Below are 72,089 nucleotides of genomic sequence, written 5' to 3'. Positions count from 1 at the left end.
AGGCTTCAATATTCACATCAAAATGGGATTTAAATTTGTTTATTTGCCAGAATGTCTGTGCGAACCCACTGAATTGCTTCACTGGCAAAAACTCCACAGGCAACTTCATATATAGATGGGAAACTTGATTATCCTAGCGTTAAAGTGTCTAGATCCAAGTAAATATATTTTGTGACAAAAATGCTTTTTGGTGATTTGTTTTCTGACAGTGGAACCTCTTGTGATATATTATTCTGACGTCATCCTTGTTTTCACACCTTCAAGCAGACAATGCCGAAATAATCATTTCTCTTGCACACGAAGCGCGTGCATATTACAGTCCCTTCATTCAGGTAAATTGAACACCCCATGAACTTAATTACTTCTTATTCATATTTACTTATTATTGCAAAGGACATCGCGAGCGTGTAAAGATCTGTACAACTGATAAGTTACATATAGGTCTCGCTTATCTTTAATTTTTCTTTCTTTCTTTCTACAATCCGAAACATAAGCCGTATATATGGTAATGTCCAGTGACACGATGTGTGCATATATTTTGTACATTTATAGGCTCTAAGATTCTTGCTAAGGACAAGCACGCCGATAAACCTGACAATGAACATTATCACCAGACATTCCTAACGCCTCGTTTTGGAGATTAAGAAAATTGTACAGACTATTATCTAACTATCCCCTGACGAACACATTTACTTCTTTCTCGAATGACGTAGGCCACCACTCTGGGCATGCGTAATGCGGAACTCTGAAATGGCCAGTACTTTTTAAAATGCTTTTTGCTTTTTAATGTAGTTTCTTGTACAACTTGAGAACTGCCCTTTCCATGCTCAACTTCTTCACACGTACCGGTGACACACACAGACACACACACACACATGTATATATTATTGTTTCAAAGACTTCATACTAAGTGTAAAGCTTTTGTTTTGTAGAAACTAATAACTTTTTATATATAAAAACAGTTAAGTTAGTTGTATATGTTTGAAGGCCATTCGCTACCGAAGTTTAAGGCCAATGGTTTATGAAAATGTGTGAAACTAAGGATATCACTGTCAATCGTAAGTCTTGGAATGAACTGTGTCAGTCCTGGGAGATAACATTACATCAGCTTGCTAAGGTTGGTATCGCTAAATAATGTTCGTAAGTGTCGGCGTGTCTACACGCAACACATCGAATGAACTCCAGTCTTTTAAATACATCACAATACAACACTTCAGGTACAAGATACACGAAACTGTATGTAACGTCGATGGTCTGGGAAAATACATAATAAAATAGCTCTTGACTAGCTAGTTTGCCGACATGACATACCACATGTTTTATAATTCAACAGACAGATACACAGACAATACCTATTTAAAGTAGTCTCATACACATCTAAACAATACAGTGCCAGCCGTTATGGGTGTGTGTTGTATGCCTGAGGATCTCATTGAAGTTGGTATTATTATAGCTGAATTGCTGCTGATTGCTACACGAAAAGAAAGGTCTGGATCAACCTTGTGAATTCTTTGAAATCAAGGAATGTTCTTAGTTCATTAGGCAGGCTCTTCCAGACTCTGGGTGCCTCAAACTTGAAACCGACTTTATCAGACCTTGTTCTCTTTACCCTTGGTACTGTTGCAAGATTTTGATATCAAAGATTATATTTTCAGTTTAATAATCTACCAGATTACTCAAGTATTTTTATTTTAAAGTTTCTGATTTACCTCATCTGCCATTTATCTTACTCAACTAATGTTTAGAGCAGGAAGGTTTTGGTTTTCTTAGCAAAGAGTCATAAGATCTATCAAACTGAGCAAAAACTAGATTTAGTTCTCTATGTTGTACTTTGTTCAGTTTGTCAGTCAAAGTTATGTTTGCTATAGAAATGCCAACTATTTGAGGACTAGTTACAATTGGACATAAACAAAACATTCGTATGTCAATAATTTAGTAGGATTTGACAAATAAGTGTTGAGATGTTGCAGGTTTTTAATTTTAGTGCTGCTTTTTGACAGATACTACATATGTAGCTGCTAAACTTTTGTTGAGAATCAATATATACTCCAGGGTGTTTCACACAGTCCTGGCAGAGTAGTTAAAGGTCGTCGGCGATGACATTGGATAAATTTTGGCCGTGTTTGCCAACATTAGATGGCTTGTTTGCACACCACAGGCTACAAATCAATAAGTCAGTATCTTGATATCGATATCTTATTACAGAATAGGTGTAAAAGTATTTGGATGATCGATGGATGTAACAGGTGGCATTGTCTTCAGCGTACTTGTACTGCTCTTTGAGTGTGTGTGTGATTTCGATTTTTAACGTAGCTTTAACAATTTTTCAGTCATATCGCTACGATGTCTGCATTGTGGTAGTTTAAAGCGACATGTGGCATGATGTCCCATCCAGTCACATTATCCTGACACCAGGCCGACCAGTCCTAACACTAACGTCTTAATGCTGAGCGCTAAGCGAGGCAACTGTTAGTACCGTTTTTATAAGTCCTTATTATGACTTGTTCTGCTATTTGAATTGTGAAGTTGAAAATGCAGTTTTGAATATATTTCATACACGAGGTCATATCACGTGGTACACTTTGAAAGCTATATTCCATATACTATATTATAATTCCAGATTAATGTTCTCTCTTAGGGTTTTCAAATAATTTTCAAATTAGTTCTGACCGATGTTGTAGGCTGTAGTTTTGTTTTGTTGCTGAGGCTGTGCAGATGACTGTCGAAAGCATTGAACAGGTCCTTTAGGGTTGCATCAACATTGGAGTTATTGTCCAGGGTGCACCTTAATTCCTCTGTCAGTTTTAGTAGTGTTATCTGACATTCAAATCCTTTTCCTAACATCAGATAGAAAGTTATGATAAATATTACGTAGATGCAACTGGATCTGATTACTCAAATACCTTTGAAAACTTTTGAAAGTGCAAGGTAAAATATTGACTGGTGTATATTTGCTCCTATCCACATGATTATAATTTGTTTTGTAAATTGCGATTACCTGCGCTTCTTCATGACGATCTAGAAATGTCCATTTGTGAGCATAAATGTTTCAACGTAAGCTAATTTCTGATCCCAAAACTGATCATAATCTGAGAATTATTCTGGGTATATTGTCAATGCGTGTAGATTTCTATGTACCAAGGTCTTGCATACTTTTGAAAACATGTTTCAATACAACTACTGGCTTCAGTGTGAGAGTTGAGCATAGTTTAGGTGGCTGATTGCCATGAAGAGTTTGTGTGCTAATTTTAATAATAATTCAGTCTCTGGGTTCATTTGAGCCATAGGCTGAGTCAATATTTGCGTAGTACTAATTGAAAATTGCATACGTGTCTTTGGTAAGTTATCAGGGCATTAACCTCTTTCTGAATGATGCTACGGTCTGAACTTTTATTTAATTTGGCAACAATGGTTTAATGGTTGGTCACACGTCTTTGGACCTTGGGCCCAGCTGCACATTACAAACAAATGAAGTGTGCAAGATTGACGTGCTCTTTATTTTGGGTTTCCCATTTCTATGGGCTCTACACTATCTCATATGCTCTTTTAATTTCACTTTTTGGGGTATAATTTGACCAATGATATCAAATAGTTGCTTTTCCTATCATCAATAACATCGAACGAGTCGATAGCATGAAAATGTATTTTACTAATTACATCACACCTTGTCAATGGCATGAGCATGTATTTTGTTAATACTATCAAAGGCGTTCATCAAGGAGATGATTATCATCAAAGGTTTTCTGGCTTCTGAATATGACTGTTTCGCGTCTATTTGAAGCATAATATTCTTTAATGTTGACAATAATAAGCATAACCAAATTAACATATTAATATCAATAGAAAAGTAGACATCAGTAGAAATAGAACAGTATACATATCAGTAGAAATAGAAAAGTAGCCATATCGATAGAAAAAGAAATGTAGACATGTCAATATAAATAGAAAGGTAAACCATACAAGGACAGTTTTCGGCACAATTACGTGCATACTCATCCATAACAATTTAATCCCAACTAACACATTTCTTTGTATGTATGTATGTATGTATGTATGTATGTGTGTGTGTGTGTGTGTGTGTGTGTGTGTGTGTGTGTGTGTGTGTGTGTATGATGCATGTATGTATGTATGTATGTATGTATGTATGTGTGTGTGTGTGTGTGTGTGTGTGTGTGTGTAGGATTTAATACACCACAGCACAATAATGGCCATATAGTTCTGTTAAAAATTTAAGTTAAAACATAAAGGTGGTAATCGAAACAAATACATTTCATTCTTTACACGATTCACTCAATAAACGATAAAGACAAAGAACAAAATATGAATCTTTAAAATACACTGGCAGAGTATGTTATATCAACCACATTATTTTAAAGTTTCCCTGGTGGAATATCATCGAAGCATTTTAACTGAGCTAAAATTAAAAGAAAAGATTATGTCGGGTGGAAATCAATACATTCAACAACAACGTGTTCTACTATGAGCTGACATATGCAGAGTACATACTATTGACATGGTTCACCCATCACGAGGTATGATGGCTGAAGCATCAATCTCCAACAAGCAGTGCCACTTCATTTCTGCTGCGATTTGTTATGTATGATGGCGACACTCTCCAAGGATGGGTCAGATGTGCCTCAGCTTGACTGTGGATTTTGCATTCCGCAGATTTCGCCAGGAATATACAACATGCCGAATTTATATTTGAAGTCAGGATATAGAAGCTAAAGGAGTGATTGCGTGACAGCTTTGCGATTTTATGTCATTCTTCATTATCCTTGATGGCAATGTGAATAGGGAGCCATTTGTAGAGAATACTTATGCTTATTATATGAATAATTCATGTTTTAGGATAAATAAAGGTTGTCAGTTTTAAGGTTTTACATTGCTTTTGGCGTGGATAGGCATTTTAAATGAAAACGATTTTTTTCTTCTTCTAGAATTGGTCATATGCAAGTTTACAATCTGAGAAAGGCTATAATTTCTGCAGCAAAACGGAGATTTTATCCGTTAACCAGACAGAGAAGGTGCCCGTGTTTTTGTAACGGCAGTCGAAATCTCTATAGGATACAATACTTTAAGGCCACAACTAAACTATTGGTGCAGGACAGTTAATGGCAGATAAAATATTATTTGAGTGTTGAGGGTGGGAATAGGGACGGGGGTTGGGTGTTAACAACCAGAAGTAGGTTGGAAATGTTGTAGCCAGTTTTGTTCATGTGGAATAAAACTGATGACTTATTCCAAACAACACCGAGATATGCTGAACGGAAAGCGCTAAAGGATCCAGGATAAGGTCAAAGTCCATGGTTATCAACAAATTAGGCATCTGTAGATAAGATTTGCTTGCTGATCCATATAAAATCTAGCCATATTCAAGTTTACATCTGTATAACAGGGGTAAGATTGTCGGGTCGCCAGCACAATTTGTGTTCACCACGGTTCGTATTACATTCAGAGATTATTTAACATTTGTCTAATGTATCTGATATGCGGAAGGCAAGTGAGTTTATATCAAAAATAAGTAATCAAAGTTTGGCCTTCTCCAAAACAGAAATAAGAAAATTCAAAATTGTAATGACATAATGTTGGGTAATTATGCATTGTCTGTAACTAGCAAAAGCGCACACAAGCAGTTTCTTATCTTAAAAGTTTGAACCCACTTTCTTTCGGTCATCCTTGAATCCTAATTAAGTACATATGTAGCTCACGTGCAATATTAAGCATACTTTTTATGCATAGTCGACGATAAATAAAGAGCACGCAGCTTAATGGATGAATGTATATCACTGTACTTCTAGCATAATGTTGCAAAAGATGCCTGACGCTACACTGCCATGGGTTACACCCATGTACAACAAATATCAGTCAAAAAATATGGCACTTACCCTAACTCTGAAATTACTATCTTTCCTAAACATTTATATAAAGATAGGCAGGTGGCAACTTTGAACTAAGTTTAACAGGTACTTATTACTCCGTACTTCCATGTTGGTGTAATAAGCTTTCTCAAAGACAACAAGATGGCAACTATACATTCTTTCTTTACGAAGGTTTCTCAAATACATGTTTAGAGTCTGATTAGATTGTCATTGATGCTTTTCTGGCGACTAGATGGGCGACAAGACGGTTAATTGTGCTACTCAAGCGAGCAAATGGTGGATTGTGCTACTCTAGCGACTAGATGGTGGATTGTGCTACTCTAGAGACTAGATGGTGGATCATGATACTCTAGAGACTAGATGGTGGATTGGGCTACTCTAACGAGCAGATGGTGGATTGGGCTACCCTAGCAACAATACGGCTAATTGTGCTAATATAGCGAGCAGATGGTAGTTTGTGCTACTCTAGCAACAAAATGTTTAATTGTATTACTCTAGCGAGCAGATGATAGTTTGTGCTACTCTAGTGACAAGATGGTGGATTGTGTTACTCTAGAGACTAGATGGTGCATTTGGCTACTCTAGCGAGCAGATGGTGGACTGGGCTAATCTAGCGACAAGACGGTTAATTGTGTTACTCTAAGGAGAAATGATAGTTTGTTCTACTCTAGCGACAAGACCGTTAAGTGTATTACTCTAGCGAGCAGATGATAGTTTGTGCTACTCTAGCGACAAGATGGTGGATTGTGCTACTCTAGCGAGAAGATGGTGGATTGTTCTACTCTAGAGACTAGATGGTGGATTGGGCTACTCTAGCGAGCAGATGGTGGATTGGGCTACTCTAGCGAGCAGATGATAGTTTGTGCTACTCTAGCGACCAGATGGTGGATTGTGCTACTCTAGAGACCCGATGATAGATTGTGCTACTCTAGCTACTAGATGGTGGATTGTGCTACTCTAGAGAAAAGAAGCACGTTATTATATGATATAATGATTATAAACTCTGTCGCAGCATTTAGTATAAAACGTTGATAATTTGTTTAAATTTGGAATATGTTTTATAAAAGAAAGAAATATCTAAATCCTAGAGGGTTTTGAAGTGTATTAGAACTAATTAGACCCATCAAAATTGTTCAAATTGCAAATTGTTGACAAACACAAATATACATCAACCCTCGTGTTGCAATAGAATTAAAAATATGTAACTAAACATAGCTTTAGAAAGTTATTAAATCTGTGAATAATTTTGTTAAAAACCGGTTCTTGAATATTTAGATAGTTTTTAAAATATGTTTTCCATTATATTAACTTCCTAAAATTTCATGGACACTTACATCTATAAAGTCAAACCAATAATATTAGTATCAATTATAATCAATCCAATTGACAGCAAACTTATTATTAATATTAGTATGTTTTATTGAAAAATATGTACATATACAAATTACCCTTTCTTTCTTTCTTGTTTTCTTTCTTTTCGCTTTCTTTCTTTTTCTTGCTCTTTATCTTTCAATGTCCCAAACTGATTGTCTAGACCTACGTAAATTTTTAGTCTTGTCGAAGAGTGCTTGAATTACTGTCCTTATGTTAATTTAGTTCACGTATGCCTTCTATCATTATATGAATATAAGTTTTACAAAATATAAAATGAATACCGTTTTTAACCACATTCTTTTAATGTTCTTTCCTCTCCACAAAGTGTGGTGGTTAACGTCACTAGACAGAACAACATCGACTACAAGCAGTAGTAGCTTATCCTATATGTAATTTAAACAAATACAGACAAATTTCTACTGATGCAATTTTAGCATTCTTACAGGCTTGACTCAGGAGTACTCAATAATGAAAGTAGCACCTGATTCATTTGGTGCAGAATCAATAACATGTGTTTCATGCACATGTATGTAAACAAATTGCCGCGGGTCATATGGTGTTCTCCACACATAAGCTGGCACCAAGGTTAGATGTGCATGGAGAATTATAGGTCTCATCATCAGCACCCAGAAATTTTAAGTTATTGACCTTTGAATATGATAGTGTTTCCATATGTTTACTATTGGAGTTGAATTAGTACCGTGTGTCCTAATACCGCCTTAATGGTGTACGTCCATGCTATATTTATGGTGAGGGATGTGATTAGAACAAGTTTTTAGATCTAGATGGATATATTTATTAAAGACTTGTGGTAAAATAAGTAATAAAAAGAGCGAGGCCACTGTTAATTGGGACATATCTTACACGTGTTACTGTGTGGGACAGATGTCGAGTTATCTGAAATACTTTTACCATCGATATGGAAAACGATGACCAACCATTGTTCTTCCCTCATTACATTAAACTACTTTTTCTAATATCGATGAAGATGGTGTCAAAATTTGTTCCTTATTCTACAAGAGTTGAACAGGAAAATCAAACTCAAAATCTTCACAGTCTATGACTGCGTTAGAAACATGCATCTCCCGGAATGTATTTTCATACATATGATAGCTCTAGATCTCTGCTGAGTTTCCGTAACGCACGTTTACTTTGAACGGGAGTTTGGTGCTCAGTCTCGATTATACGGGTCATGAAATCCCGAATTATAAAACTGAGTAGATAAGCGATTCTCTCTTTCTTTCAGCGATTTACCTGGCCATCGTCCTGTGCCTCAGCGTCCTTACGGTCATATTAACCATTGTTGTCCTTGACCTTTATTTCAACATCGAAGAAGATGATGTCCCAGTCTGGCTAAACCGATTGACGCATCACGTGCTGATCAAATTCTCGTGCTGGAAGAGAAACACGTGCTGCAGACTGAAGATGAAGGTCAAACCAATAGAGAAGGAGCACGTAATCTCATCTAACAATGACATAACAGAAGTAACAGCCATAAATGCTGTCGACATTGCATGGGAGATGAAAAGGGAATTGGACACAACAAACACGGAGCAAAGCAAGATTCCAGAATATACATGGAAGGAGATAGCACTAGCAATTGACAAGTTCCTGCTGACTTTGTTTTCGATTTTGGTGCTGCTAACAACAGTTATCACTCTCACACTTCTTGGGACTCAATACTAACGAATACGCTGCGATGCAACTAGTATGTTTCCTGAGATTCTACTAAAATTACATTGCGGGTCCCTAATGGATATTTACTTTTTGTGTCTCTTAAATGCATCTGAATGCAATTTGAGCGACTATAACATTTTCAGCAGTAATTAAAATTAAAGTTAAATATATAATGTATCAAAGTGAAGAATTGTTTTTTTTTTTATAACGCAATTCAAGATCTTTAAGTGTGTGTGTGTGTGTGTGTGTGTGTGTGTGTCTTTTCCCCGAGAGCTGCATCGGTTTCTTCAACAACAACGTTTGTAAGTACACACATTTGTCATTGTAGTTGTGTCACTCTTTTCATAAGAATATAATTATTGCATCAATGGTTTGATCAATGTCAACGAAATTGTTATTAACCTCTGAGTAGTTACAATAATTCCGACCATTAGCTTAAGTCAATGTAAAGAAAAATGATCCTTAGAAAGTGCACAGGTAGTCTGTTTTTTTTTATTGCAGTCAGAAATTATATCATACAATATATTATTTAATTACAGTTACACATTCTACCATGACACGTTTACCACCAAGCAAAACAAGATAAGACAAGACTTTATTTCACGCAGGTTGTAAAGTCCACAACGTATGAGGGATGCAATAAAAAGAACATGAATATAAATATAGCTTGTGATGTTATTACACATGAATATAAATATAGCTTGTGATGTTATTACACAATGCTTAACACGAGATTTTGAAATTCTAAAACGACATTCTTAAAACCTGCAAATATTTGTAAGATTCGTACGTTAGGTGCATTCATTAATTAATTATATTTATAAACTTTAGTCCTGGAAGTTTAACAATGAGGTATAAATTGTTATCTTTCCTCATGAAAATTCGAACATGACACAAGATAGTAATATGCATCCCATATTTCCTGACGGAGTGTGCAAAATCCTTCTTTATGAGGAACATTAGCCACCTACCAGTTTCAATCTGCAGTTCGAAATTTTATTAAGGTTTTTGATGTATGTTTTGGTAATGAGAAATCGATTTTTTTCTTCTAAATCCAAACTAATTATAAATAACCTGTAATTAAGACCTTCAGATGATGTATTGATGTTAGCTGCCAAAGCTGGTATCTATTGATCTTTTTGTATTTGTTCCACTGAATTTGTTGCCATTTAACTGACACAATTCTCTTATTTCTCCATACTTAGCTTAGTATAATTAAACATCATCTATCTAACATAGAATTTATTGAAAGTAGCCATTTATTGTTATTGGACGTATCACCAAAGTATTTGTATAAGAGAGAATACATACGACATTTTTTCTTCATAAACACTAACCAGTCTAGACCAACAGTTTATCATCCGACTTTTAATATTGATAATTTAGGGGACAAGAAGACCATGTTCGCCGTATACCATAATTAGGGAGGTGCAATTTTGGACATTCAGTATACTTCAGAGGAAAGAAAAATGAGCTTTTCCACATCATTAGATCTCACGAACACAAAATTTCATAAGCACATTTTGAAATCGGTACAATTTTTTTTATCGAATATTTTCAGCAGACAGTCAAAAGGCAAATCTAAATTGTGTAAACACTTTTAAGAAAATGCATACTTTTATTAGCTACGTTAGATACTAGATTATTCAGGCCGTTTGACAATTTACCGTTGTTGTAAAATTATAGGCGCAAGTACTTATATTCAGCTTGATTTTCAGATATTAATTTATTATCGTCATTGAATTTAGATAATCTTAAGTTTAATATTGCGGTAAAAGAAACATTACCAAAGCAGCTTGCTAAAATAATACGTCTATAGTTTGACATACCAGTTTTGTCACCTTTAGGTTTATAGTCCGGCACAATAACACTGTAGTAGTAGTAAATGGGGCCACATTAGGGACAATGGGAATTAGCATTAAAAACAGCCCTGGGCCACTTTAGGGACAATGGAAATTTAACATGGAGAAAAACGCTGGGCCACTTTAGGGACAATGGGAATTTAACATAGAGTTTGGGTTTGTCTAGGGACAAGGGAAATTAACATCAGGAATAGAGTTTGGGCTTGTCTAGGGACAAGGGGAATGGAACAGGGGACTATAGTGTGGGTCTGTCTAGGGACAATGGGAATTTAACATGGGGAATAGATCGTGGGACTGTCTAGGGACAATGGGAAATTTAACATGGGGAATAGATCGTGGGACTGTCTAGGGACAATGGGAAATTTAACATTACGGAAACCCCTGGGGGATATAGCCTCAAGGGAATTTAACATATGGAAATTGAACATGGTGGATCTGTATAGCGTCAAGGGGAATTGAACATGGTGGGACTATCTAGGGACAATGATGGTAGAGGGTCAAACACAACAGAGACAGAAACATACATACACTAGTACAAGCGTGGGATTTATATATAAAGCATTACGAAGACCTGAAATCTTGCTGGGGTGTTCAAAAATTTGCATAATTGTAATGATGCTATAAATAGCTATAATCAAGGAAATGCTCAACGACAAAATGGATGTGACTAAAGGTAACGTTAAAATGACGAAATTGTCCCAGAATTTAAAGGAAAATAAACATATCCCCGAAAATTAAGTTACAATGGTTTAGACTAAAATGGATAAAATTAGTAACTACTTACAATATCAACTTCTGTGACGATCGTGGATAAATACCTATGTATCTATAATCAGCTGAAATTCCTATGAAATCCCACTATCTATTTATAGCTCCAACTTGTGGGTTTTTCCTTTGGAAAATCCCACTATCTTTTCATAGCCTCAGCTTGAGTGACGTTCCTGTTTATGAATTCTAGTATATATGTATAGCTACAAAATGTGGAAATCCCCAAGTCGATATTTATAGTCTCAAAATTTCCAGCGTCAGTGACGTCACTGTACTGAACACTAGGGGATAAATGGTAACAGTGTTGCAAGTGGCTGACCTGAATACGCGCTACTGTAGGTAGGTAGGTAAAGTGTATCTGATAGGGATAAAGTGAGTTTTATAGGGACAAACAGAGACCAATACACACACACACACACACACACACACAACATACGCGCGCAGACTCACACACACACACACAGAGGGAAGAGAAAAAAACAAACCCCAAATATACTATCCACACTCGGGAGGAAGAAAAAAAAACAACCAAATATACGATCTACACAACGTACGCGAACAAACACACACACACACACACACACAGAGGGAAGAGGAAAAAACAAACCCCAAATATACTATCAACACAGAGGGGAGATAATACAAATCCCAAATAAACTATCCACACAAACGTACGCGAACGCATACAAACCCCAAAGATACTATCCACACAAGGTCGCTAACGCATACAAACCCCAAATATACTATCCACACTCGGGAGGAAGAAAAAAAAACAACCAAATATACGATCTACACAACGTACGCTAACACACACACACACACAAACACACACACACACACACACACACACACGCACACCACAGAGGGAAGAAGAAAACCATTATACACTATCCACACGGAGTGAAGAAATAACCCTTTATATATATACTATCAACAGAGAGTGAAGAAAATAACCCATTATATTCCATCAACACAGAGTGAAGAAGAAATTTTTTTTTGAAAGCACCTAAGCCCTCACCTGCAATGACCAACTCTGCCAAACACCTACACTCCACCCCCACCCCCACTCCCAACACTACAAAACCCATTTAACCCGTTATTTTATGGCATCAGTGTGTGCTTTAGGAAACATCAAGACACAAAATGATGGATGAATAGACTGACTATTGTTTACGGACTTGCATGCCTAAAGAGCGTGCGTGAAGGAAAACATCCTTCCATTTCAATTCTAACTAAAACATGATCCAGAGGGATAGAGAGAGGTGAAAGAGCACAATTTCATAAAGTGTGAGTAAAAACAATGATAGGGATAAAGTGAGTTTTATAGGGACAAACAGAGACCAATACACACACACACACACACACAACATACGCGCGCAGACTCACACACACACACACACACACACACACACACGCACACACAGAGGGAAGAGAAAAAAACAAACCCCAAATATACTATCCACACTCGGGAGGAAGAAAAAAAAACAACCAAATATACGATCTACACAACGTACGCGAACAAACACACACACACACACACACACAGAGGGAAGAGGAAAAAACAAACCCCAAATATACTATCAACACAGAGGGGAGATAATACAAACCCCAAATAAACTATCCACACAAACGTACGCCAACGCATACAAACCCCAAATATACTATCCACACAAGGTCGCTAATGCATACAAACCCCAAATATACTATCCACACTCGGGAGGAAGAAAAAAAAAACAACCAAATATACGATCTACACAACGTACGCTAACACACACACACACACACGCACACACACACACACACACACACGCACACCACAGAGGGAAGAAGAAAACCATTATACACTATCCACACGGAGTGAAGAAATAACCCTTTATATATATATACTATCAACAGAGAGTGAAGAAAATAACCCATTATATTCCATCAACACAGAGTGAAGAAGAAAATTTTTTTTGAAAGCACCTAAGCCCTCACCTGCAATGACCAACTCTGCCAAACACCTACACTCCACCCCCATCCCCACTCCCAACACTACAAAACCCATTTAACCCGTTATTTTATGGCATCAGTGTGTGCTATAGGAAACATCAAGACACAAAATGATGGATGAATAGACTGACTATTGTTTACGGACTTGCATGCCTAAAGAGCGTGCGTGAAGGAAAACATCCTTCCATTTCAATTCTAACTAAAACATGATCCAGAGGGATAGAGAGAGGTGAAAGAGCACAATTTCATAAAGTGTGAGTAAAAACAAAACACGCCATCCTTATTATACAATGTCAAGACCAAGAGACACTTACGTTTTCTTTCTGGTCTATTCTCTTTTAGAAGGTAGTATGAAATTTCACATCAGGGCCAACGCATCGGCTCACATTGTCAATTTTTCCATTTCCATGTCTTTACTGGCACAAGTTCTTCATCATCTTCAATTTCTTCTTCTTCTTCTTCTGAATCCCTCTTCTCTGGTTCGTCTTGTTTCTGTTTCTTCTCTTTTCTCGTAGGGCACTCTGAATTCCAGTGTCCTTTCTCCTGACAACGATATTAGGTATCTTGACTTTTGTCTCTCTTTCTTAGACGAAGCAGGTATTTTGGACAAAAATACCCATTTACCTTTGCAGATATAGCAAACTTCATTAGCACACACTTTCGTATGACTCTCATCAAATCAACGACCAAAAGAGTAAGTTTTGTTGCCACTTTCGCCTGTGAATTATGCTTTCGTATGACTTTTAGCAAATATTTGACCAGCAGGTCGATCTCAGCTGACTCTTCCATCTTCTTGATCGTTTGAGAGTGGAATGAATACTCTGACGCTAAGACACTCTCCTTATATATACAGGGACCTGCTGCGTATGAAACCTAGTCAAATCTAATTTTGCAATAAGATGAAACGATTTCATTGAGGAAGTAAAAGGCAATGATGTACCGTATCGCCTCACACAGAACCTGAAGTGTTAGCCCAGATCCGTGTCAGTGATGGGTGTTAAGTACTCAACAGAACGCTAGCCCGTACTTATTTCAAATCAAGTCCCGTTTTTGCTAATAGACAGTAAAAAGTACCAATAATGTGTTAACCACTTGTGCAATTAGTTCAAATCTAACGAGTCTGTTAAATTTCCTACTTCCTAACATATCTATCTAATATTAGTACTTAGTGTAGTGTACATAAAAATAGTCATACTGATCTTATTTAAATTATTATGTCTAAGAGACATATACCAGTTTGGTCACTGTTAGGTTTAAAAAGTTAAGTTAAGTTTGTTGCGGTGTTCCAATGGGTCAAGTTTGTTTCGAGAATAGTTTAGTCAAGGAGGGATACCAAGCCAAATATTGATTTGAAATAAGTATGGGCTAGCGTTCTGTTGAGTACTTAACACCCATGGCTGTCTTTTTGAGCACCTTTTTTCCTCCTTTACCACGCTCGGACAGAAAAATGAGTGTGTAGTGAGACTATTCCCACTCATGTTTAAAGCCTTTCAGTCAGGTTGTTAAGGACTAGTTAGTCCTACACCTGAGTGGCTAAATTTAAAAGTAGTCTGTGAGTACATAAAAGCCTGGGGATGAGGCTCTCTTTCCTTCCCCAGGAGTAATTAAAAATCACGCGGTGCGTTATTAAACCAGTGATATATGCTCCATTAGAGCGAAAATCACTTTAATTCAAGTAAGCAAGCAAGCAAGTTCGGGTACCGTCTCTAGCACTCTTGATGACACCAACTGTCTGGGTTATTTTCTTTCTTGCAAGCCCCTATGTTCCACTTCTGTTTGTGATAATAACTTGTGATACTTCACATTTTCTAAAGTCGAAATCTTTATAAGCCGTACAAAATACAAAACTTATATGACTTTGGCTTTTGACACTTGCACAGACTCTTCACTTTATAAGTGTCACGAGAAAATTGTATATCCAATTTTTACCATTTTCAAAAACACGCACACACTTGCAGCTTGACCAGAAATATGTACATCTTGTTTTATGGATAAGTCACAGACAAGTCCAAGCATATATAGGTGATTATGAACGTTAGGAATATCTCCTCATTTTTTTCAGAAATATCAAAGCTTGTATGTGCATTTTCCCTTTTCCACTCTATATTAGTGCTTAGATTTGTTCAAAAAAAAAAAAAGAAAAAAGAAACGAAACAATTTTGAAGAAAAGAAAAACTGAATTTTGAATTCAGGTTTCTCTCTGTTTATAATTTTTTTTTCAAGTTGATAGTGGATGACAGAGTACGTTCGCCTACCTTTCCAAAGTGAGAGCCATTTCTTCACATGTCACTGCCTTTGTTAAATTCGGTTTCATTGGTTAGTTATCGTTAATCTTTAATTTTTTCATGCATTTCTTTTTGATAGAAGATTTAAGGCTTTCTAGTGTTGTAACGGTATTTATGTTGTTTAGTCTGTTGATGAAATTATCTATAGCAAAGTGCTTAAGATTTTTTCAGGTTTTTTATTATTTCAAGCCCTACAAAAGGAGACCAAGTTTGTCTTCAAAGAGGATTGAAGCTCTAAATTACACGGGCGTGAAGGAAAACATCGTTATGTTCATTCTAATCATGCTTGCCGTATCTCTTTGTGTTTTAGAGGTCATATTTCTTCTTAAGTAAATACACGCATCAATAGACAGACAGATTGGGTCATCATCCTTGAGTTTCACTGTACTTTCGGTTCTTTACTTCATACAAACCCCAAATTTATTAGTTTGAAAAAAAAAAAGATAACATGCCCCTCAATACTGTAACACATCTGTTCTGACTTTACCGATGTGAGTGTGAGTGTTTATGTTAAAATGTTTAAGTGAGATATAAAAAAAATGGTCAGCTTGAAAACGCGAACCAATACTGTGACGCTCAGTATTTTGATGTGGTAAGAAGAAATGGTACAACACACACAAAGAGGGCTTGTAAGTTCACATTTCAGTCTGTCTGCACTGTAATGGTAACAACGCAAGAACATAGGGATTATTATGCCACACAGTCCTAGAACAAAACAATGCATCATCCGTTGTAAGCCATTTCATTGGCTATACTTATTTTCTTACCGCGTTCACTTCGAATTGACTTGAGTAGCTATTCACACAGTGACGAGAATGGCCATGCTTTACTGGGTCTATCCTATAGGCGATTTATATAAAAAAATATTTTAAAAATTAAACTAATGCACGAACAATGGTTCCATGGGCGATCCCATGGAAATTGTGTCCGTCTTATTACAAAATACATCAACATTTAAGTTAACCGTGCAGATCGCTAGAACAAACCTCTGATCATATACATTTTGAAAAGTGTTGTGTGACACGGATCGCCATTGTCGCTTGGTGTCTGCTTTCTTCTTCGAAAAGAGATCGTTTCGTCTAGACTATAAAAATTTAATTTGACTAAGTTTTACGCACTACTTGAACTCATACATTTCACGTTGTAAGTGTAAGCCGTCGTTCTCAGTTTCCTGGAAGTTCGTTTTTGCGTTTCTCAGATGTAACACTCTTTTTTATGGACCGAACGAAATTTCTTTTGGCGTGAATCAGGACTCGTGGTTTTGTGACATAAATGGAGAGCATTGATGAAAGCTCAGTTATGTCGTCTTCGAAATCGCTGACACGGATCTGAGCTAACACTTCAGGTTCTGTGTGAGGCGATACGGTACATCATTGCCTTTTACTTCCTCAATGAAATCGTTTCATCTTATTGCAAAATTACATTTGACTAGGTTTCATACGCAGCAGGTCCCTGTATATAAGGAGAGTGTCTTAGCGTCAGAGTATTCATTCCACTCTCAAACGATCAAGAAGATGGAAGAGTCAGCAGAGATCGACCTGCTGGTCAAACATTTGCTAAAAGTCATACGAAAGCATAATTCACAGGCGAAAGTGGCAACAAAACTTACTCTTTTGGTCGTTGATTTGATGAGAGTCATACGAAAGTGCGTGATAATGAAGTTTGCTATATCTGCAAAGGTAAATGGGTATTTGTGTCCAAAATACCTGCTTCGTCTAAGAAAGAGAGACAAAAGTCAAGATACCTAATATCGTTGTCAGGAGAAAGGACACTGGAATTCAGAGTGCCCTACGAGAAAAGAGAAGAAACAGAAACAAGACGAAACAGAGAAGAGGGATTCAGAAGAAGAAGAAGAAGATATTGAAGATGATGAAGAACTTGTGCCAGTAAAGACATGGAAATGGAAAAATTGACAATGTGAGCCGATGCGTTGGCCCTGATGTGAAATTTCATACTACCTTCTAAAAGAGAATAGACCAGAAAGAAAACGTAAGTGTCTCTTGGTCTTGACATTGTATAATAAGGATGGCGTGTTTTGTTTTTACTCACACTTTATGAAATTGTGCTCTTTCACCTCTCTCTATCCCTCTGGATCATGTTTTAGTTAGAATTGAAATGGAAGGATGTTTTCCTTCACGCACGCTCTTTAGGCATGCAAGTCCGTAAACAATAGTCAGTCTATTCATCCATCATTTTGTGTCTTGATGTTTCCTAAAGCACACACTGATGCCATAAAATAACGGGTTAAATGGGTTTTGTAGTGTTGGGAGCGGGGGTGGGGGTGGAGTGTAGGTGTTTGGCAGAGTTGGTCATTGCAGGTGAGGGCTTAGGTGCTTTCAAAAACTTTTTCTTCTTCACTCTGTGTTGATGGAATATAATGGGTTATTTTCTTCACTCTCTGTTGATAGTATATATATATAAAGGGTTATTTCTTCACTCCGTGTGGATAGTGTATAATGGTTTTCTTCTTCCCTCTGTGGTGTGCGTGTGTGTGTGTGTGTGTGTGTGTGTGTGTGGTGTGTGTGTGTGTGTGTGTTAGCGTACGTTGTGTAGATCGTATATTTGGTTGTTTTTTTTTTTCTTCCTCCCGAGTGTGGATAGTATATTCGGGGTTTGTATGCGTTAGCGACCTTGTGTGGATAGTATATTTGGGGTTTGTATGCGTTGGCGTACGTTTGTGTGGATAGTTTATTTGGGGTTTGTATTATCTCCCCTCTGTGTTGATAGTATATTTGGGGTTTGTTTTTTCCTCTTCCCTCTGTGTGTGTGTGTGTGTGTGTGTGTGTGTGTGTGTTCGCGTACGTTGTGTAGATCGTATATTTGGTTGTTTTTTTTTCTTCCTCCCGAGTGTGGATAGTATATTCGGGGTTTGTTTTTTTTCTCTTCCCTCTGTGTGTGCGTGTGTGTGTGTGTGTGTGCGTGTGTGTGAGTCTGCGCGCGTATGTTGTGTGTGTGTGTGTGTGTGTATTGGTCTCTGTTTGTCCCTATAAAACTCACTTTATCCCTATCAGATACACTCTACCTACCTACCTACAGTAGCGCGTATTCAGGTCAGCCACTTGCAACACTGTTGCCATTTATCCCCTAGTGTTCAGTACAGTGACGTCACTGACGCTGGAAATTTTGAGACTATAAATATCGACTTGGGGATTTCCACATTTTGTAGCTATACATATATATTAGAATTCATAAACAGGAACGTCACTCAAGCTGAGGCTATAAAAAGATAGTGGGATTTTCCAAAGGAAAAACCCACAAGTTGGAGCTATAAATAGATAGTGGGATTTCATAGGAATTTCAGCTGATTATAGATACATAGGTATTTATCCACGATCGTCACAGAAGTTGATATTGTAAGTAGTTACTAATTTTATCCATTTTAGTCTAAACCATTGTAACTTAATTTTCGGGGATATGTTTATTTTCCTTTAAATTCTGGGACAGTTTCGTCATTTTAACGTTACTTTTAGTCACATCCATTTTGTCGTTGAGCATTTCCTTGATTATAGCTATTTATAGCATCATTACAATTATGCAAATTTTTGAACACCCCAGCAAGATTTCAGGTCTTCGTAATGCTTTATATATAAATCCCACGCTTGTACTAGTGTATGTATGTTTCTGTCTCTGTTGTGTTTGACCCTCTACCATCATTGTCCCTAGATAGTCCCACCATGTTCAATTCCCCTTGACGCTATACTGATCCACCATGTTCAATTTCCATATGTTAAATTCCCTTGAGGCTATATCCCCCAGGGGTTTCCGTAATGTTAAATTTCCCATTGTCCCTAGACAGTCCCACGATCTATTCCCCATGTTAAATTTCCCATTGTCCCTAGACAGTCCCACGATCTATTCCCCATGTTAAATTCCCATTGTCCCTAGACAGACCCACACTATAGTCCCCTGTTCCATTCCCCTTGTCCCTAGACAAGCCCAAACTCTATTCCTGATGTTAATTTCCCTTGTCCCTAGACAAACCCAAACTCTATGTTAAATTCCCATTGTCCCTAAAGTGGCCCAGCGTTTTTCTCCATGTTAAATTTCCATTGTCCCTAAAGTGGCCCAGGGCTGTTTTTAATGCTAAGTCCCATTGTCCCTAATGTGGCCCCATTTACTATACTACAGTGTTATTGTGCCGGACTATAAACCTAAAGGTGACAAAACTGGTATGTCAAACTATAGACGTATTATTTTAGCAAGCTGCTTTGGTAAAGTTTCTTTTACCGCAATATTAAACTTAAGATTATCTAAATTCAATGACGATAATAAATTAATATCTGAAAATCAAGCTGAATATAAGTACTTGCGCCTATAATTTTACAACAACGGTAAATTGTCCAACGGCCTGAATAATCTAGTATCTAACGTAGCTAATAAAAGTATGCATTTTCTTAAAAGTGTTTACACAATTTAGATTTGCCTTTTGACTGTCTGCTGAAAATATTCGATAAAAAAATTGTACCGATTTCAAAATGTGCTTATGAAATTTTGTGTTCGTGAGATCTAATGGTGTGGAAAAGCTCATCTTTCTTTCCTCTGAAGTATACTGAATGTCCAAAATTGCACCTCCCTAATTATGGTATACGGCGAACATGGTCTTCTTGTCCCCTAAATTATCAATATTAAAAGTCGGATGATAAACTGTTGGTCTAGACTGGTTAGTGTTTATGAAGAAAAAATGTCGTATGTATTCTCTCTTATACAAATACTTTGGTGATACGTCCAATAACAATAAATGGCTACTTTCAATAAATTCTATGTTAGATAGATGATGTTTAATTATACTAAGCTAAGTATGGAGAAATAAGAGAATTGTGTCAGTTAAATGGCAACAAATTCAGTGGAACAAATACAAAAAGATCAATAGATACCAGCTTTGGCAGCTAACATCAATACATCATCTGAAGGTCTTAATTACAGGTTATTTATAATTAGTTTGGATTTAGAAGAAAAAAATCGATTTCTCATTACCAAAACATACATCAAAAACCTTAATAAAATTTCGAACTGCAGATTGAAACTGGTAGGTGGCTAATGTTCCTCATAAAGAAGGATTTTGCACACTCCGTCAGGAAATATGGGATGCATATTACTATCTTGTGTCATGTTCGAATTTTCATGAGGAAAGATAACAATTTATACCTCATTGTTAAACTTCCAGGACTAAAGTTTATAAATATAATTAATTAATGAATGCACCTAACGTACGAATCTTACAAATATTTGCAGGTTTTAAGAATGTCGTTTTAGAATTTCAAAATCTCGTGTTAAGCATTGTGTAATAACATCACAAGCTATATTTATATTCATGTGTAATAACATCACAAGCTATATTTGTATTCATGTTCTTTTTATTGCATCCCTCATATGTTGTGGACTTTACAACCTGCGTGAAATAAAGTCTTGTCTTGTCTTGTTTTGCTTGGTGGTAAACATGTCATGGTAGAATGTGTAATTGTAATTAAATAATATATTGTATGATATAATTTCTGACTGCAATAAAAAAAACAGACTACCTATGCACTTTCTAAGGATCATTTTTCTTTACATTGACTTAAGCTAATGGTCGGAATTATTGTAACTACTCAGAGGTTAATAACAATTTCGTTGACATTGATCAAACCATTGACGCAATAATTATATTCTTATGAAAAGAGTGACACAACTACAATGACAAATGTGTGTACTTACAAACGTTGTTGTTGAAGAAACCGATGCAGCTCCCGGGGAAAACACACACACACACACACACACACACTTAAAGATCTTGAATTGCGTTATAAAAAAAAAAACAATTCTTCACTTTGATACATTATATATTTAACTTTAATTTTAATTACTGCTGAAAATGTTATAGTCGCTCAAATTGCATTCAGATGCATTTAAGAGACACAAAAAGTAAATATCCATTAGGGACCCGCAATGTAATTTTAGTAGAATCTCAGGAAACATACTAGTTGCATCGCAGCGTATTCGTTAGTATTGAGTCCCAAGAAGTGTGAGAGTGATAACTGTTGTTAGCAGCACCAAAATCGAAAACAAAGTCAGCAGGAACTTGTCAATTACTAGTGCTATCTCCTTCCATGTATATTCTGGAATCTTGCTTTGCTCCGTGTTTGTTGTGTCCAATTCCCTTTTCATCCCCCATGCAATGTCGACAGCATTTATGGCTGTTACTTCTGTTATGTCATTATTAGATGAGATTACGTGCTCCTTCTCTATTGGTTTGACCTTCATCTTCAGTCTGCAGCACGTGTTTCTCTTCCAGCACGAGAATTTGATCAGCACGTGATGCGTCAATCGGTTTAGCCAGACTGGGACATCATCTTCTTCGATGTTGAAATAAAGGTCAAGGACAACAATGGTTAATATGACCGTAAGGACGCTGAGGCACAGGACGATGGCCAGGTAAATCGCTGAAAGAAAGAGAGAATCGCTTATCTACTCAGTTTTATAATTCGGGATTTCATGACCCGTATAATCGAGACTGAGCACCAAACTCCCGTTCAAAGTAAACGTGCGTTACGGAAACTCAGCAGAGATCTAGAGCTATCATATGTATGAAAATACATTCCGGGAGATGCATGTTTCTAACGCAGTCATAGACTGTGAAGATTTTGAGTTTGATTTTCCTGTTCAACTCTTGTAGAATAAGGAGCAAATTTTGACACCATCTTCATCGATATTAGAAAAAGTAGTTTAATGTAATGAGGGAAGAACAATGGTTGGTCATTGTTTTCCATATCGATGGTAAAAGTATTTCAGATAACTCGACATCTGTCCCACACAGTAACACGTGTAAGATATGTCCCAATTAACAGTGGCCTCGCTCTTTTTATTACTTATTTTACCACAATTCTTTAATAAATATATCCATCTAGATCTAAAAACTTGTTCTAATCACATCCCTCACCATAAATATAGCATGGACGTACACCATTAAGGCGGTATTAGGACACACGGTACTAATTCAACTCCAATAGTAAACATATGGAAACAATATCATATTCAAAGGTCAATAACTTAAAATTTCTGGGTGCTGATGATGAGACCTATAATTCTCCATGCACATCTAACCTTGGTGCCAGCTTATGTGTGGAGAACACCATATGACCCTCGGCATTTTGTTTACTTACATGTACATGAAACACATGTTATTGATTCTGCACCAAATGAATCGGGTGCTACTTTCATAATTGAGTACTCCTGAGTCAAGCCTGTAAGAATGCTAAAATTGCATCAGTAGAAATTTGTCTGTATTTCTTTAAATTACATATAGGATAAGCTCTCAAAAGATATTTCTACTAAAATTTCTAGACTGGTTCACAGTTCTTCCATTAGTACCGTGTGTCCTATTAATGATTCACATTGTGCTTTTAGAGACGTAAAGACTTTGGAAAATAACGGAGTAAAATAGAGATCAAAACTGGAAGACTTTTGGAACAGTAAAACAGTAATCTATATATGGCTTTATTTTCCTGGATGCTTTTGCAACAGGAGAGTGTCACATATTTTGATTTCACACACACACACACACACACACACACACACACACACATATATATATATATATATATATATATATATATATATATTATATATATATATATATATATACACACACACCAAACATCCTTTGTGCATCAAAGCTCGAAAGCAATAAATTTGAGGCGGAATGTGGTCGTACATCATTGCGATATATAATTTATCCATTTTAATTTAGCTACATCCTAAAGTACGTCAGTCTACGCCATAAGGTTGGAGAAAAACTGGACGCTTCAGTCATATGACACTTAGATTGCCCAATCAAACGTTTGTGTAAACATTTTAGCAGTAAATTGGTTTTACTCGATATCTCCGAAGAAATTCGAAGTTTATCAAATGAACAAAATGTACACAAAACTGCATACACATTTTGGGGCCCGAGTGGCCGAGTGGTCTAAAACGCTCTTCGTTACGGATCACTGCCATCTCACTTCTGTCTGCGTGGGTTCGAGTCTCGGATTCAGCCTAGGTGGGTATGTGAGAAAGCATGCCAGTAGCTTCTCGAGGGTCGGTGGTTCTTTCCAGGGATTTCCCGGGTTCTTCCTCCACCATTAATACTGGCCGCCATGTATAGCCTATCGTGTGCTGAAAAATGGCGTAAAACCCTACAACAACAACAACAACAGCAAACGCAATTTTCTTTGAGTCAGCGAATAGAACGAGACTGATATGACGCAGAGATACGTCGAAGCCGTCAGGCCTGTATGTATCCATCAGCCATATCAAAAGAGTTCTTTCACGCGACTCAGAACAAACACAAATACGGTCTTGTATCTATTACATACCCCTTTTTACGCTTCCTAAATATTTTGGGCTTTACTGTATGAATGCAAATGAAATCCAAATGGGATTTATGACGTTTCAATTCACATCATTAAAAAAATATCAACGTCGGGACGTCAAAACAAAGCAATTAAGTAGTTCGAATCTGGGGGGGGGGGTGGGTGATACGCATATACACAGTAACACGTGTAAAATATGTCCCTCTTAACAGTGGCCTCGCTCTTTTTGAACCCCCTCCCCTTTATTACTTATTTTACCGAAAGTCTTTAAGAAATCAATCCATCGAGATCTAAGAACTTGTTCTTATCACATCCCTCACCATAAATATAGCGTGGACGTACAACCATTAAGGCGGTATTAATGATTCACTCGTGTGCATTTAGAGTCGGAAAGACTTTGAAAAATAACGGAGTAAAACAGAGATCACAACTGGAAGAGTTTCGGAACAGCAATCTATATTTGGCTTTATTTGATGTCAGGTCATCATTACGATATATAATTTATCTATTTTATTTTAGCTGCATCCTAAAGTACGTCAGTCTACGCCATAAGGCTGGAAAAAACTGGACGCTTTAGACAAATGACACTTAGATTGCCCAATCAAACGTTTGTGTAAACATTTTAGCAGTAAACTGGTTTTACTCGATCTCTCCGAAAAAATTCGAAGTTTATCAAATGAACAAAAGATACACAAAACTGCATACGCATTTTGGGGCCACGAGTGGTCTAAAGCGCTCTCCGTTACGGATCACTGCCATCTGACCTCTCGTGGGTCGGTGGTTCCTTCCGGGGATTTCCCGGGTTCTTCCTCCACCATTAATAATGGCCGCCATGTATAGCCTATCGTGTGCTGAAAAATCGCGTTAAACCCTACAACAACAACAGCATACGCAATTTTCTCTGAGTCAGCGAATAGAACGAGTCTGATATGGGGCAGAGATACATGGAAGCCGTCAGGCCTGTGTGTATCCATGTGACATATCAAAATAGTTCTTTCACGCGACTCAGAACAAACACAAATGCTGTCTTGTATTTATTAATACCCCTTTTTACGCTTTCTAAATATTTGGGCTTTACTGTATGAATGAAAATCAAACCCAAATGGGATTTATACCATTTCGGTTCACATCATTAAACAAATATCAACGTCGGGACGTCAAAACAAAGCAATTAAGTAGTTCGAATCTGGGGGTGTGATACGCAAATACGGACTGAACAGCTGTATCGCACGCAAGATCAAGTGTGTAAGATTAAATTTGTTTGCAGTAAATTAAAAAAGCCTGTATAGAACAAGGATTTATGTAACTTGGAACATTGTTTTAAGTATTAATAGGTTCTGAAGCCACTAAGACCTGACATCCATTAGACGTTTCAGATCGAAGCATAATAAGTCGACGTCAAAACATATGGAGTCGACGTCGAAACAAAGGGAATGAACGTAACGTCAGGACCTGAATTTAATTATATTGAGATTGCATGCCTATATTAAGCGTTATACGCTATGATTGCTCTCTTTCACATTCTTTTTTGCCACATTGGTTATATCTAAATTAACCACGTGTGCATGTATGTGTTTCTTCACACGCCCTCTCCGCTCTACTTACAAAGAACTGATGCAGATTTCGATGTTCTTGGGATGTTGTCAGAGATCAGCGACAGATACACGGCATACGCCAGTAACGCAGTCAATGACATGCCGATTCTTTCACCAGATTCCGGGGGAAGTTTAAACACCATCACGATCAGGGTCGCCATTATCACTACCGGTAAAATGGTATTCAGGATATGGAACAGAGGGCGCCTTCTCAGGGTCAGGATAAATTTTAGGTGTGAAAAACTCTGCGACTCCCTGGTAGAGGAGGTCGCTGCCCCAGACACAGATAAAAGCTCCCATTCACCTGTACAAGAAAACATTCTGCTACGATAAATTTGGAGATGCTTATGCATGGTTCTTATTGACTTGAAACTAACTCATTCGACTTCATTATCCATGTAAAATAACAGTCTCGTTTATAGGATGTCATAATTTTTTAAAATACATTTTCATAACTCGCATGACTTTAACAGCTTTCAAAGATATCAAATTCCTGTTCTGTCAACTTTACATTATTTCAAATTCTTTACTGACTAGATGGTTTCCAGAATGTGGCCTCAAACATGGATTTGCTTTATGGAAAAGCTTGGCGTATTATCTTTTTAAAATAAGGCCATTGTATCGCACTGAAGTTAATACTTATTGGAAGCGATCCGTACGAACTGTAGTTTCGGAGACTTGGCCATGGATCAATATTCGCACATGCTTTATTAAATTGAATGGAACTGAGCATGATCAGCGTTCAATGCCTATGCGTGTAAATACTTTACAAAAAAAGAAAAAGGGTTAAAAGTAGCGGAAATGATGTACCTGTGTCAGCAATCTTTAAAAAGTACTTAGTGTTGACAATTCGCGCTAATTATAAAATGTACATGTATTATTTGTTTCTGACCAATTTTATACATTACCGTTCTCGGAGAAGTAGGTTGTCTGAACAGCCTCGCTGCCCAGGACAAGAGATATTTCTCGTGAAGTGTAAGCCCACGTGCTCATCACCAGGCTGCATGTCTGTTTGTCAAGAGGATAATATGTGACGTCACAGTCGCAATGGATCTCGTAAATTCCACCAGGGGTCCATACAACATGGCCATCACTGATGATTCGCATAAAAGTGTGCTCATCACTAATTACTGACATGTCGCTTACACTGTTCAAATAAAAATAATAAAATATCAGAGACCGTTGCGTGGTAATTCAAGAGGCGTCCATACATAGCGCACGTGTCCAAGTTTCCGAAATGTTGTTCGTGACTAAAATCTACCGGGGCATGAAACAGTTTAGAAATCCCGTATTATTCTCACCTCATCTAGCGACAGACAATAATAACGGACACGTTACAATATCCATGAAAAACAACAAAATTTAGATTTACTTTTTGACTCGTCGCTCTGTAATTCTCTATTCACTTTTAAGAATGGCATAACATATACGCCACCAGACTAGTTTCGATTTTTTTGAACTACCGCCCTTTGTATACGTAACTCTTTAGCGTTCAAACAGTTTGTATCAGATACAGTTTATCTTATTCGCGTCATAAAACAGTTCGCCATATTTTCACATATTTCGACTAGATACCGTCTTGTGATATCCATGCGGATATACAACTAATCTAATCAGCACCATAAAAAACACGTATGACAAGGAGATTAGTTCAGTCCCATTGAATGGCAATAGAGCAGATTGGTTCTGATCCACAGTTGGAGTCAGACAGGAGTGCCTTCTCTCACCTATGCTGTTTAATATCTACCTGGATAGGATCGTGTCCAATGCCGTGGAAGACCATGGTGGCAGTGTTAGTGTTGGAGGAAAACAATCACCAACCTGCGCTTCGCTGATAATGTCGAAGGCTTAGCAGTAGAAGAACAAGAACTGGAAACCTTAGTGAACCTTCTCAACCACGAATCACTAAGGTAGGGGATGGAAAGCAGCGTTAAAAAGACCAAGCCAATGATAATCAACCCGAGTGGCAGGAAATAAGAGTGAATGGTCAGAAGCTGGGCACAGTGACAGGCTTCAGGTTTCAAGGTATTATAACCTTTGATGAAGGTTCAAAACATGAAGTTCATTTCAGGATTCTGCAAACAGCAACTGAGCTAGCCACGCGCTGCAAGTTGCTCATTGCATGTAGCTTGTTTCATGAACTTCATAAGAAATGAAAACTCATATAAGGTCTTCTAATTATAGCAGTAACACAATCACAGATTATAATCCTACTCAGTCTGTCGGCTACGTTCAATCTATGTGAATAGCATATATTCATAGTCATGAAACAATGCACCATACCACACCATGTTAGCACAAAATTCATCTTTAGAATCAATATCAAACCTATGTCTGCAATGAACTCACAACGTGTTCAAAATAATGCGGTTTTATACTGATCCAGTCAGATCAACAATTACTAAAATGACAACATGCGGATGCATACGGTCTAAAAGATGCACGGTCTGACGTATGCACGGTCTGGCGGAAGGCTTTAAGAAATAAATTTTATTTTTATATGTCAAATGTCACAAACAAAAGCTGCACACATTTGTTCTAGGGCACCACCAAGACGATGTAAAAAGTTTCGTTTTATCAGCAACGGAAGTCTGCTTATGAATGGATGCTGTTTAACTTGCTGCAGCTGACAATGTTTCTCCAATATATAAATTGCGCTTTCTCGTTGTTTGCATGACTATTTAATTAAGGAATTATTTATGCCGTTTTTCTATGTCGATATTTTATACATGCATTGCTATCAATTTGGTAATGAGGTTCATCTCAATTAATTCTGAGCATGTCATTCGATTTTTGTATTTGGTATTTAACTGGGCGTTTCATTCACTGTATCTGCTCCACTGAATTTTGTAAATTTTATAATATTTAGAAACTTTACTACTTAGTTACTAACATACATATTCAAATGCTATCTTTACAAAAACTCTACAAAAATGAAGGAAAAAGAAACCTGCAGCGATTTTGTCAGGCCTTTTCTTGTGATAGAAAAATTAGGTTTTCTGAAGAAGTGTTAACTTACGAATTTTCTACAATGACGGCAGGTCTCCACATGTAGTTCTCATTACTGAAGATAAAACGTATGTTGTCATATGTTGTATTGCCGTTCCAACTAAGACGGGAATCTTCCCATACCTGAAATAATAGAGGCATTAGACAACTGATCACGCGTGGTCTTAAAAATATATTAGTTCTAATTTTCTCTTCAAACTTACATGTGAGCATAGGTAAATCTATAGTTGTTTTAGAAAGCACAACACAAATCTGATAGATTAATACATACGTAGATAGACATGCGGATGGATGATTGGATAGATAGATATATATATATATATAGATATACAAACAGACAGACATATATATATAGATAGATATAGATAGATAAAAGATAGACAAGCATGCACACATGCATACATACACACACACACACACACACACACACACACACACATGTACATACATACATACATACATACATACATACATACATACATATACGAAGAATATGTGAGTAATGGAAAATATTACCATAAAAAAATATCCCGATAAAGATAGCTTCTGATCTTTAATATCCTGAAAGAAACAGAATTAAGGTCATTTATAGATTTTACGCAAACACGTCGAGACTTTACATATAAATTATAATGACTAATGAACAGAACTAAGATTATAGATTCGGTGAAACTTAAAATATTCTGTTGCTTTGATACATAATAATATATATTTTCATTAAGCCACACATGTTTTCAGCGAACTATCAAATTTGTTCTAATTAAAAATCAAATCATATAAGAACAAAGCAATATAACACTGAATGCTGCGTCGCAGTAATGGTCAAATGCATGCAAAATATATCAATATATAAAAAACAAACATATATATCCCAACTGTATAAAAATGTGACCTGTACAATGTACATACAGCACAACCAATATATATATATATATATATATATATATATATATATATATATATATATATATATATATATATATATATATATATATATATATATATATATATATATATATATATATATATATATATATATATATATATATGTGTGTGTGTGTGTGTGTGTGTGTGTGTGTGTGTGTGTGTGTAAAGTGTCGAATTTATAATAAGCATTGAACCATAAAGTTGAATACATATTGAGCTGTACAATTAATCACATTTAAGCCAGAAAAGTCTTTGTGATGGGTCACTTCGATCTTTCTTCTAACGCCCCCATGTCTGTGGTACATTTGAAAGGCCAGCATCTACGACTCATTGAGATTTGACCGGGGTATTGCAATGCTGTCCTGAGAAAGTAAACATTTGAGCTACAAACCTTAACCGCTTGACAGGTACCCATGTCAAATAGACATTTACAAAGGCAAGTTGAAGGTCAACGTAGTCTAGAGATTCAGGGCTCTCTAAAATGTGACGAAAAAATGATTATCTTGGGAAAAATTTTAGCACCTCTGCGTACGAATGGGCAGAGTAAATTAAGGCGTACACTTTGTAGGTAATGTGAATTTAAAGTGACGACTTTGTCGAAATTCTTTAGTCCGAAAATTCCTGACAGAGGGTAAATATTACGCCGATGAAGCCCAAAAAAGAATAGTGCCTACCTCGTTAAACAAGAAAAGGGGACCAGGTGGCTGTCTTGTAAGAAAATGCATATTTAGTGCTGGGATTTTTGATTGTTTGTTTTTTGCAAATGTGTTTGATATTACTAGGATCCATATTATATACCGTTTATTCAATTTCGTAGAAATATGTTGATGCTAGAATTGTTATGCAATTTCTCTCTTTACTTTTACAGTTACTGATTCATTGATAGAGTTGACGGGTTGTGTGCGATCCAAATTTTCATATGTGTAGGATTTCATAGGTTTATATGAAATAATTTATTTTGTCTGTTAGGAGAAAACTGATTATCTTGAGTTAACGATAATTAGATATTTATATCTGATTTTGTAATGTTTGAATGCTCTTGTAGGTTAAGGATTGCTGTGATCCAGAATTTTGTGAATTGTATGCAACAGTAATCGAGCATGTGGTAGCGTATGTAAAGAGATACGGTAATGTTAGATACACCGCTGACGTGTTAATTTATGGTCGGTCGCTATGAAGCGAGAGTGACGATCTACCGAATTAGGTCAGAATTTATGCAGTATTTGGATAGCTAGTTATGCTTCTGAGTAACGTAAGTGAGGGAATTTTATGTAAATATAAAAAGTGATCCGTATATTATGGGATAATTTTGTCTTTTAAGGAAACAACCTTCTGGAAGAGACAGGATAGTCAAAAGACGGAAGTCCGGAAAGAGATGACTTGTTCATAACATAAGACTAGGAAGTCCAGGAAGAGATGAAGCATTCAGAATAGGAAGACTAGAGAATAGGAAGATGTGATACAACACAAATCTGATAGGAAGGTGATTCAATCAGTCATGGACATTGAACACTTTTCACCACTCGTTATTCTGATGAAATAAATCCAAACTAGACACTGCTATATAAATTCTGTTGACATAACTTAGACTGAATTGGGGTTGCCGCTGTTAAATATAGTCTTGTTCAGTTCTCTGTTGATGTTCTATCTATCCACTCACACAGAGCCATACAATCGAGGGAGGTCATCCCTAACATTTATATATACATACATATATATATATATATATATATATATATATATATATATATATATATATATATATATATATATATATATATATATATATATATATATATATATATATATATATATATACGCAATTCTTGTTCCAATTCTTGTTCCAATGACAACTTTGTTTTACAGGAAACGTGTGCATAAACGTGTGCATAAAAATCACATCTATATGAAGACATCTAAATACAACCTGTCTAATATGGACAAAGAAAATACTGTATGTTCCTTTTAACTGTGTGTAAATAACTTTGTACCATGTAGGAAAACGGAAAACGTATCTTTTGTAAACATCTGCTCACTCTAAGATTTCGAAACAACTGTGTATCTTTTGTATAAAAAAGAACTGATTACTATAAAATGTGGATGTACCAGTGTAACTTTTGTGCACACCTGATCCCTGTAAAAAAGTGATGTATTTGTGTATCTGTGTGAGCACTTGGTCACTGTAAAATGTGGCTGTACTTGAATATCTGTGTGAGCACTTGGTCACGGTAAAATGTGGATGTACTTGTGTATCTGTGTGAGCACCTAATCCTTGTAAAATGTGGATGTACTTGCGTATCTATATGAGCACCTGATCCCTGTAAAATGTGGATGTACTTGTGTATCTGTGTGAGCACTTGGTCACTGTAACATGTGGATGTACTTGTGTATCTGTGTGAGAACTTGGTCAATCTAAAATGTGGATGTACTTGTGTATCTGTGTTAGCACTTGGTCATTGTAAATGTGGATGTACTTGTGTATCTGTGTGAGCGCTTGGTCACGGTAAGATGTAGATGTACTTGTGTATCTGTGTGAGCACCTGATCCTTGTAAAATGTGGATGTACTTGTGTATCTGTGTGAGCACCTGATCCTAGTAAAATGTGGATGTATTTGTGTATCTGTGTGAGCACTTGGTCACTGTAAAATGTAGATGTACTTGTGCATCTGTGTGAGAACTTGGTCACGGTAAAATGTGGATGTACTTGTATATCTGTGTGAGCACCTGATCCTTGTAAAGTGTGGATGTACTTGTGTATCTGTGTGAACACTTGGTCACGGTAAAATGTGGATGTACTTGTGCATCTGTGTGAGCACTTGGTCACTATAAAATGTGGATGTACTTGTGTATCTGTATGAGAACTTCGTCACTGTAAAATGTGGATATACCTGTGTATCTTTGTGAGCACTTGGTCACGGTAAAATGTGGATGTACTTGTGTATCCTTGTGAGCACCTGATCCCTGTAAAATGTGGATGTACTTGTGTATCTGTGTGAGCACTTGGTCACTGTAAAATGTGGATGTACTTGTGTATCTGTGTGAGTACTTGGTTACTGTGAAATGTGGATGTACTTGTGTATCTGTGTGAGCACTTGGTCACGGTAAAATGTGGATATACTTGTGTATCTGTGTGAGCACCTGATCCTTGTAAAATGTTGATGTACTTGTGTATCTGTGTGACCTTCTGATCCTTGTAAAATGTGGATGTACTTGTGTATCTGTGTGAGCACTTCGTCACGGTAAAATGTGGATATACTTGTGTATCTGTGTGAGCACTTGGTCACGGTAAAATGTGGATGTACTTGTGTATCTGTGTGACCTTCTGATCCTTGTAAAATGTGGATGTACTTGTGTATCTGTGTGAGCACTTCGTCACGGTAAAATGTGGATATACTTGTGTATCTGTGTGAGCACTTGGTCACGGTAAAATGTGGATGTACTTGTGTATCTGTGTGACCTTCTGATCCTTGTAAAATGTGGATGTACTTGTGTATCTGTGTCAGCACCTGATCCTTATAAAATGTGGGTGTATTTGTGTAACTGTGTGAGCACCTGATCCCTGTAAAATGTGGATGTACATATGTATCTGTGTGAGCACTTGGTCACGGTAAAATGTGGATATACTTGTGTATCTGTGTGAGCACCTGATCCTTGTAAAATGTGGATGTACTTGTGTATCTGTGTGAGCACTTGGTCACGGTAAAATGTGGATGTACTTGTGTATCTGTGTGACCTTCTGATCCTTGTAAAATGTGAATGTACTTGTGTATCTGTGTGAGCACCTGATCCTTATAAAATGTGGGTGTATTTGTGTAACTGTGTGAGCACCTGATCCCTGTAAAATATGGATGTACATATGTATCTGTGTGAGCACTTGGTCACTGTAAAATGTGGATGTATTTGTGTATCTGTGTGAGTACTTGGTTACTGTAAAATGTGGATGTCCTTGTTTATCTTTGTGAGCTCTTGGTCACTGTAAAATGTGGATGTACTTGAGTATCTGTGTGAACACTTGGTCACTGTAAAATGTGGATGAACTTGTGTATCTGTGTGAGCACTTGGTCACTGTAAAATGTGGATGTACTTGTGTATCTGTGTGAGAACTTGGTCACGGTAAAATGTGGATGTACTTGTGTATCTGTGTGTGCATTTGGTCACGGTAAAATGTGGATGTACTTGTGTATCTGTGTGAGAACTTGGTCACGGTAAAATGTGGATGTACTTGTGTATCTGTGTGTGCATTTGGTCACGGTAAAATGTGGATGTACTTGTGTATCTTTTGTGAGCACCTGATCAATCATCCACATTGTTATTGTGATTATTATATTACCATAAATCTGACAATAGATACAAATCTTAATTTTGAAAAGTATAAAACCATTGGGAATTGGAGGAGTTTATACGCTGATACAGATATACAGCTTCATTTCGACATTCTTAAGGCTCTTCCGTCTATGTTCAGTTAGTAAATTCGGTTATAAAACATTTTTTAACAATGTGACATGAAATAACTTGCACGAAAATGCCTTAAACGTATTGTTCATAACTGAAATTGGCGTAATCTTCATTGTTCATAAATTGTGTTAGGAATATAAAAAAAATACGTCCAACAAACAGAACACACAGACAGACAGACGAATACTGTACTCACCAGACTGTTGATGGTTAGAAGACTGAGAGAAACCATAACATTCACGGTCTGATTCGGTCTTTGTAATAAATCATAGTCAGTAAACAGATTGTTTCGTAGCTGCGTCTCCAGAGTGGTGGTGTAAGGGCTAGGGCCTAATAATAATAATAAGTAAATTAATGATTGTGACCTTGAACATAAGGTATAAAGTAGGTTTGTTATTCAGTAACTTATCTTTGCTTTATAACACCAAATGCCAGGTATGGCTTCAGTCCATCGATATGTATTGCAACTTTAAGCAAATTAATTATTTTGACCAAACTCTCAACGCATATCTGATATGAATAGACAACATTATTTTTTTTTATTATTAGTAGTAGAATATAACAACGATGCGCACTCTTGTATAGTTTTGACTCCATGTGCAAGTAAACAAGTGGCAACGTATATAGTAATATCTGAAACGTTCTAATAGATGATTTATTACATCTGCTGTGGATCCCATTTTAATATTATCACAAAACACACATCTACTTTATATATAAACACCGCTTTAGATCGCGTCTAAATATTTTCGTAAAAAAATAACATATGCTTTACAAATGAACAATGCATTCTATCTAAATATTATCAGAAAAATACATATATTATACTTATAAATACGGCTATAGGTCTCGACTCAATTATTCATAATATAATGCATTTACTTTTACCTAAAGGCACTGCTATGTTTCAAATGTTGTGAATTTCTTCTTTTGAAGTTAATTACAATGATAAACTGGGAATGTTCTTCCAATATATCTCATTAGTTCAAACAAAACTCTCTCTCTCTCTCTCTCTCTCTCTCTCTCTCTCTCTCTATATATATATATATATATATATATATATATATATATATATATATATATATCCAAGATAGCGACAGCTGCTAATTAATGTGCGAATTTATATACAATGAAAGCTTTTCCTTTGAAATTAAGGTGAATATAATAACATATAAGTTGCAAGTGTATTTTTTATTTTCAAAAAAATGTAATCGGTGACAACTATTCGAATTTAGGAGATCTGATATAGTAGATTACCTCCTCATGTTTCTCGTACAGACGCTAAATGGAAGATACTAAAAGTCAAGAGAGTTAGGAGACTCCATATATTTCTACATTTTATTGTGACTGTGTGTCTATGTGCTATTAGGATCTTTAACATAGCTTCAACTACTTTTCAAACATATCGCCACGACGTTTGCGGTGTGGCAGTTTATAGTGATGTGTAGCACTGGAGCATTATGCCCCAGACATATGGCATTATGTCCCACCTAGTTTTACATTATCTTGACACCAGCCGACCAGTCCTAACATTAACCTCTGAATGCTGAGCGCCTAGCGAGGCTGTTGCTAAGTCTTGGGCATGACTCGCCTGGGGTTCAAAACCCCGACCTCTCATATCCGAGGCGGACGCATTAACCACTTAGGCCACGATAAACGGTTGGAGAATCCAAGCATTTTCTACGTTTTCTTTTTATCGAAAAGCATCACAGACTTTTATTCCTGGTCCATTTCAATACATTAGATAAAGTGAACTTTCAAACATATTTCAGTACATGGTTTTCTGAAACGTCAAAGTTACATTTTCCTAAAATATAAAAATTCTTTATAGTGATTCTGTCTTTCATAGTTTACAAGAGTAATGACCCATTTTAACATTTGGAACTGAAAACAACTGCAATGATTTTAGGATTATTATTGTGAATTCGACAGGAATTACTCTATACCGTCTCTTTAATGAATACCATTGTGAATTCGACAGCAATTATTCAATACCGTCTCTTTCATGAATACCATTGTGAATTCGACAGCAATTACTCTATACCGTCTCTTTCATGAATACCATTGTGAATTCGACAGCAATTATTGTATACCGTCTCTTTTAGGAATATCATTGGGAATTCAACAGGAATTACTCTATATCGTCTCTTTTAGGAATATCATTGTGATTTCAACAGGAATTACTCTATATCGTCTCTTTTAGGAATATCATTGTGATGTCAACAGGAATTACTCTATATCGTCTCTTTTAGGAATATCATTGTGAATTTAATAGGAATTACTCTATACCGTCTCTTTTAGGAATATCATTGTGAATTTAATAGGAATTACTCTATACCGTCCTATACCGTCTCTTTTAGGAATATCATTGTGAATTCAACAGGAATTACTCTATACCGTCTCTTATATGAATATCATTGTGAATTCGACAGGAATTACTCTATACCGTCTCTTTTAGGAATATCATTGTGATTTCAACAGGAATTACTCTATACCGTCTCTTGGGATAAGATGCTCTGCCCATCATATACTACGTTGTTTCTTCTTCATGACATTTCAGCAGTATACATTTTTTTAAAATGTGATTCATCAAACAAGTTCGCTATTCAAATGCTGTATACGTTCTAACATTCAATAAGGAATACAATCATGTACCACTTCCACACGCAGAAGTTTAAGATGTTAATGCAATTCAATTAGTTTGTTGTACTTCCAGTTGCACGAACATTTTCTATTTTAAAAAAAATTAAAAATTTCTCGCGAGGTTCCAGTAAGAAACACAATTTTACATTCAGCTTTAAGACAAAAAATGCTCGGATATTTCCGTGAATTAATTTCTTGATTTTAATCTTGATACTGAACACCTTGGGTGTAATTAAACGTATCCTAATTGTCCCTTATCAACCAAATTTTCTCTTTGAAGTTCGTATGAGGCACACATTATTTAAACCTATCGATTATTTACCACCACGAAGATCATATGTTTGAATCATGTCAGTACTAGGTAAATAAATTTTATTTTATGACGACAGCGCACGTAAACAAACTGGATATACACCCTTTGTTCCCTCTGTGTGTTGATGAAAGGTTCTTTCCTTTACATTTTTGAATTGTTAATCGATTAAGGATCTTTCCTGTTTAATCAAGCAAATTTGAAACGAGGAAAAGATCTCGTTTTCAAAAGGATCAAGTATTTGTACTAATGAAATGGTTGTGAAGAACGAAATTGTTTTAATGAATACTTGTCAGTTCAATCGATGTATATATATATATATATATATATATATATATATATATATATATATATATATATATATATATGTTTTTATAATAATTCCATTTTTTATAAATAAAACGGATTTTCTGCAATACGATTGGCTGTAAACGGTCACATGACAATGATCTGAAGGTTTTTATCGTATCGATAAATTCTGGGACTACTTTGGGTTTTTGTACTTTTGCAGTATAAATCAACATTGCAGACAAGTCATTGTGAAGCGATCGCTTCATCTTTTAAACTTTTTTATTCAGCAAATAAATATAAATTATACTCTTTTTATACTTTTTCAAATATTCTTTGATTGAAATGCATAGTTTGCAACTTGGCGTTCGTCTGCTACATAGTCGCACAAAATGGCCGATTACGCTGATATTTCACTGCAATTTTCTGCAGAGTTTTATTTTACTATTAGATGACAATGAGTTAAAATAAATAATAGCAGCGATGGAAGCAGATTAAGATGGATTTGACGATAAAGCGATGGATGTTACAAATGCTGAAAATGAAACAGAACAACAGAGACTGATAAATTCCCTCAAACTGCACCCCATGCCCTCAGTCACCCATGCCATACACAATAACAACACTGACAGCACGTTGAAATGGGCCAGTCAATTTTGAGAACGCTGAGGGATATAACACGAGATTCGATAAATTATTTGAGGACTTACAAAAGCTATTGAAATAAATCAATACTCAGAGGCTACTAAACGAAACACAAAATGGGCCATTGGCGTTTTCAGTGGTAATGTTTTATATTTTTTTTATTTTAATTTTGTTTGCTTATTTAAAAATGGTGTGTGGGTGTTGGTGGTATGGTGAATATGATCACTTACACAAAAATACAAACAAATATTTATTCCACCATTATTCAAAGACTGAATCAAGTTTTTAAATGGTAAAACTACCATCTCCACCAGTGTGACCTAACACCATTGAAAACTGTATCTAATAATCCATAAAAGTGATTGTTTTGCTAATTTAAATCAGTTTGGATGTGTAGTCATCAATTCCTTCCAGCACTCAACCATGCAACCACACAAAACATATGGCCGGTTTTGCGAGGAACTCTACGTTTAACAACTGCACATTTAATTTCACATATATATTTGAGTTTTGTGAAGTATTAACGCTGATAAAAAAGATTTAAAATTTTATTCCTGTATATATATGAAAATGAATGTGCTGACACCATGGGTAGCCATTGTCTATGATGCAAAGTATGAAGTTGCCGAATAAACGTAACTGTGGCAGTAGTTACATTTCATTTGATATTAGATCACTGAACAGGTCTTCACAAGTATAAACGCTGTTGAGAATGATATAAAATGTTATTCCGGTATAAATTTTATTTAACTGTTACCTTTATGTTAGTAAGGGATATCATCATCTTGTTCATATGTCCATGTTGTTCAATGATAAAATCCAATACGATTTAAGTTTTGATTGGAAATTCAATTTAGCACACTAGTTCATCCCGTATCAGTTGTTATTATATAAGGTCATGGTCATCTGACGTAGCAGATGGGACGGACTAAAATTGAACAAGACTGTTGTAAATAAACTCATTGTGTTGAAACCATCGGTAGCCATTGTCTAATACGTAAAGTATAACGTTTCTGAATAACCGTAAATGTGACAGTAGTCAATACGCGTTACTTAAATTGGAAAGCATTGTTGATGGAATAAGTTGATTTGATGAAAGAAAGGACGAAATTTGAATAGTAAGGATTAAATGATGATGGTTGGGTATTTATCGATGTGGAAATTTTACCTAATCACTCACAACATTAACATAAAGTCCTTCCTTCGCACTTTATCGTAATGTTGTGAGTGATTAGGTAAAATTTCCACATCGATAAATACCCAACCATCATCGTTTAAGCCTATATTGACAACTAATCAGTAAAATACATGTACGTTCCCCCATCAACGGAGAAATAAACGTTTATCTCCGTTTCCCCCCTTATATATAATTAAAGTGACATAATTGTTCATTGAAGTCCTTCGCGGTATTCGTCATGTTCTGAGGCAAAATGTCATCCAAAAGTTTGAAGAAAACCATCCATCGTACAGATGTTAGGGATGAAGGGTAACGTTATTATTATTATCTGCTGTATGTAAACTTCAGCCTAATCAATCACAGAGATTGAAATGACTGTTCCCAGTCTGTATCTGAGAATAATTTAGACAAAAACTTCTTGTAATTCTAAGCCTTTCCTGTAATGATCATGTATAACGTATGTGATTTTTTTCTCCCTCAGTATTATTTACTCATTGATCTACCGCAGATTCAATAAATTATACTCCTAAATCAATATTCATTCGAACGAGATAAGACTCACGCTATCTGTTGCCACTTGTTTACTGCGTGCTAATATTATCAATATTTGTTAATCAAATCTAGGCAAGTGGGTGCAACATTCGTTACAAAATAATAATAATAATAATAATAATAATAATAATAATAATAATTATTATTATTATTACTATTATTATTACTATTATTATCATGTTTTCGTGCTCCTATTTGACATTGTTATTTACGTTATTGACGTTGAGATCAGTAGTTGGCCCTAATATCCTTTTGCAGTTTCTGTTAACGAGTTGTAGCTCTATCGTAGAAAGAAATATTTATTAGAAATAAAGACTTGCTAACCCACGTATTGTCATAGTTGGCAGAAACGTTTGATATAATTTGTCATTTCACGGTCTCAGTTATCGATTGTAGATACTAGCGTGAAAAAATGAGAATTTTTATTAAAAAATAAGATAGAAGAGCGACTGTTCGCAAGCTGTTGTGTATAAAATTGTCTTTTATAATACTACGCAATTTTTACTTTATAAAATTAATTTTCTGATTCTTTGCTTACTCTTTTCTTAAATTCAACACTTGTTTTCTCCTGCTGAAAATATGTTTCAAAATATAATTTTAACTATTGAAAACATAAATTTTGAATTATATATATATATATATATATATATATATATATATATATATATATATATATATATATATATATATATATATATATATATATAAGATTTTACGACATATAAACTAATTTTAGCATGTTATTAAATTAGCATAATTGAAAAGAAATCAGTTCTAGTAGTACTATTAGTATCAGTAACAAAAATAAGTATATCAGAACCCTAGCAGCAGTATAAGGTACTGAAGTAAATGTATGCTTCAAACGTATTTTAGAGGCATGAACAAAGCTATAAATTTCATAATCCGATAGGATAAAGTACGTTAACTCGGTATCGGAGTTTATAAGAGTAAGGAAAATATGGCTATATTTAAGAAGATTTTCAAAAGTTCCACTGATCTATCTTCATTCTTGGAAAGTTAGCCAAATGTCAGTGACAGGTGTGGTTGCTACAGAAGTGACACCACACCTGTCTTCCAAAATATCTTAAAATATAATGATGAATTAATTAGTCTTGGTTGAAATCGTTGTCGCATCTTCCCATATAAATATGCATTCAAAAAACTTCACATTTTGTGTCAAGAAATATTTAAAGCCACAAAATTAAGTTGTGATATTCTCCATTTTTCTATATTTGAATACTACATGCATTTGGTAAAATTAACAAACTGATTACACTCAAATGTCATTCAAACGTGAAAATGTTACGAGTCCCCGTTTACCGCCGACCAATAGTATGACATGCTAGTTTGTGTCGTTGCATAACTGAAATAACATTGAACGCATGTGAAAGTAATAAGATCTGACAACCCTACACCTAGTTGGCTATCCTATTTTTATATCTGTATATTCAAACAGTCATATATTTTACGATTTGAAATTTTTCCTCCAATATTAATATATTTGTTCAGGATATCCATTAAAGTTACGCTTGTACACATTCTTATTATTATGAAGAAAAAAATTCATTTCATATAACTTATAATGCTAGTGAGCAGATTATATCTTGGATCTGATTACCTCCTCCTCCTCCACCTCCGCCTCCTCCTCCTCCGCCTCCTTGAAATGACCCGACACACAAGACACTAAAACTCACGAAGGTAAAGAGCCTCCATCGGTATCTGTTTCCATGTTTTGTTAATCCGTTGGAAAATCCAGGCATTGTAAAGCTTTATATTGAGTGAAAGTCCGCTAAAAGAGCCTCAAGCCTGAATTCCTAGTATGTGTCAGGACACTGAGTATCAGAAACCCGAATTCCCAAAATATTTCAGTACATTTTTTTTAAAACGTCAGAGCCTATTTGTCCTACAATGGAAAATTATCTTCCAACGAGTCTCTATTTCACAGATTACATGAATAATTTTCAGCCAGAAAATGAAGAAAAAGAATGCAATGGCTTTTGAAATGTTTTTATGAATTCAGCAAGAATTATTTTATTACCTTATTCACGTCTTTAAAAAAGTTACTATGTCCATAATATTTTATGGTAAGTCTTTCTTTTTTCAAGATATCATTTTGTACGAAATTTAAAATGTTTAGTTTCCGTAAGAACACGATTAAGTATGCACTGTAAAGAGTGAAAATTTCACGTGCTCCTATGAATCAGTCTGTTCATTTTAATCCCCAATCCCGATGCCGAAACGGCCAGAACGAAATGACGATTATCCTAACGATCGCTTATCACAGTCAAATTATATATTTCAAGACACTTTATTTTAACCTTTCGATTATTCGCTAGAATGAGCTTTGACGTAGAAGATCATACGCTTGAATCCTGTCTAGTATGGGGTAAATAAAATTCATTGTAATGATGTCATTGGGAATAACAAATTGTCAGACGAAAACTCCTTCCTTTATTTGTCGCGTTCCTTTCTTTACTTTTCCCCCGCTGTTTATATGATAAAAGTTCAGTGAAAACAATAAGCTCCATTTTGCAAACGAATCAATACCAGTTCTCACATACATTTTCTTATTGTCGACTTTTCTGTTAAGTCGACATGTGTGACCTAATATAAACAATTACCATACATCAATCGATTCAGCGAACGTTCCTAGATCAGCGATGGAATTAACGTATTTGTCCATTTCATCCCTTTTGCGTTCTCTCAGACCTAAAGCTATTATCGGACTGAAACTATAAATAATCTAAAATGGTAGGAGCTTTAGATGATCGGTCATCAGCAAGTATACAAATGTACATTTTGGTTTCTTACAGTAATGATGATTGCACGTTTAATATATATATATATATATATATATATATATATATATATATATATATATATATATATATATATATATATATATATATATATATATATATATATATATTAGATAGAGCATGCAGATGTTGGAAGAGCAAAAAGCAGACATGTGGATGTATATATGTAGATAGGTAGACAAGATATTAGAAATAGCTAATTTATGAGAGAGACAGAGAGAGAGAGAGAGATACAGATAGACAACCAGTTTGTAATGATTTTCACAACTCAAATATTTGTGAACGCTTATTTCACTCATTTACTGTTTTCAGCTTCAAATCACCGACCTACATCAAAATATTTGAGAATCCGACTTTTGAGAATGAGTTGAGAACACTTATTTTCGTCCATTTAATTATTTGCAACGCAGTATGTCTCGAGTCTCGCGTAATTGTTGCATAAACAACATATCATAATCGGCGCCTGTGGATATTAAATTTTCACAAAATAAATCACCCTTTGAACGAAATTATGTTATTTAATCGTACGAGACGAGTGCAATTTATTTCCAAACACATACCTGTCAAAGAAATCTCACGAGTTCTATTTTTAGTAAGTAACACATACTGACCATAAATTCGTCGACCTGAATAAAAGCAGTCTTTGAAAAGCCGAGTGTTTAGAGTCTGACAAACTGCCCGAGGCTAAAATAGGACCAGAAAGTCGACGAATTCATGTTGCTCTCAAATATTAATATTACAATGTGACTGATAAATTAAGATACAAATACGTATTCCTTATCTGACAAAAAATAATATACTCTATAACAATGCTAAGCGCTGTGTTGATATTTGTGTGATGGCGAGATTGCAGATTATAAAACTTGCAAAACATAACTTTAGAAACCGGACAGTGCCTCTCTACGAGCTAATTTACCGACAATGGATCGCCGAGAGTCACTGTATTTTACGCAGACCACCAACGTTCAATTAATTTCTGTTATCTTGTATCCTTCTCTCAATGTTGTAGGTTTGTTCGCGGACTAGTGCCCTGCAGATCTGTATGTATGTATGTAGATACATAGATACATACATACATACATACATACATACATACATACATACATACACCAAGGTGTCAGGGCGTCAGGGTGTCAGGGACAAGCATCTCCTTTGTTAGGAGGACATGTGTCCTTCTCAGGACAGTTCATCTACCTTTGGTTCCAACTTGGCATTCCACTGTCACCTTTGGCTCCATGAAGCTGTTAGCATGCGACAGCTGCCACATCGCGGCAAACCGCTTTGATAGCTGGTTCAACGGGCAGAGAAGGTAACACAGCAATGCGTCGTGGTGCGTGAAGAGTATGTCGATACACTTTGTACGCCATGGATATCCAATGCACCGAAGCTTATCACCAGTTGTCTCCACCTTGTCATGTTACTGGATCCAGATATGCCTGGACGAGAAAGCGAGACTGACTAACTGCACAACTCTCCTTTACAGCTCAAACCCACACCGCACAACTCCAAGTTTTGTGGCGATGGTGAAGTGACGAAACAGTTAGTGACCATAACACTAAAGATGCAGCCACGAACCTGCACAGAGGCAGCTCAGGACATAGAGCTGCTTTCTACCGGAACGAAGCAGCAGATAACTCGTCAGCCCATTGAGTGTCTGAGCATCCCTTTTTGTGATCGCTCTGCCCACCTCCTTAGCATGAGGAAGAGGCTAGAATAGGTACTCGAAATATAGCCTGCTTCATCTTACTTTTGGCCAATTTATCGCAAAAGGCGTGGATCCCATCCTTGCGATCGAATATCAACAAAAAAAGGAAACGATCACGGTGCTCAAATTAGGCGCATAGAATATTCGAACTCTTTTGTACAACGCCAAGGCTGATAGGACAGAGAGACGGACTGCACAATACGATATGAACATAGCAGACCTGAGTGAGACTCGCCTATCAGACCAGGGTCAACTATCAGAGGTGGATGGCGGCTATACGTTCTTCTGGAGTGACCGTAGCAATGAAGAACGACGGGACGCAGATATAGGATTTGAGGTGAAGTTTGATCTAGTGCGTAAGTTTACCTGCCTTCCCAAGAACCTCAAAGATCGTCTGATGACTTTATGACTTCCGCTAAGAAACAAGAAAATATTATGTTCATCAGCGCACACGATTCAGTAATAGCAAACAAAGATAATGGGAAATAGTAGTCATGTGAAGAACTGGATTACCTAATTTCAGCCACCCCGAAATCGGACACGTTCATCATTTCTGGCTACTTCAAAGCTAGAGTAGAGCAGAGACTGACCACCACATCTGCGAAGGAGTTGTCGGAATACATTGCGTTGAGTTGTTAGAATGCATGGCGTTGGCAGGTACAACAGCAATGGGTTTGTTATGTTTAAAATGTGCTCCGCACATGATCTCATCCCAACACATTGTTTAGTCTACCTACCCGGAACAAGACGTCCTGGATGCAGCTTCGCTCAAAGCATTGGCATCTCGTCAATTACGTCATCCCAAGGAGGAAGGACAGAGTGGACGCACGGGTGTTGAAGTCCGTGTGGTACTGATTGTTGGATGAATCACGGGCTAATTGTGTCAAAGTTTAATCTTCAAATACAATCAAGAGACGTCCCCAATGGAAAAAGACTAAAGATACTAAAGGCGCGCGACATATTAGAGATATTAATTTTCGAAGATCATGGCTAAATTCGGCTGCCCGAATAAGTTCATAACAGCCGTTCGCCAGTTCCAAGACGGCATGATGGCTCACGAAAAGGCAACGGCAAACCATCCGATGTCTTTCCATCCGCAAATGGCGTCAAACAGGGCTGCGTTATGGCGCCCACACTCTTCAGCATGATGTTCAGTGCCGTGCTCGCAGATCCGTTCCAAAACAGTGATGATGGTGTCCATTTCATATTCCCGACTAACGGGAAGTGGATAAACGCCAGGCGACAGCAGGCAGTCGCGAAGGTGTGTGAAACATGAAGAAGGAAATTATTAATGATGAATGATAACAACAATAATATCTTGTTTCGTTGGACGTTTAGATATTGTTTTAAATTCAGCAAATCATTTAGCGTAAAGATTAAAAATTTACTGTTATACATTTCTAGAACAAAACAATGATCGTGCCGTTCTCAGAAAAGAAGGTCTTATCGACAGACGGGCTACTTAGGCTGAGTGAAATTGCGTCTCGTAAATACCAGCAGGAGTCCACACGGCGTAACCGCTACTGTTGATCCTCATGAAAGTCTTCTTGTCACTAATCTCTGACGTATCGCTGACACTGTGAAAAAAGGAACATATCCATTCATTTATTTAACTCTGCTGGGTAAAGTCATGTCTTCCGTTGTCTGTACCCCGTCAAAATTAGAAGAAACTGTTACTACATATTTGGTCCGTGTGTACCAAGTGTTGCGAGATATCTGAGATAAGTTTCTAGCAAAGGACATGTGCACTATTTCTTTAAATACAACTTTAAAAAAAACACTCCATTATATTTTAGCAAATAATGTTTTACATACCATTAGCATTAAACATTTGACTTTTAATTTTGATGTATTGTGATTGGTGAAATCTGATCTCACTGATAAAAGGTTTCTTTTATGACTTTTGTTGAATTGCCAAATGATTCCTTTGCTAAAACGTTGTAATAACCTCAGCAATGGACACAACGGTGCGATAAAATTCTACCATAACAAGGTCGTATCGCCAGATCATGCCAACGTCGTGAGCGTACATCACACATTACAAGTCATTCAAGAAATGTATTTTTTATCCCTTCCGTTCATATCCTCCCACCCTCATGCTATAGTCCTGACCATGATTGCTCTTTTACCTTAACCTTAAAAGCTGCAATGAACGGGGGAAAAGAATTTGGTTTACAATGATCAAATGGCCAATCGAATTTATGCCAATGTTTATGTTGTGAACAACACACCTACCTTTTCTTGCACTTTCTCTGTTGTGTGTGTTTCTTTGTTTATGGCTTGTTTGTTGTTTATTTTATTTAAAACTATTTGACGTTTTATCAAAATGCTGTCTGTTTACGGTTATGGAAAAAAAAAACACCAGAAAAGTTCTTAGGCTCCTACAGGAACTTATATCTCACCCGACACCTTAAAATAATGACATCCTATCTGAGTTGCCTTTGTGACTATCATTTCGCTATGTTTGATAAATCCTGTAGCAACCGACATCAAACGTCATTAATCATGTAACACAATCATCACGTGCACATGCTAGAGTAATTTAAGATTCCAACTGTTCATAAACGCCATAAAACAATACCTGAGTGTCCATACGATAATTTTGTAACTCTTTAAAATACTTGGTTCATCATTACTTTTATTGTTTATTAGTATTTTTAATATATACCATCGCCCAACATGCTTTATGACTTATACAGGTAATACATTATTTATCACATTGATAGGAAGACGAAAATGAATCATATCCAATAGAAAGTCAAGGAAAATTGAAATAATAAATATTGCCTCCTTTGTTCCATTGGATTAGAAAAAATAGTAATGTGAGGCAATAATCAATATATTTTATTTCAGAGAATGAAATAATTTTTTACGTGAATTCTTACGAAGAAAAACGAAGAGATGCTATACATGTAATTCGCTGAAGCGTAGCCGATATTTTATATATTCTGATACATGCTTTACACTAAAAGAAAAGAAAGAAACAAAAGACAGAAGGTTAGAAGAAGAAAGAAAAAAGCTGATAAAAAAGAAAATACACTTACGAATTTTCAACAATGATGGCGGGTCTCTACATGTAGATTTCATTGCTGAATAAAAATTGGATTCTCATACGTTGTGTTGCTAGCCCACGAAAGTTTAGAGTCTATCCAAAGCTAGCATAAATAAATAAATAAATAAATAAGTAAATAAATAAATTCCTTTTGTCTTACCTGTAACATAAAACTTCCTTCTGTACAGATAGCTAATACATACAAACATACATACATACATACATACATACATACATACATACATACATATCGTGAAGGCTGGTATCAGGCCAATACATCTTTATAAAGTCAAATAGATATGTTAGGACTTAAAAGTGTCCTGTAAAAGTAGCCAATCAAGGCTATTTCAAGGCCAGTCTTGATTTTAGTTATAGTTTATCTCTTGGATTCCTTCACGTGATAGGTCAGGTGAAAATGTGTATACATAGGGATTTAATAAACAAATAACTTACTCCTGCTTTATATCAGTCTGTGGGAATCCATTTGTGATCAGAGGTTTTATAGTTGTGCCAGATATAATTCGATAGTCATTATTTATTTAAAATATTCATTGGAATTACTCAAGTGCTCGTAGACTTTTAAATTTATACATTTTTGTGAATTTCAGAATACTAATTAAAAGACATTATCGACTGCACGATTGTGTTTGTGGTGATCTACAGTTTCATACTTTGCAATGGTTAATTTTTCAAGAAAACAATTTCCCCGGTTTCTCTCGCTGATTGTATTGTATATCTTAGGTAGTGTTAAAATAACTTTTAGCTCACTTTTTTATGTATGACTGATAGGTGCAATTTGGGTTATTGTGTATACAGGTTGGTCTTACTTCATATGTGCAACTATAAAAAAATTGCTAGCTCCGCTTGCTTATTTTCGTGTTTTTTTTTTTTAGTAAACAAAAACATTTTATGTATTTAGTAATTTATTTATTGCACTTTCAGGAACTGGTACTATATTGTCTTGAAAAATTCGTTTCCCTATTTCAATAACTGAGTACATAAGAGCAATAAGTTTGGTTAGCTGTGTGCTTTGATCATGAGTAATTTCCATTAAAAGCAATATTCAGTGAATTTCCAGCCACAGTACATGAAAGTAACATAGCGGTATGCCAACATTGTCTCAACTGTGCATGTTGCAAATGCAAACAACTTCACTTTACACCTGTCACTTTCTCAGAAGTTCACAAAACCAGGACATTATCGACTATTGAAATTCATTCGGAACATTCGATATATTTGTACTTGTGTTTGGATATTTAGGATTACTTAGAATATAATTCACAATATCATTATTCTATGGAAATAAAATACTTGTTGATTTGAAGAAAAAAAAACTGTTGCTTTTACATTCTTTTGATTACATATTTTGAAACCTAGAGTCTGCACGAAACCTAGTGTGAAAGTTAAAATGAATCTGGCGGCCATGTTTGTAACCTATTTACTTATGTACAGTATGATATGCACTATTAAGCTATTCTTTCAATTATTGTACCCATAACCAATAAAAATTAAGCTGCAAGAAACGTTGTCTGAATTATTATTCTAGCCATAATTTTGTTTGTTTGACCGGGCGATTTTCTTGGTGATTATCCTTCTGTGTACTTTAAATTTAATGATTGTCATCCTAAGTGTCTATTTCTTGTGTTAACGTAGCAAGTAGCATATCAATATTCAGTCCCAACATGGATGAATATTAATTTTGAGGCTATCTGCAATTGTACAATTTGAAAATATCTACACAATGTAAGGATTAGACTGGAGTAAACCAAATGTTTTCACCTACCGGAAACTGGTCATACCTTACATTAAAACTCACGGATTAAACTGAGGAAAGAAAACCGGGAAGAAAACAAAGCAAAATAAAAATGATACAAAAAATATTAAAAAAATAGATATAAACGCCATTGGTACAATTCTAACACATATATGCTAAACTGACCTTTGACTTGTTTTCAGTTCCTGTGGATTTAACGATTTGTTACGTGTCACGAAGTACGTAACAGAGCTGAGTGCTTAAACTTAACCTTTATAATTGCTTATTATTTAATATGAAAATTATTCCGAACATCATTGCATTATCAAATAAGAATGATAATAATGCTTTATCGATAATTTTGTAATGGTAATTGCATATTCCAGTGTTTACTTTGGGCTGTGTACTTAATAACTGGCACCTCCATTATGTAGTATGTTTGCCCAATTTGTAAGTCATGGGATAGAACTATAAGAGCAGAGTCGCCATCCATAGTTAGAGTGATATGTTTTAAATACATATTTTATTTAAGAATATACATACATATAAAAGTAATCTACATGAATCAATGTTTTTTCTCCATTTTTATTATCTTTTTATAATGGTCGACTAGGAAGAAATCATTATGCTGCTAGACACACAAATATATAGAATGCAAAATAGTGACGTATGAATGGACATTTCTTTACATGAATCAGTGAAATAACGAAGCGGCTTATGTCTATGTGTCTCTCTGTCTCTCTCCCGCTCTCTCTCTGTCTCTCTCTGTCTCTCTCTCTCTCTCTCTCTCTCTCTCTCTCTCTCTATATATATATATATATATATATATATATATATATATATATATATATATATATATATATATATATATATATATAAACAATGTAAATGAGTATCGATTTTACAGTGACAAGAGTAGTACATATTTGCATACACATTTGTATAATACTGAGCTATATCCGATAAATATCCCGAAGCCCAGCCCTAGGATCTGCAGAGCTCAAGGCAGCAAGCGATGAGCGGGGCACTCAAGCAAAAAAAAAAATGCATTGCGGAGTTGATTTCCTGAAAGCGCGGGGCCCGATGAGGTTGCCTCGTTCGCCTTGCCCTTGAATATCTCCAGCTAAAAAAATAAACAATTTGGTTACGTGTGAAGTCAGATAGATGTAAACCAAGCGGCGACCCATTCTGTTAATTGAACAAGGTGAGTATCACACTGTTTACTGCAAAACCGGACCTATTCATATAATAAATAGTGTAAAGAGGATAATGTTACTGAGGTTTATACATGATCTGGGAAAATACTTATAAAAAATAACTTGAATCTTTCAAATATGAAAAGAATTATAACAAAAGATTTAGAAAATTATATATATATATATATATATATATATATATATTTATATATATATATATATATAATGCACGAGGAAGATTGCAATTAGATAAACCTAGATCAATACAAACCTTTGTATCTTATTTAGTGTGATTTTGATAGAAATATTTTACAGGAAGAAACTTTGCAATGGTGTCAGCGGCAAAGTGTACCGGCTGTACATTCATGTAGCAAGCATGTTTCAAAACACAATCATGCCGAAGACAATGATTGTCAATTGTACAATAACAAAAATGAAGCATCATGGTCAATCAAACGCCAAAAATATCAATCTGGGTACCATCCCAAATAAATCTACAGGAGACAGAGAGGCCAGTAATTCACAGAAGAACAGATTGCATACGTTTACGTGGTTCCTTTTCCACGTTAAAGTCGTCTATGTTCATTTATTCTGGCAATAAATCCATGTAATTTGATACAAAGAAAAAAAAATCTTATTGCGAAGGTTCTGCTAAGTTTATATCTCATCAATCTAATGAAATCGTGAAATCTCGAAGAATTGATTTTATGCTTACTTTTAGAAGTTTTGAATATCAAGTTTCAGATTTTTAATTGTAATTGAAAGATATCAAATTTGTGGTTCAGGACCTAGACTAAGGTTATATAATCGACAATTTCTAAAACGAACTTGTTCATCCAAATATGATAGAAATGTACTAAATTTTGTTAGCTTATTTAAAATTATTTTGCTTTTCTTAGTTGGCTTTCATATTGATATTTATATGATAATACCAATGTATAGCAACTACACTTCGAAGAGAAACCTTAGCAATGGAAAATCTACCATACTGAATTAAATACTGAAAAAAAAATCAGAATATATTAAATGAAACTGCAGAGTCATATTATAGTGAGCGCAAAGTGCAATTTTTGAAGCGATACATAAATGTGTGAATATTGTCAAAAAGCAAGAGATTCACCATGTAGAAATATCCAGATATAGAGAATTTTTGTTCTTTAATATCCTGGAAAGGAAAACGAAAATATACGATATTAGCCGAGGTCTAAATGATTCCATAATGTCTGGCTTAACACATATATATATATCACCTAAAATCAAAATATTTATCAGCCTAGTTTAACATTGTAAAATATTTATAATTTTCCCCTCGGAACTGTACCTTTCATAATAAATTTCAAACTTATAATTGTTTGCGGAAATGATACAGAGCTATTTTTCAAATTTAAACAGAATGGTTCAGTTCCTCATTTGTCTGTCTACCAATTCATCTTTGTGATTGTGATTGTGATTGTGATATAAACTGTGCACACGAACAGTAGTTCTTGTATATTTTTTTTTTGTGTGTATGTGTGTGTGTGTAAGGCCGTTATATATATATATATATATATATATATATATATATATATATATATATATATATATATATATATATATATATATATATATATATATATATATATATATATATATATATATATATATATATATATATATATATATATATATATATATATATATATATATATATATATATATATATATATATATATATATATATATGTGTGTGTGTGTGTGTGTGTGTGTGTATAAAAGCCATTTCATAGTCTGAAACTTTCTATCTGAATAGATGTAGCAACACTAATTTTAGAGTCAGCCTTTCAAGTAAATAAAATCGAGGTAACGCAAGAAAGTTACCGATCGTAATCGGTCGGACTTGTCTTTTGTAACTGAATGATGTATGTATCGATATTCATAAGATATACTAATTATAAATAAATGTTCTCATCTTCCAGCCGAAAACGAGACGCAAACCAGAGGGTAAAAACATCTTTTATGAAAAATCGTAAAAGACGTTTCAGGTCGATGATATTATATGTTGACACCTCGTAGCGCTTTTATAGCACATCTTGCTATTTAGGACTTCGAAGTGACACCCTGTTTTTCTATATATGTGCGTCTTGTATGTGTTTACCTATCCACCCATAAAGTGTTTGGTGTTTATTTGTTTTAGATAAATAATAATATAAATAGTATATGACATTTGTAGGGTTGCCTTTTGTTTTGCTCATCATATTGTTTTAGTTTCTTTAGCCCATAAGCATGGGAATATTACGTACTCCCTTCCCTTGGCCTGGGTTGCCCTTGGGCCTGGTTTCCATTTTCCCTTGGCTTGGAGCTTTGGTCTGTACTCCTCACAACTTGGGACATTTTGTGCCACGGGTGGGTTTCCGTCCCTTTTCCCATTGATTGTTAAGAACGCATAGTGACTTTGACAGTCATTTTGTCCTGTGATTGTGGTTTATATGTATGTTTTGTTGTTTTTGTTTGTCTTATTGCGAGGACTGGTGCTATCTTGGTCAAATCACGTGTTGGTCTGGATGCCCGATCTATTCATAAAATAAGTTTTGGAATATATAAGGATTTAAGCCGAAAATGGAAATTAAGAATATGTCAACTTGTTGTGGTCTGTATTGTGTTTGCTTTTATGCATTTCTGTTTATATTTTATTGTGTCGTACAGGTGTTATTTTAAATTGTTATTTGGAAGAGGCATGGTGTTTTTTTCCTTCTCTTATGAGTTTGGATTTAATATTGAATAATTTGTTGAAGTGTTTAAGTTTGAGGGACGCTAAAAGTGAATACAGTTTACTTTTTATGATGAGATTGTCACATGTACGCCATATATAAGGGGATGAAACTGAGCATTAGCTGGACACGCACTCTGTACTTATCAGGCTGTTAATGGTTAGGATAGCAAGAGTGACCGGCATACTGTAATATTATATATATCAATTATTTAAATATAAAGTTCGTTCCTCGAGTCAGAACAGCTCTGTCTTTTCCTCACAGCGATTCCGTAACTCATTCCGCAAGATGTAGCCGTATCTACACTGTTTTGGGTGACACGCTTGTTAAGAGAGCCTGAACTCTTTCTTCTCTCTCTCTATAGGACAAGGACATTTCTTAACTTATGAGTAATCCTTTCTCATAGCAAGAAATGAGAAGAAAGTTACGATACAGCCCTTATCAAAACAATACTATGAAGTGTTTTTTCTTGTTGTTGATATTTTTTTAAATATGCAGAAAGAACAAAAAGGGTGGAACAATGTAGTTCATATAGGCATTCGTATGTAGCAGACACACTGGCACACCCACAAAGTAACAAAATGGATAATATATGGGATAGATATGCCTGATAAGGAAAGAAAATCACATTGTGATATTGTTTTGTTGAGAAGATTAATTTGTGTTTCCGAGTTAATAATTGTATATCTGCTTGGGGATGCAGCGAAGAAATCTACTAGGTATGGTTTTCTTTCCAGCAAATTTTGACCAAACTATATCTAATGTCCCACATACCCCATCTTGAATTGGTGCAAGTGGCCTAGAGGTAAGAGCGTCCGCCTAAAATGCGGAAGGTCGCGAGTTCAAACCCCGGCCAAGTCAAACTAAAGTCAAACTAAATTGGTACTAACAGCTACATCACTTGGCGCTCAGCATTAAGAGCATGGTGTTAGGACTGGTCGGCCTGGTGTCAGGATAATGTGACTGGGTGGGGCATGATGCTACATGTCTGCGGAAAGATGTCTCACTGCTAGACATCACTTTACCACACTACAGACATCGTAGCGATATGACTCAAATTATTTTTAAAGCTACGTTAAAAATCAAAATCACACACACATGCACACACACAATTCGGACACTTGCATCTCTGACAAAAAGATGCATACAACCCTGTCTATTTTATTTTAATTCAGCAGTAGATAATGGCAAATTGTCATCAAATATCGCAATTACAAGAAAACAGCGGCCAAAATATTGATATAATTTAACAGCGAGGACCGAAAACTATTAAATGCCAGTGTTGTGCATACTTTGTGATTTTAGTATGTGATATTCATGTTCTTACATGAAACTTGAATCAAATAATCAGCCATTGAATGTATTTGCAATCACAATTCAACAACGTTTAAGGAAACCTTTCTTATTTTACGGTTCTCACTTATGCCGTCACAAAATGGCATATCATTATTGAATATACAGATTATCTTTTTTAAGTGTCGAGACAAGATTTCACTGGCAAGATGGAATGGTTTCGATTTTTGCCACTTTTTATGACTTTGATTTCGTACGATTTGAAGAAACATAAAAACATATATATGAAAATTTACTTACTGAATACTAGAAATGAGAAATAAACAGCTGATAAACTCATTTTCAACGCATTGCTTTATCATCCCACTTCATTCTAGAGCGTACCAGCTCGAGATTTTCCTATTCCGCCATTGAATCAAAAACCAATATCCTATAATCAAACGCATCGCTTAATGTTCCCATGAGGCTTCGAACAAGATCCTGTGATCGAAAACGAGGTGTGAAATGTAAACCTATTATGCAGAGTAAATTTTATCATTTGAAAGCATTTCTTTTGAGCAAGAAATACGATTCGGGTAAATATTGTCTCCATTGACATAAAAATAAGGTAGATTTATATACCATATACTACCAGACATGACAAAAGGGGGAAGGGGGCAAAACGTAAGGGGGCCTGGGCCTAACAATACTTTTTATTTCAATAACAGAAAAATTTAGTTTTGGAACAAGAACGAAGAGAGACCTTAGTGTTTCTTACCCCAGGACCCGTGTTAGCTCTCTATGGCCTTGTGTCCTATACAGAATACCGACTGAAATATCATTTATCTAAAATGATTTTGTGATAAGAAAATTAAGATTATTTTTAAGCAGTATAAGATCTCCTCAGAGAATCAAAACAGAAAGACAATATACAATGTCAAAGGTCAGTGCGTACATTATTTCAATTACCATATTTTCAAATACTTTCTTGCAAACGTCATAAATGCAGACATGCAAGAAAACACAGTATTTTGCATGACGACCGATCCGTCACCATCTAGAGGGGGAGTGGTATGGCGTGGGACTTTGAACTATGCAGTGGAAGCAATTGCAATTTAAGATGTCTACCTGTTTCCGTTGTTCTAGATTTTATTATCCTCACAACAAGGCTACATCATTTGAAAATCTTTAATTTAAACGTTTGATTCCTCAAAGCAAATTTATTTTTGCTTTGAAGCATGTTTAGTTGGATAATACGTTATCAACTTATGTATCTTTTGGGGCAACTTTGTGCGTTCTCGTGTAAAGGCCTTATTAATTCAAGTTCCTTAGCTGTACCATCAGATGTTTTCATTTGATTGAGGACAAAGGTTTAAAAACAAAAGAATGTTATACAGAGTAGCGATACATGTTGTATGTATGTATGTATGTATGTATGTATGTATGTATGTATGTATGTATGTATGTATGTATGTATGTATGTATGCATGCATGTATATATGTATGTATGCATGTATGTATGTTTGTGTGTCTGTCTATATGTCGGTCTGTCTGTCTGTATGTATATGTATGTATACGTATGTATGTATGTATGCATGTATGTATGGATGGATGGATGGATGGATGGATGGATGTATATGTATGTATTTCTACATGTATGCATGCATGCATGCATGCATGCATGTATGTATGTATGTATGTATGTATGTATGTATGTATGTATGTATGCTGCAAACCAGAAAGCTCTGGTTGGAAACGGGCATAAAATCTTACCGCCTGCACATTATCTTAATAATTTGTTCTAGTACGGAGTAACTTTTTTTCAAATATTGAATATTGATCTTCTAGTCATGAATTCTATTCACGTGATAAGAACCGTGACATGCACATAACAAAAGACCTCATCTGTTTAGGATTCTTTTGCAATACATAATATTGCCAACGGGAGCTTAAAACGGTTTTGTAGTTCGGTCTTTGTGTTTGACGCATTCAACCAAATAGTAATTATCTCTATGCTTATATCGTGATATATTGATTTCACACACCTTTCCTATTACAGTTTGAGTGATTTCTCATACCGTAATACCTTTGATATACCATTACCCACACAAGAGCGCGCATATAGACACATACACAGACACAGAGCGAAACTCTGGCTATGGGGTTTCCTTTTCTTGTCCAAATATTCGAGTCTTTAGTGTATGTTCAAAGGATGTCCATAGATCATTGACTGCGGCAACGATTAGAAAATGTTGATTTCCCAGAATTTAGATTGATTTGTTATCTTTAAAAATTCATCTAGTCATTGTACAATGTTTTCCAAATTAGTGTATAATGTTAATAGCAAAAAATGATAAAAGAGAGCATAAAATATGATTTACATTATACGAATCTGCAAATTAATGGCCAACCTTTGACCTCTTGATTTAGATTATCGCACATGCCATAAACTAGAATTATTATCCCCAGTCAATAACCTAGTTATTATTATAAAATAACAGGGCAAACAATCTCCCTCTCTCTGTCTCTCTCCCTCGATCACAACGGTGACCTAAGTCGATAGATCGTCCGCTTCAGATGCTGGTTCAAACTCCGGCCGAGTAATACCAAAGACATAAAAAAATGTGCAAACAGCTCCCTCGCTTGTCGAACAGGACTAAGAGGTTAGTGTTAGGACTGGTCGGCCTGGTGTAAGGATAATGTGATTGGGTGGGACATGATGGTACGTCTCTGCGGCATGATGCCCCAGTGCTAGACAGCACTATAAACTGCCACTGCGATATTATTCCAATTGCGATATGATTCCAATCGTTAAAGCTACGTTAAAAATCCAAACATATACACTCACTTTCTCTCTCTCTCTCTCTCTCTCTCTCTCTCTCTCTCTCTCTCTCTCTCTATATATATATATATATATATATATATATATATATATACGTTTGTACTAATGTAAATGAGTATCGATTTTACAATCACAACAGTGGTACTGATTTGCATTTATTTTTCAATAATACTGAGCTACATCCGATGAATGTACATCAGACAAATTAACAATTTGGTACTGAGTAAACTCATTTAGACGTAATGACCATATTTATAAAGCGACCCATTCAATAAGATGAAAAAGGTGAGTTTCGAACTGTTTACCGTAGAACCAGGCTTATTAATATAAATATAATAAAGAGTGGCGAAAGATACCGTAACTGGAGGTTCATATGACATTCTATATTTAAAAAAATTACTTGGACAGAAAAATAAAATAAAATACTAGTTGGATGTTTGACACGATTTAATAGTTAGCACGGCCGACTGATAGGCGCCAGCTAGTCTGAGGATACGCATGTATTGGTTTGCCAGAGTGGATTAAAATAAACAAAATGAAAACCATTTTTAGTAACAAAAACAAAATCCTCTTGCATTAATATACATTATACGGACAATAAATGGGCGTTTAATATGCTTTGAAAGTTCATTGGTCTACAATTTTTAGAAGCCGTCTGCTTCAGAGCTACAATTTGCTATTTATAATGGATTATGATGTGCTGAATACAAATATAACAATTAAAACAACTGATTAACCACTGTTTCCAAGATATTTAAGTTATTATATTTTAAGTCTATGTACATTATGTAGGAAGTAGAGTTGTAATCATAAATTGTAAACTTAGGTATTTTCTTGTGTTTATGGATGCACGATAATATGGATGCACGCTAATATTTCACCTGTCCAGTTTATGTAACACCTTGAAAAACAGCACAATGGTTATAAAATAAAATTTATTATGAAACAAAAAGGTACAAAAAACTTTTAAGTATATATAAGTACATAGATTAGTCCTTATTCAGTGTCTACTCGGCCCTTCCTGGCTTGTCCATTCATTAAATGGAGCATTTCTAGCAATAGTCTGCAAACATTGATGGCCTCCATTGCCCTGATAGCGTTTTTCCAATGTTGCAATGTTCCTGTAAAATCGTTCGTCGTGCTTGTCTCCCACTGCTCCGCAGTTCGGTAGCATAAGTCTAGACGAGAGTGCAAAAAAAAATGTTTCTTTAGTGACATGTTGCAGCCAACGTTTTTGTGTCTTGAGGATGTTTTCCACCAACTTCCTGTAACTGTCTGCTTTGTTGTTTCCGGGACATGTTGTTGACACTAACTGGAAGGCTTTTCATTCCGTCGTTTCCTTGCCACGCAGTGCACGGTCAATTGCATCATCTCGAAGACGTTCATGAATGTGACGACCAACAAAGACACCTTCCTTTATCTTAGCTTCACTTAACCTTGGAAATTGTCACGGAGGTACTTGAAAGCTGCTTGTGTTTTGTCCATGGCCTTGACAAAGTTCCTCATCAGACCCAGCTTGATGCGCAAGGGTGGTAACAAAATCTTCATTAATTCAACAAGTGATGGATGCTACACAGGATCCAATGACTGTCAGAGTGGCCAATCTGTCTTGATGTAGTGGGAATCTCTTGCACGACTAGATAAAAGTGTGTTAAAGAATAAAAAGTGGTTTGTGCAGACTTGATGTAGTTGGAATCTCTTACACGCAGAGAAAACAGCAGTACTTGGTGTATCCAGTCTGCAGACCAAGCAAGAGAGCAAGAACTTTAAAATCGCCACAAAGCTGCCACTGATGTTGGTCATAGTTTGTGCACCTCAGAAGTTATTTCGTGTTTTCATAGGTTCCTTCATATGGACTGCATGACAAACTGGAACTGATGGAGCCCAACAGCTCTGTCTTACACTTGGGTAGTTATTCATTTCACCCTGTGTTATGAGGTGTAGTTCAGAGGAGGAGGATGGGACAAAATATGGGTCATGTGGAATTGATGATTTAGGACTAGACGTTTCATCCTTTTTCACTTCCTTGTCTGCCTCAAGTGAAAATGATAATGGTGCATAAGGAACCGACAGTCCGTCTCGGTGGGGTACTGGACGTATAGCTGACTGAATTTTTGGAATATGCACAGACCACTTTTTCTTCTTTAACACACTTTTCCCAATTGGAGGCGCCATGCAGAAGTAACAATTGCTGACATGATATGTTGGCTCTCTCCAAATCATTAGCAGGCATATATTTCCTTTTCCTGTTCAACCACTGGCGAAGATGTTTTTGCACAAGTGTTGCAGAAAATGTGTGGGGCCCACCCCTTGTCCTGATCTCCAATTTTGCAGCCAAAATAAAGGTGATCGTCTTTCTTAACCATAGTGGTTATACTGCGATTTTGTTGTGCAAAAGTCACTTCCCACAAACATAGCAGAAGTTATCTTTACTGATCCCACGAATACGCGAAATCTCTGCTCACTTTGGCTTAAAACTGACAAATAAGATAGCATGACACTCTAGGATTTCTAGAGCTGATATAGACAATTTCTTCAGCAGAGTGATGCAAACTTTGTTATGATTGCATTACCCATAACTTCTTGGAATAACATGATGCAATTTATATCATGTATGATGCAGTACCAACTTCAGATTGCATCATTAATTGGTTTGCCTAAAAAGCAAGTACTGTCCAATCCCAGTCATAGATTTATTCATAGATCCAGAAAATATTATTTTAGTCATTTCTGGTTTAAACTGAGATCCATTCCATTTATAACTCACTTATCTTCTGCCATTCCCAAGATCAAATCTTTAAAACTAGAGCCAATCAACAATTTTAAGCATCATTTTCGTTCGCAGTGTCCCAGAATTAGTAACGTTTGACTACATTTATTTCGGAAGCATTATGGTTTTAGACAGTGTAATTAGAGTCAGTGGTATACGCAATGCTTGGCCAAAATATAGGTCGTTATAGATGTTGAAAATGGAACGGAGAACTAAGTTAATGTTTATGAGATAAATAAACCATCGAGAGAGAGAGAGAGAGAGAGAGAGAGAGAGAGAGAGATTTCCATGTTAATCATATTTCAGCTAATAACCAGATATCAAATGTGAAAAGATTTCATGTAACGACAGAATGCATATGAAACAATTGTTTGAAGAATTGCCAGAAAACATAAACTATGTTGAATCTATATATATATATATATATATATATGCACGAGGAAGACAAAACAAAGAAAAACAAGAAAACGTTTGTATTTTATAGAGTGTCATTTTGAAAGTACTATACCACGGGCCAAAGGCAATGTCTTTAGATCGCACATTAACAAAAGTGAAGCATCCTGAATAATCACAAGCCATACAAATTCAGTCTGGTTTTTTTTAGCATGCTAAATAAATCCACAGGAGAAATAGACCAGTAGTTTACAGTGGACTGCGTTCGACGTTTTAATGGTTCCTTGATGACATTGGAATCAGTCACGTTCATTTTACTGGCAGTAAAAACATGTACTTCGATGTAAAGAAGAACTATTACGTGCGAAGGTTCTGAGGAGTTTTCATCTCATTAATCTCATGAAATCCCCCAAATTCCAAGAATTAAATTAATTCGTGCTTGAATGATTCAGAGTTTTAATTCGTAATTAAAAGATATTATCGATTCAGGGACAATACTAAGATTACATCATCGACCATGCAGTTCATAAGTTTAGAAATGAACTTCTTCATCCAAATTTAGTCAAAATGTACCTATATTTTTGCTTTTTTATTTACAATCATTTTGCCTTTTTTGGCTGACTTTCATATTCATATTTATAAGATAACTCCAACTGTGCATCGGAGATAAATTTTAACGATAGAAAATCTTACATAGTTAACTAAATACTGAAAACAAATCAGACTATATGAAATGAAAATGTAGCTTCCTATTATATTGAGAGCAAAAGACAACTTTAACTTCATTGCAAATCTCTCTCGATTACTGGTAGTAGCAACCTTGCTTGTGTAACCCATATCTGACCACACAGTTAAACAATTGCAGAATATCTTCGATGATTTCATACATGATTTGAGATGACAAAATAAATGCGTAACAATTTATCTCTCAACCGACTAAAATATAACAAAAAGCCGCAGTTTATGGGATATCATGTGTTAACGTAGAAGGTGACGAAATATTTTTAAAACTGATTTAAAGGATTTACGAAATTTTCTTAAAACAATACGTAAAGTAAATAGGTAACGACGCAAACAGTGTGGTTGAATTATTTGAAGACAAACTGCATAGGCGATATTTATCGAACTCTGTCGAACACCGTTGACTCTCTTAAGGCACATTATATTGGAATTATTTGAAGACAAACTACACAGGCGATATTTATGGAACTCTTTCGCATATCGTGACTCTGGTAAGGCAATGATTATGGCCGAGCTATATTTTATCACTAGAGATAAACTCTACCACGTCATCAGAAAAAATGTCAACCTGAAGTAGTATCCATATTCTTGAATCCAGGATGATCAACAAGGAACACGGGGAACAATTTAAGTCAATCAATCTTTAGTACATCGCAGAGGAGGAAATATGTAAAGACAAATTTAGAGGTTACAATTATATAACAGGTAAATGCAGAGGTTATACACATAACGAATGTCATTTGAATTGCAGCCTTTCTATATATACATTATTCACTCGTTGGTTATGGTAATTCGTTGCATCAATACAATGGTTAAAAATCATCAAGGTCAAGAATGAAAATGAAGGATGAAATATTTATATCATTTAATAATGATTTCATAGGTAACAGGATCATGAAAAGAAGCAAAATACCTGTTAATAAAACAAATTATGTTCCGACAGCTCTAGATTCTTGAAGCAGTTTTGAAACAACTATCAAAGAATCACAAAATCTTTTTAGAAACACTGAACGTTTCCAAATATGAAGTCCAAACATTGAAGATATAATTTACCGATATTAAAATGGGAATAGTTTTCAAAGACTCTGTGAAGTATACAACCAATGAAACGTTTTATTCAAGTCTAAATGATTCAAACATATTAAATAACTATTTCCATTACACTCATGGTTCCCTGGAATATTTTCACCTCTACGCAAACTTGGTGATCTTCATGGCCATTAAGAACAATGAGACGGCTATGCTGTATGGCACAATTTCGTACCACCAGGACCAATTATATCAGCCCAAGAATTAGAACACTTGACAAACGCAGACCAACTTTGGAGTAGACTACGAGTTGGAGTTTAAATGATATTACAGGTACGCTGAAGGAAACCGTGAATTCTGCATGAAAAATATGAACAAAGTCCAATGATGAGAACGAGTGTTGAATGTAATTCAAATTATACCTTAAAGCTAAAAATACTGTCGGTGGGTTATTGTTTATAGATGCCGGTAAACATCGTTAGATAAGAAACCGATGACCAAATTAGATGGATGGCGAAACCAATGGAGACCCTAAAGGACGAAATATGTTAGAAGTTACAGATGGCTATGACACTAGTTTCATTTTAGACATAGATTCGGAGATTCCATTATATGTCGATAGCTATGTCGAGGGCGACCTGTTAGTCACAGCGACCTATTAGTCACAGCGACACTAATTCCAGATGAAAGGTTTATCTCAGCTGCAAAGGAAGTAGACTAATGACTAAGACAGTACAAAACCAACCGTTGGACATCTATTAAGAAAGAAATGTATGTCTTTTAGTACAACTGTCCGGATCTAATCATAATGTTAAGATTAAAGCATAAAGTTGTTTAGCTTCATTAACGACCATAGATTGAATCCAAGACAGATGAATACAACTCTAAGGCAAAATGTAACATTTGATTTTCGAAAAGATCTTTGCAATGTGACGAATAATCCATCGCTTTGTAAATAGGCGAAAAATTAGACAATATCTATTCCTATATGTGTAATAAAATTATTATTTTAATCACAGAGAGATTTCGCATTCGCAAAGATACTAATTATTGGGGGCCCCGAGTGGCCGAGTGATCTAAAGCGCTCACCGTTCCGGATCACTGCCATCTCATCTCACCTCTGTCTGCGTAGGTTCTAATCTGAGGCCCGGCTAACGTGGGTATGTGAGAAAGCCTGCCAGTAGCTTCTAGTGGGTAGGTGGTTCTTCCCGGGGTTTTCCAGGGTTCTTCCTCCACCAGTTATACTGGCCGCCATGTATAGCCTAACTTGTGCTGAAAAATGGCGTTAAACACAACAACAACAACAACAACAACTAATTATTGACGATGACTTCATGCCAAAAGGTTTGAAAAAGAAACTGGTCATATTAACTAAACGCATTTCAAAGCAAATATAGTCATAGTATAAATGACAATATTTATTGCCATGGCAACATATACAAGCACGTGAAGGATGGTATCTTTTGACACTAGAACTATAGAAAGACAACATACATGGCTTGAATCAAAATGGTTCCTCTTTATTTAAAGGCTTAATTTAAAGGTGTTTCCATTGCAGTACGATTCATTCTTTAAAAACTGACAAAGACAAAAGTAACGTTTGCAAAAAACTAAAAAAGTATATTTTTAAAAAAATCTCACATTCTAATTGTACAAAGATTGTTTAGTAAATAACAAGGATACATAAAATGGAATGGATATACTCAGTTCATCCAGTCATGAGCTGTGTTGAATTAAACATATGTAGTTGCTTTGTGAATAGATAACAACATGAGTTCTTTGGTTGACAGAGTGAATGCTTTACACCCAAGATACACGAGGACTATATCTGCAGTACAAGTTTTTACAGCACGACTCTATTATCAAACCTATGTTCATATCTAGTTAAACAAATGTTTTGTTTTTGTTTTGTTATTTTGGTTAATGTACAATTTATTTATTTTCTTTTGGAGTGACATGACTTTATTGAAATGCAGTTCCCGTCGTTCTTTTCTCTCTTTGCTGTATACAACAGCAGAGAAAATACGTATTCTCTTTTAAATCTACATTACTTAATTGTAGTTTTGTACTTATATTTCAAAATGAATGCTAGTTTGCCCGTTCTAGTTACTTTCATTCTTACCTCATGTAAATTCTCATAATCGTGTATTAGAAACTAAATTAATCTTCAAGACATAAATGAGCATAACGGGAAACAGATCATATCGAAAGGTTCTCTGGTTCCTTTTATGACGTGATGGACAGCGATGCTATTTTAGCTGTCGTCAATGCAACAGTTGCTGCTAATATAGCTCTTTGTAAAGAAAACTTTAATTCCAGAACTTCTAAAATTTAAAATAATTCTTACTTTTAGCAGTTTTGCTTACAGATCTTTTCATTCGTGCGTGTGTGATTTGGATTTTTAACGTGGCTTTAATATTTTTTCAGCCATATCGCTAAGATGTCTGCAGTGTGACAGTTAATATATATGTCTAGCACTGGTGCATCATGCCGCAGACATGCAGCAAGATGTCCCACCCAGTCGCATTATCCGGACATCAGGCCGACCAGTCATAACACTAACCTCTGAAAGCTGAGCGCCAAGCGAGGCAGCTCTTAGTAACATTTTCATACGTCTTTGGTATGACTCGGCCGGGGATTGAACCCACGACCTCCCGCATCCGAGGCTCTAACCACTAGGCCACCGGAGAGGTTCTTTTCATTCGTATTTAAAAGGTATTATGAACGGTGGATTGGATTAAGATCGTATAGTTGATAAATCAGTTCAATCCACAGAAAAACATATATGCACTTATATTTTACAAACTGATCTGATTCGTCTTCCCATATATATATATATATATATATATATATATATATATATATATATATATATATATAATTGAGGTCTATATTCACGTTACTGTTGATCTCAAAACACCCAAACGCTGCACAACACCTTCACTTTCCAACAAGAGAAACTATTCTAATGCAGAGCGTAATACAGTTAATGTGCAATATTAAAATAAAAATCTACTCAGTATTTGCTGAAATGAATATTTTATTTGCCAGATTCATTATGTATCCTGAGTAAAGGACAACTTCAGAAGCTATGTGTTAATCTTCCACTGCATTCCCATCAATACTATGGAGCACCAAGCATGATTTGTCATTTGAAATTAAATACTTTCCAATGTGTCTCTTATTCACTTTTAAGATGACAAAAGTTTTTGCTTTTCAGTGTGACAATTGAGTGTGCTATAATTATCCAGCTTCTAAGTTTATTGTTAGGATGTGATAAATTGTCATACAACAATAAATAAAGTAAATAGTAGATGATGAATGCAATGTGAATTGACTATTCAAAGACAAGCAATATAACATAAATGTATACAAGGCGACATAACTGAGCCGGCAGTACAATTTTCTGTTGACACAATTAAAGCCGCAGATGACGGATAGTTTATAAATAGATATACCATAACACGATGCTTTCTATTCACGTTTATTGGATGTAAAGATATTAAGCAATGATTAACAGTTCACACATTGCGTCAAAAGACAGTTTTCACCAGGAAATACTTACAGAACTTTATGACTAAAACTTCAGGAAGGATGCATGCCGGGAAATGAGTTTTACATGGGCAACTCACGCGCAGATTAGATGCACAGCGGAGAAAGTACAAATCACGATAACTGGAAATCTGCTATGATGTCAGAAAACTGTAATACATATTTTGTTATGTAATTCGAGAGATACTTATTCCAGATTACAACGATGTTCCAAAAGAAGTTAATAAATGCTTAGAATGGTACAATACCAACTACAGGAAAACCAGTTATGTGCATTGATAAACAAAGAAAATTATATCCTTCGTTACACAGTCTGAAAACTTACATTAAGTGGGGTTACACTGTAAATACACACACACACACACACACACACACACACACACACACAGACATATATATATATATATATATATGTTGTTCTTTTAAATAATCCAACATTAAATGAATTTTATAAAAATCAATAAATAAGGTTGAAAAAAAAGAATTTTAGGTTGATGCATATGGCCACATTTAGTAAAAAGATGGAAAATCTCAGAAAGAGCAACAATATATCTGCAGATGAACAATTCTTTTTAAATCTTAGACAGATTTGCCATTCGTAGGTAGAACAACAAATTATGGTGACAGTGTTTGTCAGGACAAGAGAAAACAATATCAAAATTGACAAAACATGCTTATGGTGGATTCCTAATGTCAAGAGATACCTAAGTGCATGCCTTTGTTACAAAGCATTAAAAAACAATATCGTGAAAGAATGAGACTACGCATGACTGATATCGTGAAAGAAAGACCCTACGCATGCCTGATACTGATTCTTCCGGTAATCACACCGAGAATATAAATGTTATGATCACATGAAGGATAACGTTAATCTGATTGCATGAAGGATAACGTTAATCTGATCGCATGAAGGAAAACATTAATTTAATCATATGAAGGGTAACATTAACCTACATGAATAGGTAACATTAACCTACATGAATGGGTAACATTAGCCTACATGAATGGGTAACATTAACCTACACGAATAGGTAACATTAACCTACATGAATGGGTAACATTAACCTACATGAATGGGTAACATTAACCTACATGAATGGGTAACATTAACCTACACGAATAGGTAACATTAGCCTACATGAATGGGTAACATTAACCTACATGAATAGGTAACATTAGCCTACATGAATGGGTAACATTAACCTACACGAATAGGTAACATTAGCCTACATGAATGGGTAACATTAACCTACACGAATAGGTAACATTAGCCTACATGAATGGGTAACATTAACCTACATGAATGGGTAACATTAACCTACATGAATGGGTAACATTAACCTGATCCCATGAAAAATAACATTAAACATATTTACCATCGTAATATTCGAAATAAGAACATATTTAATGTATGAATCATTCAGTGGCCTATCAAGGAAACTTTTAAAGATTATCACATTCAGGGGTTATGTGGTCTTCGACGTAAACTCTACTCCTTTAAATCTGACGAAGGCGAAAATAAAGTTTGAAGTGAATTTAAAATAAAAGTCCAAATAGGAGAATTTAAAATAAATGTACAAATAGGAGAATTTAAAATAAAAGTCCAAATAGGTGAATTTTAATAAAGTCCAATTAGGTGAATTTATAATAAAAGTCCAAATAGGTGAATTTAAAATAAAAGTCCAAATAAGCGAATTTAAGCAGATCATTAAACTATGAAACATAATACATCAAAATGAACCACGTCGTATTTTATATTTATGACGACAACGGTTACTTTGGTTAACAGCGTAAATACACTACCTAACTGACTTGCAAACATTGTACCTAGCATACTCATTTCTTTCGGCTTGCCACGCGTATACTCGCATCTTCTTAAAAGAGTTTCTTTGTTTTGCTCTCTCTACACTTTATGATATCTCTTTTGGAATATCATGGATTTGTTGAAAAGAAGCTTCCTTGGTTTATGTCCTTTCTGAAGATGACAACCAAAATACCTCTGAAAGTCAGTTTGGTTGCGTCTTTGCTTGTTTTTACCTTTTCCCAAATTCATTCATTACAGACAAAAAAGTGTTCCTTGATAAACATTTACTTTTACTTCTCACCATTTGTCCAATGCTCTATACAGTAGACTCTTGATAATTGACTGCCCTCTGACCAAAGGTTCCGCCAATTAGCGAAATCGGCGATCATTGAAATTTGAAGAAAAGAACACCATTTCATGCATATATAAGAGTACAGTATGTAGGTGTAATGTGAATACCGTATGAAAACAACACAATAAAAGCGAGATTTGAGAGACCGCCAATTACCCGGCGTCGCCATTCATCGAGCGGAAATTTAAGGAGAGTCTACTCAGTATCGTCATCTAAGTCCATCGACAGAGATAGAGTAATTATCAACATATGGTTGCCATAGAAACAACTCTATAATCTTAGCTAAATCTGAATCGGAACGAGCTCACTAACTCTGTGTTCACGAAAAGTGTATGTCAACAGCCGCATAAACGTCGACCAGTGAACTTTGTACTTTATATATAGGTTTACTTTGATCAAATGCAATCAGTAATTAACCCCAAGAATAATAAACGTGATGGTCGTGGCTAGAATCACAAGAATTGTAAAAAGATAAAGCAAACACTTGTCCATTATCAGCGCAATTTCTTTCCACGAATATTCCGGAATGGTGCTATCATCAGTGAACGTTGTGTCCAATGACAGTTTGCTTTTTGACTCAAGACCTTCGTTAGCAGACTCTTTATCGGGTAACTTATCATTTTTTGAAATATTTAACTTCAAGATCATCCTGCTGGTTGATAGTCCTTTATCTTCTTCATTAGGCGTAACTCTGTTTCTCCTACTACAACACGTGGTTCCCTTCCAGCACGAGAATTTAACCATCACGTTATGCGTGAACCGGTTGAGCCAGGCGGGAACATCGTCTCCTTCGATGTTAAAGTAGAGGTCAAGAACAACTATGGTCAGTATAACCGTAAGGGCGCTGAGACACAAAATTATGGCCAGATAGGTTGCTGTAAGAAACATTAAAAAGAGCAAATAAGATTTTCGGTATGAAATGAAATTTCACTTAATTGACATTTAGAATTTATTTATTTAATGAGGCCTTTGTCAACTTACTGGGTCTTAAGGACCCTTTGCTCACTTATCTAGTGTTATATGGCCTATCAAATTTCCCTTTGAAGACCTTTCTGAGGCCATACATAACCCTAGTTTATTTTTGGTCTTACGAGCACCTAGCACATGTATTCGGTATCCTTGCAGACTCATAAGGGATATGTGAGCACTGGAAATTTATTTCGCGTTTGAGTACCATTATTAGAAAGAAGCATTGCAATTGCTTTGGACTTTTGAGTCCCTTGTAGAATTATTAGGCGTATGAGAACACAGCAAATTTGTTTGACAGTCTGACAAGATAAATTTATATGGACCAGTTATAAACTTATCAGGACTTACAAGCCCCTTGCAGACTAATTTGGTATTGTCAATCCTTGTAGAATCCGAATTTTTTTTTTTTTTTTTTTTTTTTTTTTTTTTTTGTGTGGTACAAATGCTAATATACGTTACGGTTAAATATGTTTAAGCATACTTACACAGAACAGATGCAGACACCGAAGTTTTAGGAATGTTATCTGCTATAAGCGTGAGGTAAACGGCGTATGCCAATAAAGCCGTCAAGGACATTCCTATTCTCTCTCCGGACTCGGGGGGTAGTTTGAAAACCATGACTATAAGCGTTGCCATGACAACCACGGGTAAAATTGTATTCAAGATATGGAATAGAGGGCGCCGTCTCAAAGTCAGGATGAATTTGAGTCGGGAAAAGCTCTGGGACTCTCTGGTAGTGGAGGTTTCCTGACCAGACACGGACAAAAGCTGCCATTCACCTATTCGACAAAAATTATACGTAAAATACTATATGCACGCCTGATAAAATATAATACAGGACTTGATGTTACGCTATACTGACTGATTACTTGGATTTACGTCGCGTGCTATGTGATGCAAGTCAAAGCATAATATTCATATACAATGGAGAGTATTCGAAATTTGTCTAAACATATAATCCTTGGTAAGAATTATCTCTTCTTCTAAGGAATTTCATATTCGCTTCGAAAATATCCACCTGCCTAGCGATTATTCAGCTTGAGATATAAGAACAATATTATTTTATTTCGCTGTGATATTAGATATCTTGTAATGGAGCAAATATGATATCTCAGACAGTTAACTTAATTACTGTTATAATTATAATCTAAAATTAAAATCAAATCAACTTACCGTTCTCGGAATAGTAGGTCGTATCGACTACCGGACTACCCAGGCTGAGGGAAATTTCATTGGCTGTGTAAGCCCACGTGCTCAACACTACACTACAAGTCTGTGTGTCAAGGGGATAGTATGTGACGTCACAGTCACAATGGGTCTCAAAAATTCCACCTGGTGTCCATACCGCAATGCCGTCACTGATGATCCGCATGAGTGTGTTCTCATCACTAATTACTGCCATATCGCTGACACTGCCAAAAAATAACATGTCCATTTACTTTTTTAACTTTTTATCTCTACTTTTCAAAGTCATGGCTTCCGTCTTCTGGCGGTCCGTCGGTCCATCAGTTTAGATGGCCTTAAATGAAAATGTAGCCCATAGGACATTAAATACAGTGGCCATTTTGAACATCTACTTATTGCTACTCCACCTGAATGCATGGCTTAGCCTGGGAGCTTTACTAAAATACTTATCATGATAATCAGTTAGTCAAAATTTAAATTTTCAAAATATGATGTCTAGCATGGCTGCCATATCGGCTATTCTGGAAATGGTTTCATCGCTATCTCCCCTGAACGGATGATCCTCTCGATTTGCACTAAAAGGCTCTGCACTTACAGAAACATTGAGAATATGTTAACTGAAATATATAAGAAACTATTTTTCTTACAGTTAAGAATATCCGAGATGGTTTCTGTATCGAGAAAGGAAAACATACAGAAGCAACAGATCGTCGACACTTGGGATATCTTTACAAGTAAAGCTCAATTCCCATCAAGCAACACTTGTCAAAAGTAGAAGAAAGCTGTTCTCTTCCCAGTGTTACTACAAGATTTGGTTTGTACGTACCAAGTGTTACGAGTATATCTGAAATAATTCGCTAGCAAATGGCAAGTGAGGTCTTTCAGAAGATATAACTGAAATGCACGCATTTTATCTTATATTTTATATTATATATTTTACATGTACCGTCGCCATTTATTATCTGACTTGCGAAGTTGCTGTGCTTTTACTGATGAAATAGAGGAGGCTATTGGGGGTGAGAGGGCGTGTGGCCAAAGGCGCTCGCCTTTGCAGATAACAGACATCTCACATATGTCCTCGTGGTTTCGAGTCTCGAGTTCGGCCAACATCGTTATGTGAGAAAGCTTGCCAGTAGCATATTTTGCGTCCATAATTCTTCCTGGGGTTTTACATGCTCACTATTCCACCAGACAATCTGGCCGCCACGTATCATATGCTGAAAAATGGCGTTTACCCAAAATTAACAACAACAAGCAAACATACTCTGTCTTTGTTGAACTGTTGTCTTTATGACTTCGGAGATTACTGTTTTCTGCCTGGTTTAATTGCCACATTATTCCTTTGCTAAAACGTCGTAACAACATCATGTACGGAAACAACGGTGCAATAAAATGTATGCGTCTTATTGCCAGATCATGTCTACGTCTTGCATGTACACCATGCATTAGTAGTCATTCAGGGAATGTAGTTTCCGTCCATCCGTATGCCTCTTCCTCCCTTCTTTTCTGGTTAGAGCATCCGCCTCAGATTCGGGAGTTCGCGAGTTCGAACCCCGGCCGAGTCATCCGAAAGATTTATAAAAATGGTACTAGCAGCTCCCTCTCTTGGTGCTCAGCGTTTAGAGGTTAGTGTTACGACTGGTCAACCTAGTGTCAGAATAATGTAACTGAGTGAGACATGATGCTAATTTGTTTGCAGCATGATGCCCCAGTGCTAGACATCTCTATATACTGTCACACTGCAGACAACGTCGTGATATGACTAAAAAATTGCTGAAGCCACGTTAAAAATGCAAATCTCTCTCTCTCTCTCTCTCTCTCTCTCTCTTTCTCTCTCTCACACACACACACACACACAATTACATGCCCTCTTCCCCCTACTGCTTTAAACTCACCGTGTTCTCTATTTCTCTTAAAATTTAAAGTCAACAAGTAAAAGACAAAAGTAATTATTTCGTTTACAATGATCAACAGATCAATCAGTTGTATGTTAATGTTTATGTAACAGATAAACTTCTGTCTTTTGTTGCACTGTTTCTGTTGTGTTTGCTTGTTTATTATTATTATTATTATTATTATTATTATTATTTAAAAGTATTCAATAATTTATCAGATACAGTCTCATTACCCTTGAAAC

At 35.7% G+C, this 72,089-nt stretch overlaps 2 protein-coding genes across 2 annotated transcripts in view; both read right to left on the bottom strand.

Moving 5' to 3' along the window:
- Nucleotides 1-21,398: 21,398 nt before the first annotated feature.
- On the bottom strand, nucleotides 21,399-38,937 carry LOC149790338 (acetylcholine receptor subunit beta-like). Its single transcript, XM_089973451.1, has 7 exons — nucleotides 38,800-38,937; nucleotides 34,353-34,486; nucleotides 29,291-29,335; nucleotides 28,785-28,897; nucleotides 26,674-26,912; nucleotides 25,776-26,069; nucleotides 21,399-22,259 (listed from the first exon to the last, which is right to left on the bottom strand). The coding sequence occupies exons 2-7, from the start codon at nucleotides 34,386-34,388 to the stop codon at nucleotides 21,820-21,822; spliced, it is 1,167 nt and encodes a 388-aa protein (XP_089829577.1). The 5' UTR covers nucleotides 34,389-34,486; nucleotides 38,800-38,937; the 3' UTR covers nucleotides 21,399-21,819.
- A 28,084-nt stretch (nucleotides 38,938-67,021) lies between these two features.
- The window catches only part of LOC149790337 (acetylcholine receptor subunit beta-like), an 8,843-nt gene continuing 3,775 nt past the window's right edge, over nucleotides 67,022-72,089 (bottom strand). The window contains exons 5-7 of the mRNA XM_089973202.1: nucleotides 69,941-70,179; nucleotides 69,253-69,546; nucleotides 67,022-68,673 (exon numbers count right to left, since the gene is read on the bottom strand). Coding sequence (XP_089829328.1) covers nucleotides 68,204-68,673; nucleotides 69,253-69,546; nucleotides 69,941-70,179 — 1,003 coding nt within the window. The 3' untranslated portion in view covers nucleotides 67,022-68,203. The remainder of the gene's footprint in view (nucleotides 68,674-69,252; nucleotides 69,547-69,940; nucleotides 70,180-72,089) is intronic.

Source organism: Sinohyriopsis cumingii, chromosome 10 (genome assembly GCF_028554795.1).
Source record: "Sinohyriopsis cumingii isolate HCF-2022 chromosome 10, ASM2855479v2, whole genome shotgun sequence".
Classification (NCBI taxonomy): domain Eukaryota; kingdom Metazoa; phylum Mollusca; class Bivalvia; order Unionida; family Unionidae; genus Sinohyriopsis; species Sinohyriopsis cumingii.
The sequence above is the reverse complement of the archived record's forward strand: the minus strand, read 5'-3'. Positions and strand labels throughout refer to the sequence as shown.

Coding starts and splice junctions, on each gene's coding strand:
- LOC149790338 (XM_089973451.1), bottom strand. CDS start 34,388: ATGGTTTCTCTCAGTCTTCTAACCATCAACAGTCTG. Junction 28,898..29,290: donor TATCGGGATATTTTTTTATG/GTAATATTTTCC, acceptor CTATTATTTCAG/GTATGGGAAGATTCCCGTCT. Junction 26,070..26,673: donor AACCTACTTCTCCGAGAACG/GTAATGTATAAA, acceptor TTTCTTGTACAG/GTGAATGGGAGCTTTTATCT.